The sequence below is a fragment of the Cucumis melo genome, chromosome 4 (assembly GCF_025177605.1).
Source record: "Cucumis melo cultivar AY chromosome 4, USDA_Cmelo_AY_1.0, whole genome shotgun sequence".
NCBI lineage: Eukaryota > Viridiplantae > Streptophyta > Magnoliopsida > Cucurbitales > Cucurbitaceae > Cucumis > Cucumis melo.
The window spans coordinates 24,548,016-24,618,369 of NC_066860.1; the positions used below are offsets into that span (position 1 = coordinate 24,548,016).

General features: G+C 32.8%; 9 protein-coding genes across 13 annotated transcripts in view; 3 read left to right on the forward strand and 6 right to left on the reverse strand.

The window, feature by feature from the left end:
* The first annotated feature begins 435 nt into the window (after nt 1-435).
* On the forward strand, nt 436-4,975 carry LOC103500346 (uncharacterized). The gene is made up of 4 exons (XM_051083141.1): nt 436-590; nt 1,807-1,919; nt 2,852-3,111; nt 3,935-4,975. The coding sequence occupies exons 1-4, from the start codon at nt 561-563 to the stop codon at nt 4,741-4,743; spliced, it is 1,212 nt and encodes a 403-aa protein (XP_050939098.1). The 5' UTR covers nt 436-560; the 3' UTR covers nt 4,744-4,975.
* A 710-nt stretch (nt 4,976-5,685) lies between these two features.
* Nucleotides 5,686-8,963, reverse strand: LOC103500345 (porphobilinogen deaminase, chloroplastic). The gene is made up of 5 exons (XM_051083142.1): nt 8,473-8,963; nt 7,141-7,546; nt 6,543-6,749; nt 6,166-6,343; nt 5,686-6,029 (listed from the first exon to the last, which is right to left on the reverse strand). The coding sequence occupies exons 1-5, from the start codon at nt 8,697-8,699 to the stop codon at nt 5,917-5,919; spliced, it is 1,131 nt and encodes a 376-aa protein (XP_050939099.1). The 5' UTR covers nt 8,700-8,963; the 3' UTR covers nt 5,686-5,916.
* Nucleotides 8,964-9,348: 385 nt separating this feature from the next.
* LOC103500344 (structure-specific endonuclease subunit slx1) lies at nt 9,349-12,792 on the forward strand. Of its 2 annotated transcripts, XM_008463616.3 has the most exons (4): nt 9,349-9,490; nt 9,571-9,832; nt 10,054-10,160; nt 12,447-12,792. In XM_008463616.3, exons 2-4 carry the CDS (start codon nt 9,624-9,626, stop codon nt 12,638-12,640), a joined length of 510 nt encoding a protein of 169 aa, XP_008461838.2. In that variant the 5' UTR covers nt 9,349-9,490; nt 9,571-9,623; the 3' UTR covers nt 12,641-12,792. The 2 variants fall into 2 exon arrangements, with proteins under 2 accessions (XP_008461838.2, XP_050939100.1); XM_051083143.1 differs by lacking the exon at nt 9,349-9,490 and having other exon boundaries at nt 9,544-9,832.
* Nucleotides 12,793-16,089: 3,297 nt separating this feature from the next.
* Nucleotides 16,090-17,605, reverse strand: LOC103500343 (acyl-CoA--sterol O-acyltransferase 1-like). The gene has a single exon (XM_008463614.3). The coding sequence runs from the start codon at nt 17,180-17,182 to the stop codon at nt 16,142-16,144; it is 1,041 nt and encodes a 346-aa protein (XP_008461836.2). The 5' UTR covers nt 17,183-17,605; the 3' UTR covers nt 16,090-16,141.
* Nucleotides 17,606-20,137: 2,532 nt separating this feature from the next.
* Nucleotides 20,138-21,490, reverse strand: LOC103500342 (acyl-CoA--sterol O-acyltransferase 1-like). Its single transcript, XM_008463613.3, has one exon. The coding sequence runs from the start codon at nt 21,370-21,372 to the stop codon at nt 20,308-20,310; it is 1,065 nt and encodes a 354-aa protein (XP_008461835.1). The 5' UTR covers nt 21,373-21,490; the 3' UTR covers nt 20,138-20,307.
* A 2,532-nt stretch (nt 21,491-24,022) lies between these two features.
* Nucleotides 24,023-25,651, reverse strand: LOC103500392 (acyl-CoA--sterol O-acyltransferase 1-like). The gene is made up of 2 exons (XM_008463675.3): nt 25,216-25,651; nt 24,023-24,978 (listed from the first exon to the last, which is right to left on the reverse strand). Exons 1-2 carry the CDS (start codon nt 25,487-25,489, stop codon nt 24,113-24,115), a joined length of 1,140 nt encoding a protein of 379 aa, XP_008461897.2. The 5' UTR covers nt 25,490-25,651; the 3' UTR covers nt 24,023-24,112.
* Nucleotides 25,652-40,857: 15,206 nt separating this feature from the next.
* On the reverse strand, nt 40,858-41,822 carry LOC127148972 (secreted RxLR effector protein 161-like). Its single transcript, XM_051083409.1, has 2 exons — nt 41,390-41,822; nt 40,858-40,958 (listed from the first exon to the last, which is right to left on the reverse strand). Exons 1-2 carry the CDS (start codon nt 41,820-41,822, stop codon nt 40,858-40,860), a joined length of 534 nt encoding a protein of 177 aa, XP_050939366.1.
* A 12,356-nt stretch (nt 41,823-54,178) lies between these two features.
* Nucleotides 54,179-57,612, forward strand: LOC103500340 (serine/threonine-protein kinase-like protein At3g51990). Of its 4 annotated transcripts, none has more exons than XM_051083144.1 (3): nt 54,179-56,124; nt 57,179-57,318; nt 57,538-57,612. In XM_051083144.1, exon 1 carries the CDS (start codon nt 54,580-54,582, stop codon nt 55,948-55,950), a length of 1,371 nt encoding a protein of 456 aa, XP_050939101.1. In that variant the 5' UTR covers nt 54,179-54,579; the 3' UTR covers nt 55,951-56,124; nt 57,179-57,318; nt 57,538-57,612. The 4 variants fall into 4 exon arrangements, with proteins under 4 accessions (XP_050939101.1, XP_050939102.1, XP_008461833.2 ...); XM_051083145.1 differs by having other exon boundaries at nt 54,179-56,093; XM_008463611.3 differs by lacking the exon at nt 57,538-57,612 and having other exon boundaries at nt 54,179-56,128; nt 57,179-57,525.
* A 4,500-nt stretch (nt 57,613-62,112) lies between these two features.
* Nucleotides 62,113-70,354, reverse strand: part of LOC103500339 (protein transport protein SEC31 homolog B) — an 11,531-nt gene continuing 3,289 nt past the window's right edge. The window contains exons 4-22 of the mRNA XM_008463610.3: nt 70,223-70,319; nt 69,785-69,821; nt 69,572-69,677; nt 69,432-69,489; nt 68,480-68,577; nt 68,232-68,351; nt 67,656-67,698; nt 67,448-67,569; nt 67,245-67,372; nt 66,586-67,138; nt 66,334-66,426; nt 65,614-65,799; nt 65,323-65,536; nt 64,493-64,581; nt 64,209-64,373; nt 63,533-63,655; nt 63,151-63,430; nt 62,734-62,972; nt 62,113-62,652 (exon numbers count right to left, since the gene is read on the reverse strand). Of these exons, the coding sequence (XP_008461832.2) occupies nt 62,557-62,652; nt 62,734-62,972; nt 63,151-63,430; nt 63,533-63,655; nt 64,209-64,373; nt 64,493-64,581; nt 65,323-65,536; nt 65,614-65,799; nt 66,334-66,426; nt 66,586-67,138; nt 67,245-67,372; nt 67,448-67,569; nt 67,656-67,698; nt 68,232-68,351; nt 68,480-68,577; nt 69,432-69,489; nt 69,572-69,677; nt 69,785-69,821; nt 70,223-70,319 (2,847 nt within the window). The 3' untranslated portion in view covers nt 62,113-62,556. The remainder of the gene's footprint in view (nt 62,653-62,733; nt 62,973-63,150; nt 63,431-63,532; nt 63,656-64,208; nt 64,374-64,492; nt 64,582-65,322; nt 65,537-65,613; nt 65,800-66,333; nt 66,427-66,585; nt 67,139-67,244; nt 67,373-67,447; nt 67,570-67,655; nt 67,699-68,231; nt 68,352-68,479; nt 68,578-69,431; nt 69,490-69,571; nt 69,678-69,784; nt 69,822-70,222; nt 70,320-70,354) is intronic.

Sequence of the window (70,354 nt, forward strand, 5' to 3'; positions counted from 1 at the left end):
TGAAGAGAAAAAGAAGAAAGACAATAGAAAGAAATCACAACGAAAAAAAGAAAAAGAAGAATTAGAAAGAAATCGCAACGAGAAAAAAATAGAGGAAAAGAAGAAAAATGATGAAAAGAAATCGCAACAAAAAAAGAAAAAAGGAAAAAAAAAAAGTCATAGCAAAAAAGAGAGAGAAAAACGGAAAGGCAAACCTTGAATATTTAAAAAACAGCTAACTTCGTAAAATTTGTTATATGAACCTTAAATAGTTCGGTGTTTTATTACCTTCGTCGTCGTAAGGTAAAAATTAACTTTATGTAATATGAAATAACTATATTTACGATGGGCCTTAAATTGTCCAAGCCCAGAGGGCCTGTATCTGTTTTGGAAGCCCAATAAAGGCCTCATAGATTCAAAAGGCTATAAATTTACGCACGTGCTACGTGCGTGATTGATCACACATTCAGATGTTTTTCCACTTCGGGTTTTAGTTCTAAATTTCTTGGACTTTGCTCTCCGGTAGCTTCTTGTTAATTTGCCAACACTTGAATCCTCGACTACACACTTCAATTCCTTCGATGGCCTTTTTGTTTCAGAAATTTCAAGAGGTAACTCTTCTTATTTTTCTTGAGAAAGCGCTGCAAAATGATTAGAAATGGCGAGAGAGAGATAGAGAATGTAGGTTAATATTTGAGTGTTAGCTTCATTCTTCATCCATATTGGTATGTTTGTATGGAGATTCTTTAGTTGTTGGAATTAAATAGTTCATCGGTTTTTGGGTTTTCTTTTTAATTGAGCTTTTTTTTTTTTTTTTTTTAATTTCTGCTTTTGCGCTTTCGATGCGAGACTGTTTGAATTTAGTTCAGAGGTTGAAATTCTTGTATTCTGAGTATGTTCTTTTGATTGTAGTATCAATCCACGGTATACAGCTTCAAAATAATGATACAAGTAGTAAACTTGATGGAAATTTGTTCTAGTAAAGTAAATGGATTGAATTGAGGATTTTGTGAGACCTGGCAATTGAACTAGTAGAGTTTCAACTTTCAGATTGATAGGGCGCTTCTCCACCATGTGGTTTATAAAAACTTATGTATCCATGAGTAACTAGAAGGGTTTTGAGGAGTTCTTTGTTTCTACACTACGTGGTTGTCACATTTCTAATCCTAAAATGACTGAGACCTTGATTTCTGAAGTAGTTCGTGGTCATGGTTGCTCCTTTGGTTCTCTTTGTTTTTTTTTTTCCCAAAAAAAGGTTTTCCAATGTGGATGTATTTGTTGATGTGCTTAAGATTGATCTTCTCTATTCTTTAAGATACTTGCAAGTTACATGCCAGGCAACCATGTCTATTTGCATCTTTTGTCTGATTTAAAGAACTAAATAGATGTCACTATATGGTATTGCTAGGTCTCCAATGGCGATTACTTATTCTAGGAGATTTAACAAGGCTAAAGACCATCGGGCAATTAGTTAGTGGAAATCGTTGTATGTTGGGGCATGGGAGTGAGGTATAGGTTTTAGAGGGCAGTAGTCTGTTAGAGGGTCGTATGTAGCCTTTATTTTTCCAAACCCGTGTGTTGGGAAGGAGAGATTACTAGGCCTCGATTGGGCAGGGTTGTTTTATGTGTCTTGTGTTGTTGAATTTTGTATCTGCTCTTAATTTCAATCAAATCGTAAAGTGACTGACCTTACTGTCTGAGATTTTCATTACCATTGTTATTCCCGTTACATACTAAAATGAATACCATAATATGCCGTGTCTGATTTTTTCAGTTTTATTTTTCTTTTTTTCCTCTACTGACGTTTGTACACTCTTACAAATTCAGGCTGTGAAGGTTCTTGCAAAAAATCCAATGTTTACAAAAAATCCATTGTTTGCAAGGGATCCAAGAAAACTACAATTTGAAGCAGATATGAACCGTTTGTTCCTTTTCACCAGGTCATTTTAACTTTCTATTGTATCATATGAAATTCAGTTTTTTTTAAAAAAATTTATTTAAGGAAACAGAATTTTTCATTGATGGAACGAAAAGAGTCTAAAATTCAGTTCCTTTGCTCCGAACTTTTGTGTGTGGCTGAATTCTCTGTCCATGGAAATTCATGTCCATTATTAGATTCTCCACAGGCCCATTTTCTCCCTGACAGTTCTTTTAGTGCTAATCATGCTCATTTGTATTCTACTGGAATATGAATCAAGATTATTAGTATCTAAATATTTTATCCTGACTGCAGTACTTCCGCTTTGGACGCCATAAAAAACATTTGTGTGTTTTAATATATAAAAAAAAATGTCTACCTAAACCGGGGTTCTTTTAATGTAAATTACAATGTCATCAATTTATCTGATTATACCATTGCCCAGCACCCGTATCCTATCAATTTGTCCCCTATCATTGCATTCGCTAACTGGGGTCCGGATGAAGGTCCCTTTGTTAGGTATAAATCCTTTCTAGTTTTCATCACTCTTCACAGCGGGTAAGAAAAACGATAGCAGCACTTTCATAATGTGGCCTGCTCAAACTTATACTCTGAAAACTGGAAAGTTTATTTTCATCTTCATTAGTATTCATCTCATAAAGAAAAATAAATAAATAATAGAAATCTTCAAAGCAGTAGAGATCTTAGAGTGATGTTTGGTCCCTTTTTAGATTCTGCGTTTCTCTTAGTCTTTGGGCTTTCAGTGACCAGATCTTTTGCTCACTCTGTTTTATTTTATTGGATTTGAGCGCCTTTTTGTAGTTTGTTGTCTGGCTCTTCCTTTTGTGTTTTCCCATTGTACTATTTCATTTTTTTCTTAATTAAAAGTTCGGTTTATCATATATATATGTGTGTATGTGAAAGGTATTCATCTCATAAATTTTGAACTTCCAGCTATAAGCGTTTGGGAATGAATGCTACTGAGGCTGATGCAGAGGAGATTATTGACATGGCCACTAAAGCTTCTTTTGCTGACCAACAAAAGCAAGTACAAGAGAACATCCATTCGCAGGTTCAAAGTTTTTGCATGCATATGGATGAAATTCTTCTTCCAGATGAACCTGCAGAATCCCCAGAAAAATCCAAGGATGCTGTTCGAAAAAGTGGTCTTAGTTTTGCTGTTGGCAGAACTAGTCCGCCTACTGACATGGCTGGTTAGATTCTCTTGCTCTAACCAATTTCTGGAAGGCTCTCTCAAATGTTTATTCTTTACCATGGACTAATCATTAGTTGTTGAAGTAATCGGATTTCCCAGATATAAGCAAGGTCTTCTTACAATTTGCCTTCCCCCAAAAACTTGGTTTACCTTTTCCAGCGTCAATCCATGTAAATGATATCTAAGTTGCCGGCTTCACATTTTGAATTGTGCATGGTGCTGAAGAAGTCGATAAGTTTTCATTATGCCATTTTAAATTGTGCATATTCCAACCTGTTCCAGTGACCCAGGTGGATGATCTATCACCCTCTTGGCTGGTGAGCTGGGAAATCCATTTAGCTTCTAGTCTTAATACCCTAAGTGAATATGCCCTAGGTGCTAATAGGATTTCTTACCTCACCATCCAAGAGGGTAATAGATCATCCGCCCAAAGAAATTGAAGTCGCCGATATGTCAGTACCCCAAAACTAGTTGTTTCACGGTTTTCTTTCCATAACAATTTTTAACCTTGTTTCCTATCCAAAAAAGTAAAAAGTAGAACTATCCACTAGTTTTATTTACTAGAAAAGAACTACTTACTGGTTCTAATCTCGGTAATGGACTGCTTGTGAGAATAATCAAATGTTAAGCAAAGTAGTTTTCTTTTTTTTTTTCTTTTTGAACAGTTAACGAAATGTGTTTCAAATCAGATTTAGAAAAACTCAACTTCCAGCAGCTTTTTTGAATATCTTCTTTTGGTTAACTAAAGCTTCTTTAGGTAAATATCTTTTGTGCTTTCACACTTGTGATGACTACTGGTTACTGATGTATTCACAGCACAGATACTATCCCAACAACAAGGCCATTGGGACGTTCCGAACTTTCTCAGAAGTTAAAGGATGAAATTGGCTACACTCTTGATATCAAGCCATCTCAAATCCCTCACAAGGATGCTGGACAAGGTCTTTTCATAGATGGTGAAGCTGATGTCGGGTCTATTATAGCAATATACCCAGGCGTTGTATATTCCCCTGCTCATTATCAGTACATTCCTGGATATCCAAGAGTTGGTGCTCAGAACCCTTATCTGATAACGAGGTACGACGGAACTGTAATCAATTCCCAACCCTGGGGTTTGGGTGCTGATACCCGCGAGGTATGGTATGGCTTGACTGTACCCGGTAGTAACCCAACCAAACAAGGCGGCGAGAAATCAGATCGTCTTTGGCGAATGCTGAGCAAACCATTAGAAGCCAAAAGAGTGCAGCATGGTGGTGATGCTATAGAACGAAGAAACCCTCTAGCTTTTGCTCATTTTGCCAACCACCCGGCTAAGGATATGGTTCCAAATGTCATGCTTTGCCCTTACGATTTCCCCTTGACAGAGAAGGACATGAGAGTTTATATTCCAAATGTATCATTTGCAAATGAGGAAGTGAGCATGAAGAGGTTTGGTAGCTTTTGGTTCAAGTCTGGACGTTCGAGAATCAACGGGTTGGATACTCCCATTTTGAAAACAATTGTTCTGGTTGCAACTCGAGCACTCTGCAATGAAGAAGTGCTCTTAAATTACAGACTGAGCAACCTCAAGCGTCGGCCATCGTGGTATACTCCTGTTGATGAAGAGGAAGATAGGAGGAGATGGAGTTGACTCGTCTTGTCAAAGGTTAACACCATTGTTCTGATTTTGTTGGCCAGTTCAGATAATCCTTTCAATAACACCGTATTATTTTAGTGATTTTCTCAGAAGATGGTGATGACTCATGTACGAGAATAAGGCTGACTAAAAGAGTATACATCTTAAATCTTCGAAAGATTGTTCTGAGTTTCCATGAGTTGAATAGAATTGTTTTGCAATGAAACATTGGTTTTCTGCTTAGAAATCTGCCTTATCACTTCTTCTGTGATCTTCAAAAAAATTCTCTGAGTTCGTGTTTTCAAACTAATTGAGATCAAGTCTTCAACTAGTGCAACTCGTGGATGCTGAGTAGTTGTATAAAAATATTGTTGGTAGAAGTTCAGCAAACTAATCCATCTGAAATCGACTCTTCTAGTGTTTGATTTAGCTTGTAAATGTAAGTCTCTACATTTCTTACGAGACTTTTTTTTTTTTTCAAGGTAACTCATAAAATTTTCCATCTTTTAATTAATGTTCAATCTTCAGTGACCAATCATAACTCGAATTCACCCCTTCCAAGTTTTGTATGCTACTTAGTTATCAACCCTTAGCCAATTTATGATGGTTAAAATGAGTCACGGTTAAAATGGACTCAAATGATAAAGTATTTATTTTCTAGTGATATTAAATATTAATTTTCGGTTTAGCCGGATCAACTCTGGAAAATTTGCATACTTTCCATTGGATCGATGACTTTTGAAGTTCTATATACCTTTTTTTTTTTTTTTCCATTTTCTCTCTGTGTCACAGATTTGATAAAACCAAACTCCCAAAAATAATGATCAAGATATTTGAATTTTTCAAGTACATCGAGGTTTTTTTTTTCTTTATGTATACTTGAATAAAAAGAATTCTCAAACTAACTTTTTTCAAATTGAAAAAAATGATAACACAGCAATATTGAACGCACGCAGATAAGGGGAAAATTTGTAATGATTATTTGGGGGAAGCCAAGATAGTCTGAATGTTTTCTGTTCTAATTTACACAACCAACGAAGGAAACAAAGAAGTGGGGGAAAAATCATATTTAAAATACAACAAACTTCATCACAAACGATGAATAAAACTCCTACTCAATTGAAGATTTGGATATGAAGCCTTGATCTTCTCTCTCTGCCCTTATCCTAAAATCCTATGTTAAACTAACTAGCTATCAAAAAAACCGGGACCTGCTCGAGAAAGAAGCTCCTGGCCAGCATCCTTTCCCATCGCAATCATATCATCAATGGCGTATGGACCTCGTCGAGAAGTTTCAAGAACTGAAATGAATAGGGAAGAAACAAGGTTAAGGATCAAAAGATGCAGAGAATCAACTGTCTTATCAATGGAGAGAAGAAGCTAACGAAAATAAGGGTAGAAGTTATTTCATATGAACATGCATGTTGATCGTAGTACCTCGAGTTCCATCTGGGGAAGCCACCAACCCTTTAAATATACAATTGCCATCTTCATCTCTGGAAGCATATCCTGCTATTGGAGTTCGGCAAGATCCATCAAGAGTCTCAAGAAAAGCTCTCTCACAAACAACAGCCAGTCTAGTTTCCTCATGGTTTAATGAGGCTAAGTAATTGGCCTGCACAATGAGAAATCAAACACCAGACATTGAGCATTTTTCCAAGCAATGAATTTTAATGGTATAAGCCTATAATAGGGAGATAAGATAAGTCAGCCATTTGTGTAGAAACGATGGTTTTCTCAACAAGATAATAGTTATAATGGGCAATTGCCAGATGAGCATGGGTCATCAATTTTGGTAGCTAATGAAAACACACCATTATGTCATCGTCACTTCGACAGGCAATCCCAATAGCTCCCTGAGCAACAGCTGGAAGCATTTCATCGATTGAAAGGATCGAAGTAACATTTTCTGTCATATTTAAACGCCGAAGTCCAGCTAGAGCCAACAGTGTTGCTTGGACCACTCCTTCATTCAGTTTTCTCAACCTTGTTTGGACATTGCCCCGAAAATTCTCCAGCACCTAACAAATGACAACAATGCGAGAGGGAGTATTAGAATCAATCTAAAAGATTGAGATTTTAATCCTCTTCGAACATCTTTAAAATCATAGTCGTAAAAGTTCCATCAAGAGTTGGGCATTCTAGATTAAAAGAATGGACGGGTGGGAGCAGCAGGGAATCTTACAATCTCGTTGTATCATATTGACTAAGAAGGAAAAGGTTGGAATTTATTGTGAACATATACAACACAACTGCAATGGAGTTCTAAGGGTTTATAGATCAACCAATTTAGAACGAAATCCAAAGAGACATTCTTTCTATCATAGTTTCTAGAAACTTAATTCACACATCAGTCACTACGATCAACAACCTATTAACTCTCGTAGCAAAAGTAGAACACGGCATACTTACTTTGAGGGATGGATATCTATTCAGTAGCTGAGACTTTCTTCTCAGTGAAGCTGTACCAATCATGCTTCCAGCTGGAAGCTCAGCAAGTGAACTTGCACTCAGAGAAATGAATGCGTCGCGGACATCCTCCCTCGGAAGATTACATGGGAGGATGGTTTTTTCGGGTAAGTAAGTTGGTACATCTTTCATTGAGTGAACAGCAATGTCTATGTCACCATTAATAAGTGCATCATCGATCTCTTTAGTAAATAAGCCTTTCCCACCAATATCTGCAAGTGGCTGAGATAGTATTTTGTCACCAGTTGTTTTGATTACAACAATCTGAATGGCCCCATCTTCGGCCAGCTCGGGATGGGAAGCCATGAGTTTGTCTCTCGTCTCATGAGCCTGGGCAAGAGCTAATGGGCTGTCCTACACACAGAAAATTATATATGACACAGAAGAAGATAAAGCAACCCAAAACAAGATTTAGATCAAACAAGCATATAGAAAATGAAGTAGACTATGTTTATCGGCATAGTTCCCAGTTTCAATAAGAAAATTAAATGTCCCCCTAACTCCTACTAGAATAAACCTTTTTTTTTTTTTTACTTTCTATTTTCTTTTAGACAAAATGAAATAATACAATGAAGTAAAAAAAAACCAAGCCTACAAAAGAGGGGACCCTCTAGGAAAAAGGAGCAATCAAGCAAAATACTACCTATACAGTCACAAAAAACAACTCGGACTTAAAGCCCAGGAGAAACATGAAACTTATAAAATGAAGAAACGTGAAAACTTTGAATTCGAACCCCCTCTTAGACTTACTCTTCTTATGAAGAACTCGTTCTACTCTAACAGCAGCAAATTGGATCCTAAAATTGATGGCATGAGCAACATGAGTACTTCATTCGAATTTAATCAATTCAGAAGTCAAGCACACGAGAGTAAGGAAGGAAGTTCTCCACAATTGTTAGTTCTCAGGAATCTATTACTTTCTTTAATTTTGTTAATTTTCCACCCTTTCGTGTTCTTCATGGTCTGATTTACAAGCACACAAAAAATACCAACTTCCATACTACTTCATTTGGACAAAAGTCAACATACAAGTTTTGAAAGATTCAAGTACAAACATGAGAAACCTACTGAACTTTCTCACAATTCTACAATACAGCAAAATTAAATCCCAGTTGAAAGACACAAATTGAACTGATCCAAACCCTTCAACAATAACTCAATCCCCCACATTATCAAACTCAAATCAGCCAGAAACTCAAAATTAGAAACTAAAGACAACCCAAAACCATAAACCAAAAGAGAATCTAAAAAAGACCCACAAAACAAAAAAGTTACCTTCCTCTGGTGCCAATTCTGACAAGAGCAACCTTGGTCTTCTCTACCTGCTGCTCCACAGCAACAGAAGCTCTTATGAGACCAACCCCATGAAACTTCTTGGCGCCATTAGAGAAAGCCGGAGGTTTAAGGGAAAGTGAAGAGAACCCAAGAAGAGAAAGGGAACCAACATTACAAGGGCGAGGCATTGGAGAGTGGCTTACAGAAGGGGAAGATAAAACACCCATTTGAGCGAGTGTTTATTTGAGATTGAGAGAGATGAGAAGAAGAAGAAGAAGAAGAAGAAGAAAGAAAGAAAAAGGGGGAAATGGGTTAGCTTAGAAGGGATTGTTTTTGATGACCCAACAGGGCAAATGTCTGCATTTGCGTTGGCGGATAGGATTCTCATCCATTTCAGTTCGATTTGCAAAAACAACAAACAAAAAAAAAAGGGGGGGGTCTTTACTGTCCGGTTCGGAGACGGTTTGATCTGTTCATATTTGGGGCTCGATTGACTTTAGATTTTTGCTGACTTTTCAAATAGGGTTCCCAAAATTCAATTGTGGGTTTTGGAGAAAATGATGAAGTTTTTTTTTTCTTTTTTTTTTTTTATTTAATTAAATCAACTTTTAAAACAAAATAAGATCAAACTTTCTTTTTTTAAAAAATAATATCATTTAATTTAATCTCGAATTAAATTCATTTTTTTCATTGTAAAACAAGATAAAAATGAATAAAAATTCCATCCTCAAATTAAATTTAAAATTCAAACACTACATAACTTCTAGTAGGTGTGTATATAATGTAATATCACAAGTCACACTTCTAATTCCATCTTGTTTGAAGGATTGCGAGTGGAAACTCTCAACCAACAACCACAACACTCAATGATCCTCTTTGCATTGATGAAGAAAAAGAAACAAAGTCAAATAGAAGAGAATGGATGTTGGTTGCAAATTCAATAGAGATGGAAGTCTTATCCATACATACAAGATGATGCAAACTTGCAATTACAAGTGAACTTTAAAGAGAATTTAAGGTGAGGTTTATACTTTATTTAAACAATGGACAAGAATTTGACGATGAAAATAACAAAGCGATGTTAATTTTCTTTTTTAGAAGAACTGGGAGTTTCGAACCCGCGCCGAAGAAGAGGAACCAAAGAAAGAATTATGAGACTGCTCTCTCAAACATTTCGTTGCCAAAAACCCCCTATTTCAAATCCACGACTACCCAAATCTTCTTCTTCCTCAACCAAGGGTCCAACACTGATCGTTAAATCGGAGGAGACGAAGCCTAAGCAATGGTGTGTTTATCTCATCATCTCCTCCAATTCCCCCATCAAAACCTATGTAGGGGTCACCCTTGACTTCGATCGACGGTAACTCCAATTTCTTCTCTTCTGTTCCTTGTTCCAACAACAGATTCCATGATTTGAGGTTGAAAAGTTATCTGTGTCATCTTCGATTAGCCTTAAAAAGCTGATAGCCTCTAGTGAATTTCATTGGCATACAAATTGGCACTTTGCAACTTTTAGATGTCCTTTATGCATAAAAGCTATACAAATATTTCTTCATGTCATAAAGTTGGGCTCTTGTACAGTTTGAAACAGCATAATGGTGAAATAAAAGGTGGTGCAAAAGCAACTCAAGCGGGACGACCCTGGATTTGTGCGTGCACAATTCATGGTTTTAAAGACCAAAGTCAAGGTATTCAATTAAATTACATACTTCTAGAATCATGCTGCAATTTGGGCTCTAATTTCAAGTGCATTGCTTGGTTTTTCGTGATTGTTGTCATTCTAGACATTATGTTGCCTTGGGCTTTTGCAAACTTGAGTTGTCTCCTAGTTTCTAGGTTGTGGCAGTGATCTTGCTAAGGAAGATAGATGACAATTCATGATGGATATGTGCCAAGTGCGATAGTATTGGGTACTTGCAGTTGAAGCATTGATGGGGCCAGAGGAGGCAAAAGATAATGTGGTGACTTGGGATTTCATTTCATGCTCCAAAAGACACAGGGAATAGAAGAAACTTTAGTTAACCTAAAATTTTAATTCATCAATTAAAGGTGGAAAATTTTCTTTATCTGTTTAAGTACCAGTATAAGATGATTCAAGGTTGAAGACACTACTCTTGTTAGTTGACAAGAAAGTGCTGCAAAACCCTGTGCCAGAATACCGAAGACATACTTTCTGGTATCTGAAACTCTCTTATCCTTGCAACTGGAAGTACTAATGAGACTGGAAATAGGCAAATACATAGAATGCAGCGTTTAAATTGTTTTGTACTCTTAACTGGCCCCCTTAAACAGCATTGGCAACAGGAGTAGGAGTTAAACATGTTTAAATTAAGGGTGCATATCTGAGTGGAAACTGACATGCTATGGCAACGCCAAGTAAGAAGATATTTAGCTTGATTGGGCCATCGTCATATAAATCCATGGAAATGGTCTCCCATATTGGGTAAAAGTGCATCAATATAGCTGCAAAAGGAGAGACAATGGTAACAAATATAATACTGTGCTAGACCTTTTAAGGGGTGTGGCCCAAGGAGTTAGGAGAGGAGATGGGAGGAGCTCCACTTCGCCCAAGGAGTTTGTAGGCTTCCTAACTAAAACCCATCAATTTTGTGTCATATTAAATCGTTGCACTATGAGTCCTAGGAGCTGACAACTCCACTCCTTATCCGAAACACCCCTTTCGTAAGTGAGTGTGAAGCATAAGAGAGTCGGGAAGGAGTGACTTGGCATTAATCGAGAACTGTATTGGTTAGGATGGATGTAACTAGTTAGTTAGACCAGCATGAGCGGTGTGACTTGCGTAGTATTTAGAAGTGAGATCAGGCCAGAGATAGGGAACTCTTGGATTCTCCCTTAGCTACACATTATTTAATATGAAACAGTTTCTATCATATAATTTTTTCTTCCCATAAGGTAGAGATCTAGAAACAAGCTCATGAACTTTCATTAATGTCTACCAAAAGGGCACAAATAAAGGCAATAGTAAACACAGATGATCAGATAATAGTTGAATTTTTTTTCCTGTTTGGGAAAGGAACTGATACATTTTGCAGGTGAAATGGTCAAGAACAGTTTCAGGGCTCCATAATTCATGCCCTAAGTTTGTGTAATGAACCAACTATGATATTTCTGATTTCCACTGCTGAGACAACTGCATGCATTAAATACTGCTGATTGGATTGACTTATTTATGCAAAGAAACAAACATATTCAATATTTTACACAGCTTGCATTCCTCTTGCTTATCCATTTGGTAATCATCAGTTCTCAAATTATATGCATGTTAAGACTCATACCTACCAAATTGGGCCTTCCATCTTTAGTGCCTTTAACATCTTTTTCCTTTAGAAATGAAACAAGTTGCAATTTTTTAATCACCATGTGTGGTATCCCATTTATCATTCGCATGGCATTGGAAGGGAAGTAGTTGGGGGTGTACTTACTTCTGTCAAGGGAAATGAAGCACCTGGGAGATTTCTAGTACTCCCCTAGTATTATACTTCCTTTGTTCATACTATAAATTGGTCTTCATAAATGTTAGTAGATCCGACCCTACTTTTAAAAAGCGTGTTGTTGTGATACACAATAAATGGAGGGAGTTTTTCGTAGTCTCATAGTAAAGAAAATTATCCCCAACTCATTGTCATCCTTTAAACAACTTTTGGTAAGAAGTAATTTGTAGTAATCACTACACAACAAAAATTGTCGAGTTTCACTTGTATCTATTGATCGTATGTTATGTGACTTAATCTTATAAATGTCTTGTTTCTGGTTGCATTTATGATTCATATTGTTGTGCTATGAACATTCTTCAAATTTCATTAAGACAATGATTTCATTTTGAAACCTTATATTAAGTTTTTCTTTGGTTCATCAACTTGACACCGAATTTCTCGTGTTTTTCAACCGAGAAATGTTCTGTAAAATCATTCCCACACCATTTCTGATGCTGTTTTTGTATCCTTTATATGCAGCTTGTGAGTTTGAATCAAAATGGAAAAAAGTTTCAAGGAAAATATCATATGAGAAGAAGGAGGATGATGTGGGAAAGCAATTAGATAATCAAACATTAAGATTACTCAAGCACAGGCAAAGAGCTTTAGGAAAAGTGAAGTGTCTGTTTGATTGCAGTCATTTTGAGTTTGATTGGAAATTAGATCCTTTCTGATTCTTTATATGGGTTGTGGTTTTTCTTTTTCTTTTACAAATATTTATATATTTATTTTCAATTCTATGAATTGAAATAATGATTGTCTATAAGATAAATATCTCATGTTTAAAATTGTGTTAAATGTAGTATATATGATTGTGTTTTAATTCCGAAGCAGCATTTATTTTTTAAAAGGAAGGAGACATTAGAAAAAGATGAGCTTAAAATCAACATGTAATGAATTGGCTTGGATGGATTGTAGGCCGAAGAAAATTAATGGAAGACATGTCTATAATTTATATAAATTTAAGCTAAAATAAAGTAATTGAAAGGTTGAAAAACTATTTTTTATTTTTTCAATCCAATTAGTTCAGCCATATATATAGTCAATGTTATTTTTAATATTTGAGTTTAGTTTAAAATTATAAAAACAAAAAATTCAAAAAATAAATTTAAATTAGTAAATAAAATTTTTATTATTTTCATACTTATTATTTATATTAGGTTGGTATTAATGACATTTTAATGTTTATATTTTGTGTGTGTGGATTCTAATACGATTGATGGAAATATCAAATCCATGAAAACATGGAAAAGTCAACGTACCTATTAAAATTTAATGTTATGATACTCACAAGCTAACTTCTTTTTTTAGCACAACAATGATATGGGATTGAACGTCCAATGTCAAGATACATAAATGATATTAGTATTACCGAGTTATGCTCATTTTGACACTCGCGGACTAATTTGGACACTATGTTATTACAAGTCATTATCTTAGTAGGTCTTGTATTATTCTATCAACCAATAATTACACAACTTTTTTCAAATTGCAATTATGCAACTGATCTTAGTTTGACCTATTGTTGATAGTTGAAGTCATGTTAGTAAACACCATATTATTATGGGATAATTGCTAATATAGCAATTATATTCAAAATAATTAAGTATATAGTAACATTTTAAAAAAATGTAAATATAGCAGAATATGTCAAAATCTATCAATGATAGGAGTCTATTACTGATAAATCATGTAACAAATGTTGGTCTATCACTGATAAACCATAAGAGTCTATCAACGATAAAAGTCTATCACTGATAGACTTTGCTATATTTGTAATTTTTTAAAAATAATACTACATAGTTAATAATTATTCTAAAAATTGCTACCCACTGTAATTACCCTATTAGGGATTATTATTAGTGTAATATTCCAAACAGTATTATTGAAATAGTACTATTAACTAAAAATGACATAAAAAATTTATAATACATCAAAAATAATTAACAAATTTACTTTTAGAACACTATTTCTTTGAAACTCAAACATACCTAATTCGTATGAGTAGTGAGTTTTTCTTTTACCTAAAAATTTTAGCCTTCGTATAACAGGGAATATAAATAATTATGCTAGTTTAGGTCATATATAAATAATATTTCTTTTGTTGAAGAAAAGATGTGATAAAATTAAAAAGAAATGTATTTGAAAGCTAATGTTTAAATTGTATATATATATATATATATATATATATATATATATATATATATATATATATATATATATATATATATATATATATATATATATATATATATATATATATAATGTAGTAAGAATAAAAATTTAAATTGAAAGCAAGAGATTGTTTTAGTATATATTTAAAGTATCCAGAGATATATAGTAATTCTACGGGGGAGATTTTTTCGTGCACACAAAGGTCCTTTGATGAGGACATTCAGTAGATGGTTAGAGTTTTCATCATTAATATTGGATTAGAGATAAGTACTTCTACGAACACTTAGATTTTCCATCTCGTAGTAGCTATCACGAGATAGGGGCATCACTGATGCCTAGATTTTTTGTTGTATAGCTAGTTTTACTTGAGAAATATAGCATTTATTTTGCTTTGCCTAAAACTTATTTACAAGCTTGATGACTCATTTTCTCATCATTTGTAAAGCATGATTTGTTTAGAAAGTAGTTATTCACTAGGTCTTTTAACTCACCATTTCTAAAAATATTTTCTTACTCTTTAGGAAGAGATCATGGACTCGACACCTGATTATATTTTCCTATATGTTGGAGTTTTAGTTGTTATTTCAATATATCTTATTTTCATTCCTACATTTTGGAATTTGGTTTAAATATGGGTTTATACACCGTACTTTTAACTTTAGATTAGAAAAAGGTGGTAGGGGAGGAGGTGTGAGAAGGAGGGTAACAAAGGAGATTGTGAGCTAAAGAAATGAGAGAGAGGAAAGTAGAAAATGTAGAGCGGAGGTGGGCATCCGACGGAGAGAAGTGGTGGAAGATGTTAGGGTATTGGATGTGGCAGATGAGGAAAGGTGAGGTTTTCTTTTATTTATTATTTTTATTATTTATTACCCTTTAATTAATTTCCATATCACACCAATAAAATATTATAAATATTTTTCTCCCAAACCAAAAAAATATTAACTAAAGGATCTATCGAACTTTTATTTTTTAAAGAGACCAAGAATACAATTTTGAAAAACGAGATCTAAATACACTTATGATTGAAAACATAAGATCGAAAAAGTTTTTCTTTTTTTTTTCTGATAATATTTAATACCCATTTCTTCGCTAAAAACAATAGTTAATTTCAAATAAAAACATTAAAGTTAAAAAATAAATTAGAAAAAAGCCAATGACATAGAAGAAATGGCAAAATTGAGAAGAAAAAAATTCTTATAGTATAGATAAATAAAATATTAAAAGGGTTACCATTTTGTAATTCATTTCATTGTAAAACGGCAATGCCAACTCATACCTCATGGATCACATGATCATGCAACGTTTATTCACTCAATATATTCTTTTTAAATTTGTCTTTTTTTTATAAAGAAAAAGATGTTCTATCTTAATTTACAACAATTAAAAGAATGAAAAATCAAATTCTGTTGATTTACTTATATTATTGTTAATATCTAAAAGTATTAATTTAGATATGTTTTGAATAATTCTAATATTGTGTAGTCTCTAGTTTGTTAGTTTGTTTCCTTTAATAATTCCCCCAAGCTTGGTTTATATAGCACAATGATATCTAAAATTATAGATTAACTATTAGACAACATCATGTCATGATTATTAGGTACAATTTAAAAAAATTAGAAGATTTAAAGACCATAATATTTAAAGATATATGAAGCACAATATTAAAGGGATTAAATGGTAATCTGAAAAGAAGAAAGAAGAAAGAAGAAAGAAGAAAGAAGAAAGAAGAAGAGGAATTAAATGAGGTAATGATGAATTAAAGAGATTACAAACATGTTGGTTGTTTGATGATGTATGATATCAGTATAACTCATTAATGAATAGGAGATGTAATTTGAGAGGGGGAAAGTAGGATCCGCTCCCCCTCATGGAAACGAGACCATGATCATGTAAGGGAGAAAAGTAGTACCAATGAGTATGAAGTATGAACAAAAAATGCAATGATTTAGATGTTTTAATATCACAGTTATTGAAATCAATTTTAGTAATTTGAGGTATTTTTATTTGAAAAGAAATGAAATAGAATCGATGAAAAGGACCGTAATATCCTTCAGAAACGCACCCATTGCCGCGTACTCTTCAAGCATTCTAACGTCCATTTTAGCCCTAATACACTGCGGGAAAAACAGCCAACTTCCCGTTCCCATCACAAACCCTATCGTTAAACCTATTCTTACAGCTCGCGGCGCCCGGTACCTCCCACCGGCCCCTAACTTCACCGCCCTCTCCGCCACCACACAAACTCCATGTACCACAAAGAAGCAACTCACCTCCCAAGTCGGCGCCATTCTTCCCATATAGAAATAGATCAATTCGTGCATAAGACCGGAGACTCCAAATGTCGCCATCACCGCCACCATTGACGCCCGTCTCCTCCCGATGATGCCGACGGTTAGATTCCGGCATGGATCGTAAACGGCGAGTCGAAGGATTCTAGAGGTCATTAGATTCCATCGTCGTCCCCAAAAATCCTGTAACGAATCAGAGAGATAGGGCTCGTTGAAATAGGGCAATAACTCGACTCCGAGAACTTTTTTGGCTAGGGCGGCGGTGGTGCCGATGAGGAATTCGAGGAAGAAGTAGATTAGGAGGCAGTAGAAGAGGAGAACTGCGTTTTGATGGAAGTGATTTTTGAAATTGATGGCGAGGATTGTGAGGATTAGGAATCCTAATTTTGCGGAAGGGGGGAGAAGGGAATGATGTGGGGGGGATTTGTGGTCGGGGATTTCGATTGGGAGGGAGCCGACGGCGAGGAAGCGTGGGAGGGAGGAGGAGGTGGCGGCGGAGCAGAGAGGGCCTCTACCGAAGGCAAAGAGGAGGAGCTTGAAACTGCCGAGCCAACCAATGAAGAAGCCGATGGGGCCTTGGAAATGGATGGTATGGAATTGGAGAGGAATGTAGAGGAAGAGGAAGAAGAAGGGGAGAACTAAGAGGAATTTGAGGAAGCCATTTGGGATTGAGTTTCTGATTGAGAAACAGATAGAGAGAGATGTTGAAACTAAGAACAGAGTTTGAAGGAGGCTATGAATCTCAGCGGCCATTGTTAAAAGAGAAAGAAGAATGATGAATGAGATTAAGAAGAGTTCAAAAATGGCGGAACGTATGAGGTTTGTGTTTGTGCTCTTTCTCCTTTGTTCTTGCACTTTCTTTGCTGTCCCTCTTTTTAAGGCATGCAGGCTTTGCTTTTTTTCACCCTAAAATCTTTTGCTAAATACCCAAATCTTTTCTTTTGGGCTTCAACGCAATAGAATGGCAATTGCAAATTATAGAAATAGCAGAATAAGGTGAAATTATACAATTCCATATAATTAGAATTAATTGAACGGTGTTGTTGTAGCTAATTTTTTAAAAACCGAATCCTTTGATATTCCTGAAATGTTTCCTACCTAAATTTCGAGGGCTTCTAATTGTAAATAGTTTTATTGTAGCAAAAGCATAATAATGAATGTGGAATCGGCTTCAATTTTAAATGAGTTGAGTGGATTATCAACGTTTCAAGTAAATGGATTGAGTGAGCTATCACCGTTTCTAAGCATATTAAAAGGATGGTAAAGTTGTCAACTTATAACCATTGTTTTCCTATAATAAGACTATTTAGAACTCTGTTGATTAGAATAACCCATTTGACCTGTTTCTGGTGGAGAAATTTTGGGAGTAAAAATGACAGAAATGTTTGCTTAAATATTTGAAACATAACCCATAGTATGAATTAAGGTATTTCATTTTCCCCTTCTCATTCAAAGTTTAATATTCTGTCCTTATTAGGTCATCTCTCTACTGCTTTCAATTTCAAGCCATACATAAAATCCTCTCACAAAGCCAGCTTTTACTTTTTTGGAAACTACCAAAACATGACATCAGCCTCCAACAAACTTCTATAAATGGAAGGTCTTTTTATATGTTTGTTTGAACAATAATTAATATTACAATTTAGATGTTAAGAAAATTTTACCTTACGGCTTATTAATTTTATTTTATTTATCTTCGGCTTCAAATTGGAGCTGCTTTGAAGAATTATAAATCTAAGAAAGAGAAAAACTTATGCTTATGGTAAGGTTAAAGAGAGATCAGAGAGTTAGAATTGCTGTGCACAAAGCCTTTCGGATAATATTCCCATACAACTAATAGTTTCAAAGACAAGCATAGGAAATCAAGGAAGGTGAGAATTTTAGGGTCATTTGTCTTGCAAACATTCAAGATTTTCCCAAAATGGGCATCGGAATTACAATGGTGGTTGTTTCATAATAACCTACCTCATCCTCGTCTTCCTCCCACTTCGATATATATAATTATAATTATAATTATAATTCTGTGTAAAGATAATTAATTATATTTCATTTTTTATTTGAAATGTATACTTTTTTATTAAGTAAATATTAATATATATTGTTGTAATATTTAGAAAATTATGAACCCTAAACTTTAGCTATATATTTATCACATATGAATAGACAACCTTAGAAGCGGTTCTATTATACAACATCATTAACACTTAGAACAGCTCAACTTTACTTGTATGTATATCTTTCTTTAGCAAATGCTTTTCATGAGTTCTAATAAAAAATTTAATACAGTTAGTTTAACATAGGTTCAATTGTATAGTTTATATAGAATTTAACTATTTGTTAACTCTATCAAAGTGAATTAAACACCACAATAATAATGACATTTGTTGAAATTAGTAGGAACATTGGTGTTGTTTAAAAGATAAATATATATCTATCATGTTTTAAATTGTGTTAAAAGTAGTAAATATTTATGATTTAATTTGTTTAATTTCTTAAAAAGCCAAAAAAAAAAAAAAATTCAAGTGGAGGTGAAAAAGATGAGCTAATTAAGCCTATAAAATATGTAACAAGTTGTAGATCGCACACATTTATGACTATCTATCAAGATGAAGCTTTATCCTTTTAGATTGAGACCGATTCATTGATTATATTTGAAAGCTTGATCGTCATGTATGATTTACATTCACTATAAAAATAATAATAAAATCTTTGACGATGTTATATCATAATAGCAAAATTTGAGCATAGTTCAATTTTATTAAATATGTTTATCAACTTCGATCTCTTAATCTAAAAGTTAAAAAAAAAAATGTTATATCATAATACTATAGATCAATGTGAGCCTATTAGAAAAGTGAAAACTTTAAATAAATTATTCTATGTTTTTTTTTTCATTTTGACAAAATGTTAGAGAAAATTATGACTTTTTTTGTTTTAAAATTCGTTATAATAGTCGAGTTCAAGTTTTTGAAGTCTTATAGTTATTATCACAAGATTGTTCTGATATAAACCGACTTAACATCAAATTATTAATTAGTTTTACTTAATAATTATGTATAATTATAATATTTTTCAGTTTTATTTATTTTTTTTTAATTTTAGTTTGTTTAAGGAATTTTCTTTTATAATGGTACCCTAAGCAATCACCTAAAGTCTTATTCATACACATAACACATGTCAATATTTTACCCATTCAATTAATGTAGAAAACTAATTATTTAATTATACAAATTTATTAATTTACATGAGCAGAAATAAAATATAAAATAATTTCAAATTTTGATGTTCCCTGATTTCTTTGTTATACCATCCTTGACTCATCGATAGTCGATGCCAACCCATTATAATATTCCTCGTGAATCATGATGATACAATTTTATTAATCTTATAATCTAAGTAAATATTATATTAATTAAAAAATTTGTTTAAAATATATTCAAAGTTATAGATATATATATTTCTTTTCAACTCAATAATAACGTAAGTGATGAGTAAAAATCCTAACTTTGAAACAATAATTGGTATTTTATCTATTAAAATATGACATACTTATTAAATCAAAAACTTTATACTAATTAAACATGTAATTTCAAGTTTATGATATGCTATTAATAATAATTATCAAACAATATCCAAAGAAAAAACACAAAGTGCATCAAAAGCAATAATGTAATCTTGGTAAGTCTAAGTTATGGGACCAAATTAAACAATTAAGAGAAGATATCATAATACATGAGGTTTAGTAACACCAATCCATGTAAGATAAGAGAAAAATCACATATATCAACTAATGACATAACACCTCATTAACTGGATGGATCTTTAGATGGAATAAATGTGGCGATGCATTCCAAAAATCTTTGTTAGTGTCAATTTATTCATTTCATATGAAATTGTAAGAGAAATTTAAACGGTGTGATGAGCTGTACCGTCACATTCTTCACAAACGCCCACAAGGCTGCGTGTTCTTCAAACATTCTTACCTCCGGTTTTAACCTAAAAAACTGCGGGAAGAAAAGCCAAGAACTCGTCGTCATCACAAACCACCATGTAAACCCCGTCGATACAATTCTCGGCACCCGGAACCTACCCCCGACCGCTGACTTCATCGCCATCTCCGCCGAAAGACTTACTCCATGTAATAAAAAGAAGCAAGTCACCTCCCAAGTTGGCGCCACTCTTCCCATATAGAAATAAATCAGTTCGTGCATCAAACCGGAGACTGCAAATGTTGCCGTCATCGCCACTATCGCCGACGGTTTCTTCCCGACGATGCCGATAGTGAGTTTCCGGCACGGATCGTAAACGGCGAGGCGGAGGATTCTAGAAGCCATTAAATTCCATCGCTTACCCCAAAAATCCTGTAACGAAGCGGAGAGATAGGGCTCGTCGAAATACGGCAATAATTCGACTCCGAGCGTCGCCTTCACGAAGGCGGCGGCGCCACCGATGAGAATTTCGAGGAGGAAGTAAATTAAGAAACAGAAGGCGATCAGATATAGGTTTGGATGTAAGTAAGTTCTGAAATAGACGGCGACAAATGTGAGAATTAGAAGCCCTAATTTTATAAAGTAGGTGTGGGGAAGAATTGGATTAGGATCGGAGGGGTTGGTGTCCTGGGGGATCTCGATTGGGAGGGAGCCGATGGCGAGGAAGCGGCGGAGGGAGGAGGAGGCGGCAGGGGAAGAGAGAGGGCCTTTACCGAAGGCAAAGAGGAGGAGCTTGAAACTGGCGAGCCAACCGATGAAGAAGCCGAAGAGGCCTTGTAAATGGAGGGTTTGGAATTGGAGAGGAAGGTAGAGGAAGAGGAAGAAGAAGGGGAGAAGAAAGAGGAATTTGGGGAAGCCATTTGGGATTGAGTTTCTAATTGAGAAACAGAAAGAGAGAGATGAAGAAACTAAGAAGAGAGTTTGAAGGAAAATTCGAATCTCTGCCGCCGCCATTAATGGAGAAATTAACTCAAAGGTATTATGATGAGGTTTAATTTGTGTTGTTTCTTTGTTCTATTTAATGAGCGATGTTGACGAAGATTTAATATATGGATTCTTTATGATTGCGACAATCGGAAGAATATGTAATTATATATATATTTGTTTGTAATTCAAATTCTAATAATTATTAAACTATTTTTCAAATGGGGTTTTCAAGTGGGATGAATTATTAGGGAATTGTTGTAAATAATAATAGCACCAGAAAATGGAGGACAAGTCTCGTATGGAGACTTTAATTTTTTAGATTATTATATTATGAAGGTGTGTTAGAATAATGTATTTGTATGAATTTATTTTATTAGGAAGATTTTGCTAAGTAATTTGATTAAAATTAAAATAGCTCTAGAAGGGGGGATGTGTTGAAAAAGGGAGAAAAAGACTTAAATGAAGGATAGGGCTAAGTTCGTCATTCCTTTGTCACTTTAATTAGTTTTATGAGGATGTTAGGGTAAGTTAATTAGTTATAAGCTGATCTGATGATGGTAATTAAGCATGGGATCTTCTCCAAAGTGTATCAAAACACTAAAGGAACCACACCATACCATACCACAAAGTTATAGCCTCCTTTTCTTACCTTCTTTGGATGCAAATTCATAAATGTATTCTTTTTTTATTTCAACAAATCACTCTCTCCTTTGTAATCTCAACTTTTGTTTTTTTTTTGTTATTTTTCCATAAATTAGGTGGAAAAGAAGAAGGTTAGGTGAAAAGTATAAAATTCTACATATTTATATTCCATTTATTATAATTTTTGTTTGTTAATCCATTGTTGTTACCTATAGAAATTTTGAATTTTATATTATCTCACTTCTGAATTCCTAGGATATAAAATTTAATTTATATATGCCTTTTAAAGTTTAGTTTGACAATCAAACTTAGGTTTTCAAAATCGAAGTGATGGTGTATATTAAACGCAATAACGTAACTATTTATTATTTAATTCTATATATAAATTAATTGATTCAAATTTAAATTTATAGTCAAATTTAAGTAGGAACAAATTGTCTCAATATATATATATAATTTGTTACCTATGTCAAGAAGATTTTTGTTAAGTATCATCTATAATCAAAATAATAGATGAATCAAAAATTTACCCTTTAGTATTTTGATATTAAATAATCTAAAATATTCTCATATATTTTAGAGGTTAAAATAATTAGAATGATTTGCTTTGGAAAATTGGTTATATCATAAACTTCAGAGCGCATCAAGAAATTATATTATTTTATAATTGCTTATAATTTGTATTTGTTGTTTTTTAATCATATATTATATTTATTTTTAAACTTTTTAAGTCCCAATCCAAAATATTTCTCTCTTTTTATCCCTTATTTTAAGGATAAGGATTTTTCCACGTTGATTCCTTGTTTTTAAAATTTTGCTTTTTTCTTATGATTTTTTATATTTTAATTAATTTTAAATTTGTTTTTTTATTCTTTATCTTGCTCGAAGATGAACTAAATGATATCTTGGTATACGATATTCTACCAAAAATCGTTTTGATAATGGTACACGATCGTTTAGATTTGTAACAAAAAAAAGAGGAAGAAAAAAGAAGAAGAAAGACAAAATACCTAAGAATGAAAAAGGAATAAGAAGATAGTACCAAAGCGATGAGAGATGACAAAGAAATAAGAAATTCTAGAAGAGGAGATAAGAATTCATGAAAATAAAGGACGTTGGAATATGAAAAGGAGAAGTAATAATATGAAGAAGATGATTAGACATTCAACCTGAAATTCAAAACTAGGGTAAAATGAAAATTATGAAAATACATTAGTGACTTCATCAGTTTATATTTTATGTTACACAGTTTTTTTTTTCAATATCTTATGAGTTTATACATCAATATCATGTGATGTTTGGAAGGTTTAAAAAATTGATATATAGTTGTGAAATCCTTCAAGATTAAAATACGACATTAAAAATTACTAAACATATTGAGCAAAGTCTAAAGATCAAGTAGTTATAAAATTATAAATTCCAAAACTTCTTAAACTATTAAAGATTCAAATACAAAATAAACATGAATATACACTGAACTACAATCAATTGTTTTTTAAGTACAAATTTAAAATTGATGTATTAAAAAAATAAAAGGATTGGTATTTTAATGATAGAAATAATGATATTATTGTTAAGTAGTAAGGTAATGTAATGTAAAATAGTTGGCTACAAATATGAATAGACCACCCATCACGTTAGGACATTATAAATTCTTATTATAAGATTCACACAAATATCAAATAAATTAATAGATACATACTATTAAAGAAATAAGTGTAATCATTTTCTAAAACATCAATAATTTTCAAGATTATTAATAAAATATTTAAAGATCTCTTTTCAAACATATAACAAACCTGCAAAATAACAATTTTGAAAACAAAAAAAAATCTCAAACCCTACCATAAAAATACCAAAAAATATTCTGATACAGTTAGATTTGAATAATTCATTTTAAACTTTTTTTTTTTTTCAAGATTTAAAAAACCAATATGATTTTTAGATTTAATATAATTTTAAATTGAACAACCAAATAAGGGAAAAAGAGAGGAGTGGAAAAGAAAGACAATTGAAAGGAAGGAAAGAAAGAAAATAAAAAGGAAAGATAAATGATAAGCTTTTTTATTTTTAAGGTAAGACTAAGAACTCCGTAAATATTTTGGTTCAAATGATTAAAGTAAGATTATATTTTATTTTTAAGGTAAGTAAAAGCAATATTATTATTCTTAAAATTTGGGAATAAACTACTTGGAATATTATTTTTAACAAACGCACCAAACAGCGCGTACTCTTCAACCACCCTTACGTCAGCCTTACAACTGTTGATAAACGGCGGAAAGAACAGCCAAAAGCAACTCCAGAAGAAAAATCCCACCGTCACCGGAACCGTCACTATCGACGGCAGCGGCCGCATCCCCCACTTCTGAATCCATACTCTCTTCACCACCATCTCCCCCACCAGACATCCGCCGTGGAAAACGAAGAACGCCGACACCTCCCATGTCGGCGGCGGCCATTGACGAGACATGTAGAAGAACATCAGCTCGTGCATCACAGCCGATACGACAAACGTCGCCGTAACTCCGGTGATGGGGCCCCACCTGGAACCGAAAAGTTTGGAGGCAGCAGAGGCTGCGGGGCTGAAGACGGCGGGGCGGAGGATTCCAGTGACGACGAGGTTCCACCGCCGTCCCCAGAAGTCTTGAAGGGAGGTGGAGAAGTAAGGTTCGTGAAAGAGAGGGAGAAGTTCGACAGTGCCGCCGAAGGCGACGACGGAAGCGGCAGCGGCGAGGCTGAGCTCGAGGAGGAAGTAGATGTGGAAACAGAGGAAGAGCCAGTGGAGTTTTTGAGGGAGGATGTGGGTGTAATTATAGGCTTTCACCATAGCCGCCACTAGGAAGATCTTGACGGCGTAGCTTAATGGCGACTGGGGGTGGCGATTGTGGTCGGATTTTGAAGGTAATTCTCCATTAATGGCAAATTCAGAGGCTTTTTGAAGTGGGTTTTGTTTTAATTTGACTGGGAAGGAAGCTATTGCACAAAAGGTACCTGATCAAATGAGATTTAACTTTTAAAATGATTGTATAAAACTTAGATTAAGTTAAAAAATTTCTCTTTTAACTTTTAACATAAAAAAAAAAAAAAAAAAAAAACACGCCTGTCTATTCTAACTTTTAACTTTAACTTATATTGAAACTTGCAAATGAATATATATAATCAAGAATTGGGAATCATAAAACTAGTAGAAAGGAAACGAGAGAAGAAAAGATGAAAAGAGAGAGATACCGAGGGAGATTCCGGGGGCGGAGAGGGGGCCATGACCGGCGGAGAAGAGGAGGAGCTTGAAGTTGGCAAGCCAAGCGATGAAAAAGGCAGTAAGGCCACCCAGATGGAGGGAGTGAAGAAGAAGAGGAAGGTAAAGGAAGAGGGAAACGACGGGAAGAATGAAAAGAAATCTTGTAATTCCGTGGGGAATTCTTTTGCCGACGCCATAGCAATAACTCAAACAAATCCATGTTGATATCCAAACTTTTAAGAAATTCCCAATCTCCTCTTCCATTGTTTTTTTTATCTTTACACTTCGCCGGACCTCCGATCGGATTCTCTCTTCACTTTGAACTCCCTCATTCACTTTTGTGGTTCCCCTTTTAGTTTCCCCCAATCTAAGTCCTCTCTCAATTTTTTTTTTCTTTTTCAAATTTCATTTTTAAAAGAATGGTATAAGAAGATGGGCTAATAATTGTTAATATAATTATATATATTTTTTTGAAAATGAGCCATTTGGAAACAATTATGGAGCGTTTGGGGAAGGGTTGGATTATGGGGGTTAGGGTTATGTAATCCAACCCCCGTTTGGGGGAAGGGTTATATAACCCTAGTTTTAACTCCTTAACCCTTACTCAACCCTTCTTCAACACTTCTTAACCCCTCTTCAACTTTTCCTCAATCCTTCTTCACAACATTATCATAACACTTCATTCATAACCCTTCTCCCAAACACATCTTATCATAACACTTCCTCCATAACCCTTCCCCCAAACACATCTTATTATAATCCTAGGTTTATCTTAACACTGGGTTTATCATAACCCTAACCCCCCATAACCCAACCCTTCCTCCAAACGGCCCCTTAGGATTGTCGGGTTTAAATAGCCATGTGTAATTTTTTCCATTTTAGATTGAGTTTGAACTTTGTAACTCTTATTTTAAAAGTCAATATCAACAGATTTGAATTTTTCAAAAAAAAAAAAAAAATTGAATGTATCTGCCAATTCTTACAAGTTTGGTTAAAACATTCATGAATTTCCAACAAAGTTTGGTCAAAATTAAACCATTTTCATCAAATCTTCAATCAACCAGTCATGATTTCTGACCGAATCTTTAATGATACTCACGACTCATGAGATAGCTTAATTTTGGAGTCTTTTTTTTTTTAAAAAAAAAAAAAGTAACATGGAATATATAAGAACACCATCATACACAAAATTAAAGATTAAGAGATCCATTATTCTCAAATTTGAAGATTTATTAGATAAAGAAAATGTTAAATTATATATATAAAATAGACCCTAACTTTGGATTTTGTGTTATAAAAAACTTTTAAAAGTCTAAAAAAAAATAGTTTGGTATGTTAATAGTTATTAATTATTGTTTTAGTATGTTTCAAAGATAAAGTTTTATTTTGAAATTAAATGAAATCTGGTAGAATTTTATATTTTAACTTAAAATTTTTACTTTTATATTAGAACGCGGATAAATTTGGTATAAAATGGACCAATAAGAATATTTTTAAACATTTTTTTTTTAAGTTGAAGGATATTTATTAAACTTTTCGATAGTTGAGCTATGCTTGAAATAAAACTTAAATGATTTAATAAAAAAACATATTTTTAAGTTAAAAAAACATTTTTTTTTTTAATATTGGAAGGTTTAGGGTTTTTTTGTTTTACAAAAATACGATTTAGCATAAAGAAAAAATAAAAAAAATAATAATAACTAAAAATATGTCCAACACATCTAAAGATTTAGATAAAAAAATAGATATTGATGTATAAAAATTTAAGGATGAATTAAAGTTGTAATTGAATCTAAGCGGAAGTGTTTTGAGGAAAGTATTGGAATTATTTTGTTGGTCAAAGTTTTCATATTTTTGTATATAAAATAAATAGAAAAGTTATATATTTGGTGAGAGAATAAAGTATTGTTTATAGAAGTGAAGGTAAAAGCAGTTTGCCTAATTTAAATATAATTATTCCACCCACTACCTTAAGGAATTAAATAAATTATAGTATATGGTCAATCAAATGCCTAACTTTGTCCATCATATTTAATTTTAATATTAAATAAACTAATTACATTTTTAATTTGCATTATTCTCTAATTGTACTTTTCCTTCAATCACAAATTTCGATCCATATGAAATTTTGTCACTGCATCACCACAACAAAAGTCGGAGTAATTAAAGTTTGGAAAATTATAATGGATACTAATTTTAAGAATAGTTATTAAATATATAGCAACATTTTAAAAAATCGTAAATATGACGATAGTTTATAAATGATAAACTTTTATGGTTAATAGACAGTTATAGATCAATATTTAAAACATAGTTTATTAGTAATACACTATTGATAGATTTTTTTATATTTGTAATTTTCTAAAATATCTTTATATATCATCCTTCGAATTTGGTGCGCCAACTAAACTAACAAATAGTTGAAATTTGGGGCGACAAGAAGAATAACAAAATCAAAGGTTTACTTTGGATAAATAGTAAATTTATTTTTAAATTGTCAAAATAGCAAAACAGTTAATTTTCACATAATAAATGGGATAACTATGCCTTAAATGCTCATACCTATTTTACAATATAGACTCCTAAATACAATAGTAAAAAAAACCACAAATACCCTGTAATTAATACATACTATGCACTCTCTTATAATATCACATCTTCTGCATGCAACCACTCCAATCTCCATGAAAACCCTAGTGTTTCCTTCCCTTTTACTTCTTAAAAGCTTTCCAAGCGCATTTGTTCTTTCGTTTTTTAAAGGCTTTCCGGCGCATTTCTACCCTAGCTTTCTCTTTCGATTTTCCACTTTCGCTTTCTCTTTCGTCGCTTTTCCACAGTTGGTTTCTCGTCCGTCGCTTTTCCACCGTCTGCATGTCCTTCCTTTTTTAATCGGTTTGCACCACCCAAAGTATCAGTTGTTTCTTCTTCAACCTTTGAATTTTTCCTCTGTTTTCTGCATCGTCGCTTTCCACCTTCTTCTTTAGTACAAATTTTCGTTTCCCTTAATTCTGGTTGATTGTGTTTGGGTGAATCTTCTATTTTTGTTTCTCTTAATTCCGGTTGGTTGGCAAAATTAAAGATAGATCACATTTTATTTGGCATGATTTTAGGAAGGGCTGGGATTTGATTCTAAACTTAAGTAATTTTAGGAAATGGTTGCAATTTGAATTTGAATTTTACTTGGATTTGAAATTTGAATCTTTTAAATGATTTTTCGTTATTTTTTTAATGTTTTTATTAATAGTTAATTATTGCATCATCTTTATCAGGAAGTATTCATTGTATTAAAATTTTAGGATGTATTCTTTGCATTAAAATTTTAGGACGTATTCATTGCGTTAATAGCTAAAGTTTGAATATATAATTATTGAATGTAAAAATCAGAATAATTATCAAAATTAAAGATAGATCACATTTTATTTGACATAATTTTGGGGAGGGTTGAGATTTGATTCTAAACTTTAAGTATTTTCATTTTAAGGAATGGTTGGAATTTGAATTTGAATTTTACTTGAGATTTGAAATTTGAATCTTTTAAATGATTTTCCATTACTTTTTAATATCTTTGTTAATAATTAATTATTACATCATCTTTATCATTATTTTAGGAAGTATTCATTGCATTAAAATTTTAGAATGTATTCATTGCGTTAATAGCTAAAGTTTGAATATATAATTATTGAAGGTAAAAATCGGAATAATTAGGAATATTGAAACCAATTGAATATGTTTAGGGATATTTGAAAGAATATAATAATTTTTTGATTTAGTTAATTATTATCATAAGTGGATGTGTTCACAAATACTATTCGGATATGTGATATTTTATTTGATTTTTCGATCTCCTTAAATATACTGTATTTGAATCTGACAGTTTTCATCCGTTGAGGGGCAATTTCGGACCAAAAAAGTGGAAAACTATTTCAGGTAGTTAATTTTACCATAAATAAAAAAAAAATAACGGTTTGCTATTTTTCTAATTTCCATTCTTATATTTGTCATTTCCATGGATTCCGCCTAGGGTCCAATTCAATTTTAGCACAAATCCACCTTTTGAGCCCAAAAATAAACTGGACCTAAGCCCATGTAAGCCTTTCGAAGATCTACAAAGTATGACTCCAAATTCTGAAGATCTAAAGTTAGAAAGATTGAAGTTTTATTAAAGAATATAGTTTTCTTAAAGCTTCAAGTTATGAAGTGAAGATTTAAAGATAGAAGCTTTCCTCAAGTCTATCCTCTCAATAAGCTTTGGAGACCAAGAAACTTCCAAACCCAACTACCTAATCCAAACACACCCATCCTCCAATAAAATCAACAAATCCAAAAACCGGTATTTTTTAGAAAATCATCGAACCTAAATGTCGGTTATTTGAAAAAAAAAAATAAAAAAAACTTAAGAATTAAACTTTACTTTTAGAAACATAAACATCAAATAATCATGTGATATACTCCTTGCATTAAAATCAATATTAATATTAAGTTCATTTTCACGAATTAAATTTAATCTCATGAGCATTTGTTTAATCTAAAAGAGAGAAATTTAATTTTTTTAAAAATCGATTAGTATGTTCGAAAAATGGTATTTTTTAATTAGATTTATATGGAACATAATAAAAAAAAGAGAAAAATTAAGTTTAAACCTCCAAATATTGAATGTTGTATCAATTGAATTTGTTAACTAACTAATAACAGTATTAATAAATTAAATTACAAGTATTTAGGAGGGTATAAATTTACAATGGGTCTATTCTACATTATTAATATGTTGAAAAGAAAACATTATACAAAACTTATAATTATGTTATAATTAAACTAATTTAGTCTTTTAAATTAAATATTATTGTTTTTGGAATGGTGCATACATCAATCATAGTAAAATCCAGGCTATTTAAAAGGCGGTGTACATATCATGAGAATTAATGCAAATTATAATAATAATTAATAACCCAAGAGAGAGAGAGAGACAAAGTTCAAAATATATCGCTATATAAGTGCATACGTCAGCAACTATGATTAAAATATGTACTCTTTCAACTAAGTTGGGATCTCTATTTGACTTCCATTCTAAAAACACAAAAACCCACAAAAGTGGTCTGTTTTCTAATTACCTTTATTATTTTATTTTCCCTTACATTTCTTTCTTTTTTTTTTTTTTTACTAAATTTTATTGTGTGTATTAAAATATACTCTCCTTCATATTTCATTTGATTAGTTTATAATTTGAGCAAATTAAATATTGATCAATTAATTTAGACTATATTATTTGTAATTACTTTTAAAATGCTTTAAGTAGATTTTTGATTAAAGTAAATGTATGAACTATTTAATCGACGAAAGTTCAGTGATTTAATCATCAATGATTGTAATTTGATCAATTTCAAAAGAGAGAGAAAATAAAAAGATAGTACATAGTAGTGTTCAAGAAAATTGTGGTGTCACATGGTAATAATTTTATAAGATGGTTAGATATAAATTAATGGCATGACATATTGGACCTATATATAATAAATATATATATATATATGTTCCACGTGGTTCACTTATAGCCATTATTTAATCATTGGAAAATAAAAAGATACAAAATGAAAAACTATTAAATTCCGTTTATATCCTTCTTTTTCACAAACTAGAGAAAGAGAAAAAAAAAATGGAGGGAGAAATCGTAAACTTAACCAAGGTATGGTTAACCGTATGTATCTCTCTCTCTTACTGCCACGCCACCGGCAAACTCCTCAATCCCGGCGTCGCCCGCTTCCTCGCCATCGCCCCTATCGTCCTCCTCTTCTTCCTCCTCCCTCTCCAACTTACTTCCATCCACTTCGGCGGCGCCACCTGCTTCTTCGTCACTTGGCTCGCCACCTTCAAGCTCCTCCTCTTCTCTGCCGGCGACGGCCCTCTCTCCACTACCCCCCCGCTTTCTCTCCGCCGATTCATAGCCATATCTTGTTTGCCCATCAAGATCCTGGAACACCCCTCGGAGAAATCGGTCCCTACCAATAATCGAGCGCAAACCCTTCACGAAAAACCCAAATCGCTTCTCAACTACTCGATTAGAGCCCTGATCGTTGTCCTGATGGTGAAATTGTACGATTACTCTGAGTTTTTACACCCAAAACTTGTTCTGTTCATTTATAGTTGGCACGTTTACCTTCTCCTTGAGATTATTCTGGCGATTACCCAGTTTTTTGGTCGTAACCTGCTCGGAATCGAGCTGGAACCGCAATTTCGGGATCCGTACTATTCGACTTCGCTTCAGGATTTTTGGGGAAGGCGATGGAATCTGATGGCGACGAATATTCTTCAGCCGGCGGTTTACAAGCCGACGGTGAAGATGGCTGCTAAGGTAATAGGGAGGATGTGGGCGCCGTTGCCGGGGGTGATGGCGACGTTTTTGGTGTCGGCAATGATGCACGAACTGATATTTTATTATTTGGGGAGAATGAGGCCGAACTGGGAGATCACGTGGTTCTTTGTTATACATGGAATTGCTTTGACGGTGGAGATTATGATGAAGAAGATGTTGCCTGAGAAGCGGAGGTTACCGGCGAAGGTGTCGGTGCCGGTGACTCTAGTTTTCATATTCTCGACGGCAATTTGGTTGTTTTTTCCGCAGTTCGTGAGACTGAAGTTGGACGTGAGAGCGTTTGAAGAATACGCGGCGTTGGCCAATTTTGTGAAGAAAGTCGCTTTCTCGTTGGTCGGTTGAGTTTTCTTTTACTTTCTTTCGGGGTCGGTCACGGCCATTGTTTGGTGGTTATTAATTGTATTAGATCCGAAAACTATTTATTAAATTTCATGAAATATATTTTCTCTTTGTAATCTAAAATAAATTAAATTAAATAGAAGTTAAATTAAGAAAATATTAATTCTCTAAAAATTCAATCTATTTGAAATTTCAACAAATACCTAAATATAACAAAAATCCATCAAACAATTTGGTATCAATAACAACATTCATAACCTCAAAAAAAAAAAAAAAAAAAAAAAAAAAAAACACTAATGGGACAAATAATATTTATAATACTTTTCCTTTCTAGAGTTGATGGTAAATGAAATCATATGAAAATATTATAATTAAAATTCCTGTGTTACCTGATTAAAGTTGAGAGCGATCCCATTTGCTAGTCTTTTTTAAAATTCAATCCCTACTTTTGAAGTTTACATAATACATCTGTGTCAATTCAACTATGTTTATGTTAATTGAACTATACAAAAGCATAATAATTTTTAAGAGTTCTTGTTTTTTTTTTGTAATTTGAAATTTTGAATCGATAAAAAATGATATTTTTACATTTTTGCTTTTATCTCATCAATAAACAAGTCTGATCCTATGTGAATCAGCCTTGTTGAGGAGATATTTGGAGACCAAATTCTTTCAAATTTTTGGAGTATGCAGAACTTCCTTCAGCACAAGCGTTTTGCCGGATGTGAATTTCAGTTCTACTTCTCTAATACCGGCCACCTTAGTTGTGTGATGATCTCCTAGAAGGATATTCTTATCTTTAACTTCATTATATTTTCTAAAAATACTAAGGTTGCGGCAGACATGGCAGGATGCACCGATTTCTAGCCACCAACCTTCAGACCCCCTAGTTACATTAACTTCAGATATCATAGCTACTAATTCATCTTCTATCAGGTTCACCTGCGTAGCATGACGACTCTTGTTTCTACAATTTATAGCTAAATGACCAGGCTTATTACAATTATAATAAACAATTTGTACCGTACTTCTAAACTATGGGTTGTTTTGTTTGTTGGATTCTCGTTTCATCTTGTTTCCTTTCGGCTTTAGGTCCGGTTTTCAGAACTGCAGTGGGCTTCTTTTTGAGGATATCGTTCACCTTTTCTTTTTTATCATGCTTCCTTGCTTCCTCCTCTATCCTTAGCCTCGTGATTAGACTTTCCAGTGAGAACTCCTTGGTTTTGTGCCTTAGGGTGTTCTTGAAATCCTTCCACAGTGGAGGTAATTTATCAATAATAACAGCAATTTGAAATTGATAATTGAGTGGCATACCTTCACTGATAATCTCGTGGGCTATTTTCTGGATTTCATGTGATTGTGCCTCCACGGATTTGTCAGTCATTTGATATCTTAGGTATCAGCTGACAGCGTACTTCTTCGATCCCGCTTCTTCAGTATCGTACTTCTTTTGTAGTGCATCCCACACTTCTTTTGCAGTAGTCATGGTACTATAATAATCATATAGTTCACCAGTAAGACAATTAAGAATTAGGTTCTTACAGATGAAGTCAGTTTCTGTCCAGGTGGAGAGGTTCTTTAGTTGTTCTTCTGTAGGATCTTTTTCTGAAACCTTCGGCTTTTCAGTAGTACAAGTAGTTCACCTTCTTCAGCATGAGAAAAAATAACATCTTTTGTTTCCACCTTTTGAAGTGTGCTCCTTCAAAACGGAATGGACGGTTGAGATCAGAAGATATCAAGTCAGATTGGATTTTTCCGGCCATTACAGAAGAAAAGAACGTCTTAAAAATGTTGTTGCACTTCGGTCTTCAATGCAAAAAATCGTCCAAATCTGGAAAATAATGATGAAAGAAACGAGGCAGCAGCTGAACAGATTGTTAAAAAGAACAAAGACTACAAAACAGAAATTGGATTAGTGAAAGGCTGAGTCGCAGAACACACTCTCTTTAAGACGTACGTTTTGCGGCTCTGCTCTGAATCGTGCAAACAGAATTATGCCTCGTCGTCTCCAGGATAAAACGACCCTTTTTCGTCAATTAGTTTTGCACAGAAACTAATTGAAATCGAAATACTAAAAAAGAACAACTTGAAAAACTTTTAAAAGAATGAGAATTTGAGAGAAGATTGTTTATTGTGTGTTGTGAGAATGAGAGTGAGGGATCTATTTATAGTGGTGGAGGATTAGTAACGATAAAAAAAATTTAATTGTGAAACGTTACAAATTTATTATAATAAAACTTTTAATGGTCAAAAAATTAATTTTGTAACGTTTAACGGTTAAAAAATTAATTTTGTAACGTTCAATGGTCAAAAAATTAATTTTGTAACGTTTAACGGTCAAAAAATTAATTTATAACAAACGTTTCATAATTCCTTATAATTTTTCATCCAATAATCTCCCACTTGAAAAATTTTTACTATCAGTCCTCCACTTGAAAATTTTTAAAAACATTTTCATCGAGCAATGTCTGTCTCTATAACGTTGCGCTTAAGTAAAGGTGTCTGGTTGACTTGAACCTTTATGTAGTGACAATAGTTTAAAGTATTGTAAAATAACTCGTAGTTTTGAACTTTACTTCTAACGCTATTACACACAACATTATTTGAGTGAAGTTCTAAAATAGCCCGTGCTTTATGACCTTGAACGTATACCCCAGTTTAGTGAATGCTCTAGGATCTGCTTAAAACTCCATAGGAAGCGACCCTCGCTTCCACATTCACAAAGGTGAATCTATCAAGAGTACTCCTGTAGCTAGGTACCCTACTTGAGATCAAGTATAGATTTCATTAAGAACAAAGTTCAGCCTCATCATACGCTTCAGGATGTCATGCTAATCACTAGACCATAAGAATGAGACTTTTAAATATTTAGCATGATTCTCGTCATATTACTTGTGACAATTATTACCCATTGAACTTGTTTCTTGGGATCTCCAATCTTTCAAGTTGGGTTTACCTCACAGTAATTCAAGTTTTAATAGGCTTGAGTCCTATTCTTTCTGAGGTTTTAAAAACCTTTTCTCTAGCGAGTCCTTTCGGCAAAGGATCAGCTAAGTTATCGTCAGACCGTACATAATTCACTATCACTGTACCAGTAGTGAGCAATTCTCTAATGGTACTGTGCTTACGACGTATCTGTCGTCTCTTACCATTATAGTAACGATTTTGAACTTTTGTAATAGCTGCAGTACTATCATAATGGATTAGTACGGCTGGTATTGGTCTTTTCCATGTGGGAATCTCTGGTAGCAAGCTTCGGAGCCAGCTTGCTTCTTCACTAGCAGCAACTAGTGCTATCATCTTTGACCCATCGTTGATTGCGCTAAGATCGTCTGTTTCTTGGATTTCCAAGCCACAGCTCCTCCTGCTATATTAAAAATATAGCCACTTGTAGCTTTTGAGTCATCTGAGAGGGAGTTCCAATCAACATCTCTATAACCTTCAAGTACAGCGGAAAACTTGTTATAATGTAATCCTAGTTTTTGGATTTTCTTAAGGTATCTCATTACTCTCTCTATCGCATTCTAATGTTCTAGATTGGGTCTGCTGGTAAACCTACATAGTAATCCTACAGCGTAAGCTATGTCTGGTCTAGTGCAATCAGCAACATACCTCAAACTAACTATGATACTAGCGTACTCGGATTGGTTAACACTGTCACCAGTGTTCTTGAATAATTTCACACTAGAGTCATAAAGTGTACAAGCTGGTTTACTATTGAAGTAGTTGTACTTCTTTAGAATCTTTTCTATGTAATGAGATCGATCTAAAGAAATTCCATTTTCAGTTCTTGTAATTTTGATGCCTAAGATTACATCAGCTTCACCTAGATCTTTCATGTCAAAATTTACACTCAACATAGATTTTACATCATTTATGACGTGCAAGTTTGATCTAAAGATTAACATGTCATCTACGTATAGACATATGATAATACATAGCCTACCTTCTGTCTTATAGTAGATACATTTGTCACTTTCATTTACTTTGAATCCTTTTGACATAAGTAAGTTATCAAACTTTTTGTATCATTGCTTGAGAGCTTGTTTTAGGCCATAGAGGGATTTATTTAGTTTGCAAACTTTGGATTCTTGGCCATGAACTATGAAACCTTCAGGTTGTTCCATGTAAATCTCTTCTTCTAAATCACCATTTAGGAAAGCAGTTTTAACATCCATCTGATGGATTAAGAGATTGTTTAGGGCAGTTATAGATATCAACACTCTAATAGAGGTGATTCTAGTGACCGGGGAAAAAGTATCAAAGAAGTTTATGTTTTTCCTATGCCTAAATCCTTTTGCTACTAATCTAGCCTTATACTTATCTACTGATCCATCAGGTTTGAGTTTCTTCCTTAAAACCCATTTGCAGCCTATAGCTTTACATCTAGGGGGTAAGTCAACTAGATGCCAAGTTCTATTGGATTCAAGAGAGTCCATTTCATCATTGATAGCTTCTTGCCATAAATTGACATCTACTGAGGATAATGCTTCTGTTAGATCTTTTGAATCTTCTACGTTGTACATTTCAAAGTCTTCTCCAAAGTCTTTTACTGTTCTAGCTCTCTTGCTTCTTCTAGGTTTAGGATCTACTTCCTTGTCTTGGGTTTGGATCCTAATTGAAGGTAGACTACTGAAACTTGAGCCCCCACTAGTTTGACTATATAGGCCCCACTATTTCTAGATTTAAAAGGAAATCTATCCTCGAAAAAATCTATGTCATTCGATTCTATGATTACTTTGTTTTCTAAGTCATAGAATCTATAGGCTTTACTATTTTCAGCGTATCCTATGAAGACACATTCATAGGCTATACTTGCTAATTTCCTTCTTTTTGGATAAGGTATTCTAACATAAGCTAGACAACCTCAAGTTCGAAGATAAGACAAGTTTGGTGTTTTATGTTTAAGGACTTCATATGGTGAAGTTTTACTGTTTGATTTAGGAATCCTATTAAAAACATAATTAAGAGTCTTAATCATTTCACCCAACCAACATGGTGCGGCTCTTGACTCAAGTAAGGTAGCAACTACTAACTCAGTTAGAGTTCTATTCTTTCTTTCTGCTTTTCCATTCATTTTAGGAGAATAAGGCGCAATAGTTTCATGTATTATTCCTTTTGAGTTATAAAACTCATTGAAAGCAATTGAATCATATTCAGTTCCTCTATCACTACGAAGTCTCTTAATTCTTTTGTTAAACTGGTTCTCTATTTTAGTTATAAAGACTTTGAACATTTTATATGCATCACTTTTATTTTTAAGCAGATAAATAAAAGTGTAGTCAGAACAATCATCTATAAAGCTAATTACATACCTTTTACTGTTTCTAGTTAAAGTGCCATCAAATTCACATAAGTCAGAATGAATTAATTCCAAAGGCTCTGTTACTCTAGTTACAGACTTATGCGAGGTTTTAGTTATCTTAACTTGACTACAACATGCACATTTCTCAAAATCATGCAGAGATAACTTAGGTATAAGATTTAACCTACTCATGTTACTAATTAATCTTCTATTAACATGACAAAGTCTAGCATCCCAAACATTAAAAGAAGTCAACATGTAAGTAGAAGATACAATCTTATCAATTTCCAGATTCAATTTGAACATGTCATCAGTAGCGTAACCCTTCCCCACAAACACATTGTTTTTAGTTAAAGTAAACAAGTTTGATCATATGGTTTGGGTGAATCCAGCCTTGTTGAGGAGATATTTGGAGACCAAATTCTTTCAAATTTCTGGAGATGCAGAACTTCCTTCAGCACAAGCGTCTTGCCGGATGTGAATTTCAGTTCTACTTCTCCAATACCGACCACCTTGGTTGTGTGGTGATCTCCTAGAAGGATATTCTTATCCTTAACTTCATTATATTTTCTAAAAAGACTAAGGTCATCGCAGACATGGTGGGACGCACCGGTGTCTAGCCACCAACCTTCAGAACCCCCAATTATATTAACTTCAGATATCATAGCTACTAATTCATCTTCTATCAGGTTCGCCTGCGCAGCATGACGACTCTTGTTTCTACAATTTATAGCTAAATGACCAGGCTTATTACAATTATAACAAATAATTTGTATTGTACTTCTAGACTGTGGGTTGTTTTGTTTGTTGGATTCTCGTTTCATCTTGTTTCCTTTCGACTTCAGGTCCGGTTTCAGAATTGCAGTGGACTTCTTTCTAGGGATAACGTTCACCTTTTCTTTTTTATCATGCTTCCTTGCTTACTCCTCTATCCCTAGCCTCGTGATTAGACTTTCCAGTGAGAACTCCTTGGTTTTGTGCCTTAGGGTGTTCTTGAAATCCTTCCACAATGGATGTAATTTATCAATAATAACAGCAACTTGAAATTGATCATCGAGTAGCATACCTTCACTGATAATCTCGTGGACTATTTTCTGGATTTCATGTGATTGTGCCTCCACGAATTTGTCATCAGTCATTTGATATCTCAGGTATCAACTGACAACGTACTTCTTCGATCTCGCTTCCTCAGTATCGTACTTCTTTTGTAGCGCATCCCACACTTCTTTTGTAGTAGTCATGGTACTATAATAATCATATAGTTCATTAGTAAGACCATTAAGAATTAGGTTCTTACAGATGAAGTCAGTTTCTGTCCAGGTGGCGAGGTTCTTTAGTTGTTCTTCTGTAGGATCTTTTTCTGAAACCTTCAGCTTTTCAGTAGTATAAGCAGTGGCCACCTTCTTCAGCGTGAGGAAAAATAACATCTTTTGTTTCCACCTTTTGAAGTGTGCTCCTTCAAAACGGAATGGACGGTTGAGATCAGAAGACATCAAGTCGGATTGGATTTGTCCGGCCATCACAGAAGAAAAGAACGTCTTAAAATTGTTGTTGCACTTCAGTCTTCGATGCAAAAAATCGTCCAAATCCAAAAAATAATGATGAAAGAAACGAGACAGCAACTGAAGGGATTGTTAAAAAGAACAAAAACTGCAAAATAGAAACTGGATTAGTGAAAGGCTGAGTCGCGGAACACGCTCTCTTTAAGACGTATGTTTTGCAGCTCTACTCTGAATCGTGCAAATAGAATTATGTCTCATTGTCTCCAGGATAAAACAACCCTTTTTCGTCAATTAGTTTTGCACAGAAACTAATTGGAACTGAAACACTAAAAAAAGAACTGCTTAGAAAACTTTTAAAAGAATGAGAATTTGAGAGAAGATTGTTTGTTGTGTGTTGTGAGAATGAGAATGAGGGATATATTTATAGTGGTGGAGAATTAGTAACGGTAAAAAAAATTTAATTGTGAAACGTTACAAATTTATTATAATAAAACGTTTAACGTTCAAAAAATTAATTTTGTAACGTTTAACGGTCAAAAAATTAATTTGTAATAAACGTTTCATAATTCCTTATAATTTTTCATCCAATACATATTAACGAAGAAGAAAGAAGAAAAAGTCCATGGAAGATTTTAACAATGTTCTCCAAAGCTGCAAATTAGATTATTATTATTATTACTACATAGTTGAAGTGAGAAGAAGAAGGAAAAAACTAAGAATTGGGGTCAAAGTAGTGACTTCGCATAATATTAATGCAAGAAAAGACTTGGAAGTTACTCGACTTTTAAACTTTAGACTAATTTCAATAAGAAAATTATAGATTGAATTTTTGAAAATTTCATTCTCTTGATGTTTCATAAACTGTCAATTTATCAACTATTTTTTTAGATTATTGTTAACATGATTTTCCAATGATTCTATATCTCTATAAAGTCAAACCTTTTCATAAGCCAACCAAAAAATGTATACAACTCAATAAAATATATGACAACAACCATTCACTTAGGCATCACATAATATTAGACACACGACACATACCATTTTATCAATATGATATGCGATTTCGTATAGATTGCCTTGTCAACCTATCTCATCTTGACACTCTACGTTCACAAAGCACCTAACTGTACAGCCCCAAAAGATCAAAAAAAAAAAAAAAAGAAAGAAAGAAAGAAAGAAAGAAAGAAAGAAAGAAAGAAAGAAGAGCACCCTTTCTAAATAAATTACTTTTTCAATATGCGTTTCATCCCTGAGTTTTGTCTGGTTTATAAAAGTATACCTCATTTGATCATTGAATTTTAAAATTTACATTTTCAATCTCTGAATTTTCTAAAATAGATTTAAAAGATTCTTCAAATAACTTTTATGTTTTTACTTTAAATTAGAAGGATAATTTCTAAAAATCCCAAAATTTTAGAACTATTTTTTTTTTAATTTTAAATATCATTTTTTAAAAAATAAAACAAAAGAAAATTTATGTTTAAAAATTCAAAGACTAAAAACATATATTTTGAAAATAAAAAATCAAATGAAAATGTTATTATAAATTTAGAAACAGGAAAAGTAAATTTTTAAAATTGTTAAAACAAACGAATGAAGATACGTCAAAAACACAATTTTCCTTACATATAATTACCATAATTTGTAAACTTTAGTTTCATGAATATACAATAAATCCTAACATTGTATATAACGATAAATACCATGATCTTTGAACTAGATAACTTTACAAATTTAAAATTAGTTAAAGAACAATATACCTTGATCCATGAATAATTTTCTTAAGAAATTGTGTTCTCTTACTTGCCTTCCTTTTAGACTAAATTTAAGTTTCTTGATGGGAAGAACAAACTATTTAATGAGGTAGTGAGAGGACCAATCCCTAAGGTTCTATTTATAGACACCATCCATCGTGGTGTTAAATTAGGACATTATCTTTTAACCTAATGGGCCTAATAAAATAATAAGTCCAAAAGGGATAAATAATAGATAATGCAATTGGGCCACATTAATGATAGTATTATATTTAAGAATAAATCTAACATTCTCTGGCCCATTGACATTATTTATCATATACGTTCATAGACATAATGCGCAAAATTAAACTTCATAACATATCGTGTCAAGTCAAATAAACTACTAAAGGATCACGGCGGTCATACATCATTGCATTAACATACTCCCTTCCATGTATCACTGAAATAGTTCTTCTATTAACATGATCTATAATAAAGATAATCAATAATGGTCCAACAATAAGTGTCTTTATCAAAGACGATGTCCTGTTTGGTTTACATAATTCTTTTATGTATATATTAATCATAAGAACAGAACCATAAGATAAAATCAGAAACAATAAATAAATGAGCTCAAAGTGTCAAATAACATAATCTTGATATCAATGATGATATCTACTGATGCCTATACGTTCAACGTGATCATTGAACGTCTTTGGTGGCAATCCTTTAGTCAGTGGATCCGCAATCATAAGTTTACTGCTAATGTGTTCAATTGACACCCTTTGTTTCTGAACTTCTTCTTTAATGACAAAGTATTTTAATTCCATATGTTTAGCACCTTTAGAATACTTGTCATTTTTTAGAAGAAAACTGCTATAGAATTATCACAATAAATTCTCAGCGGCTTGGCAATACTGTCAACAATTCCAAGTCCTGAGATAAAGTTTCGCAGCAATAAACCATGAACTGTAGCCTCAAAGCATGCTACAAATTCAGCTTCCATAATGGATGCAGCGATAGTAGACTGCTTTACACTTTTCCATGAAATTGCTCCTTCAGCTAACAGGAACAAATAGCCAAAACTGGATTTTCTTGTATCCACACATCCGACAAAATCTGAATCTGAATATCCAATCACCTCAAGATGATCAGATCTCTTGTAAGCAAGCATATAATCCTTTGTTCCTTGCAGATACCTTAAAACTTTATTTGCAGCTTTCCAATGATCCATTCTTGGATTACTTTGATACCTGCCTAGCATACCCACAGCAAAACTGATGTCTGGTCTAGTGCAAGTTTGTGCATACAATAAGCTTCCAACAATAGATGTATAAGGAATAGTTTCCATCTGATTTCGTTCCAATTCATTTTTTGGACATTGCATGAGACTAAATTTATCTACCTTCTGAATTGGAACTACACTTGAAAAGCATGTCCATCTTAAATTTCTCTAAAACTTTATTAATATAGGCCTTTTGAGACAATCCTAACAATCCATGTGTTCAGTCACGGAATATTTCAATTCCAATCACATAGGATGCCTCACCCATATTTTTCATTTCAAAGTTTTTAGAAAGAAATTCTTTGGTTTGACATAATAAACCAAAGTCATTTGTAGCAAGCAAGATGTCATCAACATATAGAGCAAGAATTATAAACTTACTCCCACTAATCTTTAGATATATACATCGATCAACGATGTTTTCTTTAAAACCAAAAGATGTGATGGTATCATTAAACTTAAGATAACATTGTCCAAAAGCTTGTTTAAGTCCATATATTGACCTCTTTAATTTACACACCATATGTTCCTTTCCTTCAACCATAAAATCTTCTGGTTGATCCATGAACACTTCTTCATCTAAATTTCCATTTAGAAAGGTAGTTTTCACATCCATTTGATGAAGCTCTAAATCATAATGAGCTACCAAAGCCATAATAATTCTTAATGAGTCCTTTGTCGAGACAGAAGAAAATGTCTTTTTGTAGTCAATGCCATCTTTCTGAGTATAACCTTTGGCAACAAGTCTAGCCTTGTATCGTTCAATATTGCCATTTGAGTCACGTTTGGTCTTAAAGACCCATTTACACCCAACTCTTTTACTTTCTTTAGGCAATTCTACAAGATCTCATACTTCATTATCATTCATAGATTTTAACTCTTCTTTCATGGCATCTAACCATTTGGTAGAATTATCTTCTTTAATGGCTCGTGAAAACGAAATCGGATCATTATCAATGCTTAAGTCAAATTCTGATTCATGCAAATAAACCAAAAGTCATCAGAAATAGCTGATCTTCTTGATCTTACAGATCTTCTTAATTCTATTTCTTGTGGTCCCTCAGTTACAGGTTCATTTGTTACAATATCATTATGTGGTGTTTGACCATTAATTTGTTGTTCTTGTGGATTGTTAACAGAGTCAACAACTACATGAACAACAACTTGAGAAGAAGTTATAGATGAAGGAATTTCCACCCTAACTTCTTGAATTTCCACTTTTCGTGATTCCAAACTCCCACTAATTATGTCATTCTCAATGAACCTTACATTTCCAGTTTCAACTATTCTCGTACTGTGGTTAGGACAATAAAATCTATACCTTTTGATTTTTCTGGATAACCAATGAAGAAACCACTGGTTGTTCTTGAATCCAGTTTCTTTTCATGTGGATTATAAATTCTTACTTCCGCTTGACAACCCCAAACATGTAGGTGTCTTAAACTAGGTTTCCTTCCTGTCTACAGTTTAAAAGGTGTCTTTGGAACTGACTTACTAGGAACCCTGTTTAATAAATACTGAGCGGTTCTTAATGCATACATCCACAAGGACACACGTAAAGATGAATTAATTAATATGCTTCTAATCATATTCATTAATGTACGATTTCACCTTTCTGCAACACCATTTTGTTGTGGTGTTCCTGGCATTGTGTATTGAGCACATATGCCATGGCTTTCTAGGAATTTAGCGAATGGACCAGGGCATTGTCTATTCTCGTCATATTTTTCATAATACTCACCACCTCTATCAGATCTTAAGATTTTCATCTTTCTATCTAATTGCCTTTCAACTTCATTTATAAATACTTTTAAGGCATCTATTGCTTGAGATTTCTCATGCAACAAATAGATATAACCATAACGTGAGAAATCATCAATAAAGGTGATAAAATACTTTTCTCCACCAAAAGATGAAACATCAAAAGGCCCACAAATATCAATGTGTATAATTTCAAGAAGCTGTGAGCTTCTTGTGACTTCTTTATTAATTGTGTGTTTTGTTTGTTTTTCCTTTAATACAATCCACACAAATTCCAAGGTTAGTAAAATCTAAATCTGGAAAAATTTCATTCTTTAATCAATCTTTTAATTCTTTCTTTGGATATGTGACCTAAACATTTATGCCAAAAGTAAACTGACGATTCATTAGTTTGACCACGTTTAGTACCAACATTATGATGCAAGGTTAATAAACTCTCAACAAAAATATTATCAAGCTTTAATTTATATAAGTTATCACAAAGAATACCAGAACCAATAAAAATATTCTGTTTGAATAAACTAAAACACTCATTCCCAAATTTAAAGTAATAACCTGAAGTATCAAGTTTTGACAAGGAAATCAAATCATGAGAAATAAAAGGTATCAAAAAGGTCTAAATGATGTCAAGTATCTAAAGTTAAACGATAGGTTCCCACAGCTTCAACTGGAACTTTGACTCTGTTTCCCATAAAAATGAATCTCTCATTTGGGTTTGTGGTTCGGGTCGTAAGGAATCCCTGCATCGTATTGGAAACATGAATGGTACAACCAGAATCAATCCACCATATATTATAAGGAACTTTAGTTAAGTTTGATTCGAAACATACTAAAGCATTATGCTTACCTTTATTCTCGAACCATGCCTTACGTTTTAGACAATCTTTTTTATAGTGTCCTGGTTTGTTGCAAAAATGACACTTATCCTTAATTTGTCCCTTTTTGCGGATTGGGGCAGATGACTGTTTTACCTTTAATTGTCCATGATTGTCATTGCCATTCTTTTTTTCATGTTTCTTTCCAGCTCTTTTGTGACCCATGAGATTGACAGAGTGAATCATTGGTTTCTTAAGCCTCGCTTCCTCTTGAATGAGCATACTTTGTAATTCATGCACATTCCATTTATCTTTCAGAATGTTATAGTTCATGTGAAATGGACCATACTCTGAAGGTAAGAAATTGAGGATAAACGTTACCAAAAAATTCTCATTAACTTCCATTTTCATGGTCTTTAACCTTGCTGCCAAGTTCGTCATTTCAAGGATATGCTCATGTATAGTACGAGAACCATCAAACTTGATGTTGGTTAAAGTACTCATAGGTGTTCCAGCAAGTGACTTGTCAGCTAACTCTGACTTAGAACATTTTCCACAGATTTCATAAATTCCTTAGCATCTTCAGTGTTTTTAATTGTGGACTTAATATTGTTTGCTACAGTCATTCACATAAACATTAAGCTCAATCTATTTGATCTTTCCCAAGCTTTATAGAAAGATCTATCCTCATCACTGCTAGCAGAAGTAATTGCAGCAGGTTTCTCACTTAAAAGTGCTAAATCAAGATCCAAAACTCCAAGATGGAATCGGATTTGTTCGCACCAATCAGAGAAATTGAGTTCATTAAACTTTATTATAGATGTAGCATGTGAATAAAGAGAAACAGGAGCAGATGTTGCAATTACAAAATAAATATGCTTATACATCATTGCTTTGAGAAATAAACTTAAAGATATTGACATATGTTCAGATAATATTAAATAACCATTAATTTATACATTGAAGTTCTCTTTGGAAGGCACAACAATGTACAACATTTACACTTAACTGATGCTAGATTTAGTTTCATATAATTGGTAATTTAAATGCTCAAATTAGATACATTAGTTATCTTTAGATATACTAACAATATCTAACCAAACACTTCAATTAACCATAATAAGATTCAAAATTATAAAACTGCTAATTACCTTTGGGCAAATTAAATGTTCTATAATAATGAAAATCAATATACTCATGACAAATCATTAATGTTTCATAATATTATCTCATTCATTAGCATCACATGGACATGAGTAATTGAATCAATCTTAATTTGATGTCTAAAGATCTACCAATTTGGCCACTTTGATGACTAACAAATTGTTCATAACATAGGCATCATGATAAAACAATTCCAATTAACCATAATAAGATTCAAAATTATAAAACTACTAATTAGCTTTGGACAATTTAAAAGTTTTATAATAATAAAAATCAATATACTCATAATAACATATTTATTTTTCGTAATATAAAATAATTCATCATCATCACATAAATAGGAGTAATTGAGTTTAACCTTAATTTGATATCTATTGAACTTACTAATTTTGGCCACTTTGGTGACTGACAAATTATTCATAATATATAGATATCAAACAACATAATTTCAAGTGATTTACCTCATAATTTACAGTTAGATACAAGAATTTCATCAAAAAATTCATACATTCATACATTATCCTACAAAAATTTAATAGTATAATTTAAATTTTAGAGATAAATGGATACTTTAAACATAACACATAAAATATAATTAACACTTGATCATCAATTTCAACATAAACTAAATATACGTAATATTTCGAAAATCATTAAAATCTAAAATTTAATTAGATTTATAATGAATTAGATTTTCGACAATATCGTAATCTTTATTAGATTTTAATTCTTTTTATCAAGGATTAGAATATTTATTTAATTCGTGGCCTTTCAAATAGATAATTGAAATTTATATCAAAATCAATATCTTAATTCTTTTAAAAAAATATCAAAACTTCATAAAGATTGTCTACTGTGGCCTTTCAATATCTTAATTATTGAAATTATCAAATCTTCAAATCTTTAAAAATTAACTGAGAAACATCAATCATTAATAAAGTGGCTCAATGAATTTTATTAAGGTCGCCGGCGGTGGGTGAATTAACTCCTTGAAGAAAAACAGTGAATTTAAAACTTTTATAATTTTCTTTTCTTTTAGCTTTCCATCAAACAAATTTTCAAAGTCATAATCTTTAATCAAAGAATCTTTAATTTAAATTTAAAATTAAAGAAAAATCCATGCAGCGGAAACATTAAAACAAATTATTAATCATCCATGTAAAATTATAAGTCCTCAACTTGGCTCTGATACCACATGTAAACTTTAGTTTCATGAATATACAATAAACCCTAACATTGTATATAACGATAAATACCAAGATCTTTGAACTAGAAAGCTTTACAAATTTAAAATTAGTTAAAGAACAACATACCTTGATCCATGAATAATCTTTTTGAGGAATTGTATTTCTCTCACTTGCCTTCCTTTTAAACTTAATTTAAGTTTCTTGATGGGAGGAATAAACTAGTTAATGAGGCAGTGAGAGAACAAATTCCTAAGATTCTATTTATAGACACCAGATGTTAAATTAGAGCATTATCTTTTAATAGGGCCTAATAAAATAATAAACCTATAGATAAATAATAGATAATGCAATTGGACCATAATCTTATATTTAAGAATAAATCTAAGAGAATTGAATGGTTTCGCTAAATCAATTAGCATATTCAAGGGAGTGTTGATTTACTACATCTATTCAAATTGCTTAATTATGGTGTTTGGAGACCCGAGTTTTGATATTAATAATAAACACAAACTGCCAAATATGAATCATATGTATTTTGTCAAAGGAGTTTAAGGTCTTTTCCTCGTGCCTTTAAATGAAAACATAATTTTATCCTTCTTATTGAATCCAACGATAATGTTACTCAATTATTCCAACCCTTTTTATTATTATTATTATTATTATTATTATATAGTACATTCATACATCATTTCTCTTCATAGATGTTTGGTAAAATAAAGGGGAATGGGGAGCTAAATCAAATATTTAATTTGGAAGTAATAAAATATAAGATATTTAAATTATGTAGCTGGTAATTATATTAAAAATACTGCTATAAGGCATTAATTAGTAATTATGATGCTAAAGTTCCAACCTCATGTAAAGTTGTGGTATTGATGATATTATGATTTTTACATGAACTGGAACTACTACTACTGCAGCCGCATGATTGGACTATTAGGTTAATTGAAATGGGCCATTTCTTTAATATGGGCCTAACTCTTAACATTGTTATTCTCTAATAAGAAATTGAACCCTCTTTACTCCTTTCATCAAAAAACAAACAAAAACTTTGGCCATTTATGAAATATAATCTACATCTTTTCGCTATATGGATCTATAATCCAATCTCTTTTTCTAAAAAAAAAAAAAAAAAAATTTAGTAAATTTATATGTATTTCAAAAACATTTTTCTACTTTCCATTCCATCAAAAGTTCATTAACATTCTTGTTAATTGGACTAGAAATCGTTTAATCTAAAATAGAAGATGTGAAACTTTTTCAACGTGTCGTTCCACTTACCATACTATAGAGTATATGCGACTTGTACTCAAGAAGTGTTTCGAAGGCAAAATTTGTTTAAAAATCCAATGAAAATAGTGAGAGAAAATAAAATTGTCCAATCAATAATAATAATAATAATAATAATACTCTTTTGGTGTATGAAATGATGCGTAATGGGGATTGATTCCTTTATTTGATTTGTTTGTTTTAGAAGATAATATAAAATGGGACTTGACTTCACTTGACTTGACTACCCAATTTGTTGATATTAACATCCTAACTCTTAACCTAAGTTTGGGATTCTTAGGCTTTGCCTTTTCCACCAATCACTCCATCAATCCAATATTTTCACTTCTTTCCCTAAATCAACTTTATTTTTCCTTTTCTTAGTGGATTATTATTATTATTTTTTTAATGTGATTGGAGTTAGTGAGATTTGAATCATAAACCTTATGTTACGAACATATATAGATATATCAATTGAGTTATGCTTGTTTTGATTGTAACAATAAGACTCGATAATATTTACGAGTGGAGATTTCAAATTCTAATTCTTTTATTTGGGATTGACTCACTTTTACCTTCATTATATTTGTTTATGAAGTTTATTAAAAGCTAAACAACTCAATTTAAATTTAAGAAAAGTTTAAAGACTTGAAAAAGAGTTTAGATCGAGAATCATAATTAAAGTTTAGGAAATTGAAAAATCAAAATAAAATTAAGAGTTTATTTTTAATATAACAAAATAAATCAAAATATTTACAAAATAACTACGATACACCAAAATGTTTACTATGTGAGTTTATATGTATCATGATAAATCTAGATAGCAGTCTATCATAGTCTATCATAGATTGATTGCGATATTTTATTATATTTATAAATATTTTCATAGATGTTATTATTTAAAATAATTTCTTAAAATTAGTTAATAGGCTATAAATGAAAAAGAAAAAAGTGGAGTGTAAGAAAGTATGTTTGAAACAAAAAAAAAAATTGATTTGATCTTTTACTTTCTTTACTTCTGTATGAAGAAATTAGACCAAAATTAATATTATTCTAAAGTAAAAAGAACTAGATTTAAAAGGAAAAAAAAGAGAGAAAGAGAGAGAGAGATTGAAGTTTTAAATTAAAGTAATCTCTATTCCTTTATTTTAAAACAAAATGGGTCATAATCCTATTGGTATTAGGGTTGAGCACGATAGACCGAAAAATCGAAACGAACGATCGAAATCGAACGAATCGATGTCGGACAGGCATAAAATTAATATGGGCGGTCGGGTTTAGGTATTAGAAATAAAAAAACTGAATCCCCGCGGTCGGGTTTATTTAAGCTGTCGATCGGTCTGGTAAACCGACCGAACCGACTCTTTTTTCTTTTTAAAAAAAACATATAATATTTATAAAATTAGGTTATTTTTTCGACTCCCCCTTACGTCGTGTTTGCCCTTCGACAGTTCGACTCCATGGGCCGTCGCAAATCTCTCGTTTTCCCTCAGTTGGTCGTCGACTCCGTTGGCCGTCCGTCGTTCATCCCGTTCGCTGGTGACTCGCACTCCATTCGTCCCGTTCGTTTTGGCTGTCGCACTCTGTTCATCCCAGCTCGTCTATTCATCAGCCATCGTACGCAGACTCACAAGTTTGCCGCCGTTGGCCGTCACAAGTTCATCGGCCATCGCACTGCACTCTGTTGTCTGTTCATCGGCCGTGCAAAGTCGTTAGGTATTTTTTTCTTTTTTTTTTTGTGCAAAATCTTACTTGCCCCTTTCAATTTCCTTACTGTATACTTGTATATTGTATAGTGTATCCCTTTTTTTTTTTTCCCTTTAATTTTAAATTCCATTTCAATTTTCTTTCTTAAACTCAATATTTATTCTCCTCCAATTCAATTCAACATTAATGAAATCAAATATTTTAGATATATAGTTTTGTAAGCAAAGTCAGGAAATACTGTATAGGCATTGGATTCATGATTGAAACTTAGTTGTTTGGATGTAATAAGTTACACTTTTAATTAACAAAGTTAGCCTTGAAAAGATATTAATTAACAAAATTAGCCTTCAAAGATATACTTTCTATTTTAATTTTAGAGACAATTACGAATATAACAACTATGTCCAATGAATTAGTAGATACATCATACTTCATAGTTCATAGGGTAAAACAATTTGCACATCAAAATACATAACTATGGAGTTGAACAAAATCTTAATTTTAATTTTAGTTAATTATGGAGTTGAACAAAAAATTGTGAAATGGTCCCATCATTTAGTTCTTATAGATTTTATTCTTTTTTTTTTTTTTTTAATGTAACATTTCCTTTGGCTTTCTTTTATTCTTCCCACACAAACTAAAATAGAATATATTTTTTTACCCTCGTTATAGTTAGATCAAATGGATTCAACGGATATGGAGTTAGAGTGTGATGGGAGCTATGAAACTTCAAAAATCGTAAGGGACGAAGATACGGATGCCAAGCAGAAAACCATTGATGTTAATTCATATGAGAGAGAAGATGTTCCAAATCCATCGAAAATAAGGAAGAATGTCAAACAATCAATGGTTTGGGACCACTTTGAGAGGCTTAAAGGTGATCCTAATAACCCTCGTGCTAAATGTAAATATTGTGGAGTTGTTTATGCATGTCATTCTAAACGTAATGGTATTGGAACTATGAAGCATCATTTAGAAAATTGCAAAAAGTACCCTTATAAAAAAAAGAGAGACCAAACCCAAATGACATTAGCTTTTAAACCTAAAGACAAAGTTAAGGATAATTCTTCACAACTTGTATGTGAGTCATTTAGTTTAGAGGGTTGTCGAGAAGCTTTGGTTGAGATGATAATAGCTAATGAATTGCCCATTAAGTTTGTGGACGGAAGGGGTTTAAGAAGTTTGTGGATAAATTAACATGTGAAAATCATACTAGATTTGTTGTTCCATCTCGATTTACTGTGGATAGAGATGTGCTTAAGTTGTATGTTAATGAGAAGAATCGTTTGAGGGACATGTTTGTAAAAAATAAGTATAGGATTTCTCTCACCACTGATTGTTGGACATCATGATAAAATATTAATTATATGGTCCTAACTGCCCATTTCATTGATTCTGATTGAAAATTACATAAGAGAATACTTAGTTTTTGTCCAATTGAGAATCATAAAGGTGATACTATCGGTAAAACCATTGAAAAGAATTTGAAGGATTGGGGCATTGAGAGGGTAATGACTTTGACGGTTGATAATGCAAGTTCGAATGACACTGTTGTTGCTTATCTTTTAAAGAGATTCAATAAAGGATTATTGTTTGGTGGGGAATTTCTGCATGTTCGTTGTTGTGCCCATATATTGAATCTTATAGTAACTGATGCTTTTAAAGAACATAATGATTGTATTAATAGGATTCAATATGTTGTGCGATTTATAAGGTCTTCTCATGCTCGTTTTTTGAAATTTAAAAAGTGCATTGAACTTGAAAAAAATAGCTTGTAAGAGTTATGTGTGTCTTGATGTTCCTACAAGATGGAACTCTACATATATGATGGTTGAAGTTGTCGTTAAGTTTGAAAAAGCTTTTGATAGATTTGAAGATGAAGATGCCTCTTATAGACATGATTTGTCACCAAATAAGGAAGATTGGACAAATGCTAGGATGTTAATATGGTTTTTAAAAGTATTTTATGATGTGACATCGAAGATTTCGGGCTCTTTGTTTACTACTTCAAACTTGGTTTTTCATTAGATTACAGTGATTCAGAATTGTATACGTTTGAATGCGGGTAGTTCAAATGCATTGTTAGTTGGAATGGCTAATAACATGAAGGCAAAATTTGAGAAATATTGGGGGAACAATGAAAAGAATAATTTGTTGTTGTATGTTGCTATTGTGTTTGATCCTCGAAAGAAATTAAGATTTGTATCTTTTTGTTTGAAATTTTTTTTTTGGTGCCAAGGTTGCTGAATCCATGGGAAATGTAGTGGAACAATGTTGTAGATGTCTTTTTCATGAGTATAGTATTACTTAAAGTGGGACTAGATAAGGATGTAGTAGTACTAGTACAACTAGTACACAAACTGTTTCAAGCTTGGATGCTAATATTGATTTTGATTCAAATGAAAATGTGGGTGAAGATTTTATCTACGACACGATTGTTGAGGAATTTAAAGATGATGCTACTACACCTTTCAAACAAGGGTCTTCGGAGATTGATATCTATTTCTTGGAAGCCAATGTTATGACCGAAGGTGATGTTGACATACTACAGTGGTGGAAGATGAACAGTGATCAATTTGAGGTTCTTGGTCGTATGGCTAGAGATATTTTGGCTATTTCAGTTTCTACTGTAGCGTCTAAGTTAGCTTTTAGTATTGGAGGGCGTGTTGTTGATTCATCACGCTGCTCATTGGCTCCTAAAACAGTGGATGCTCTCATATGTACTCAAAATTGGCTAAATTCTGATACAATAGATCTTCAAATTCAACATGAATTGGAAGAGACTTCAAAATTTGAAGAAGATATTATTCAAATTTTTATGTGATATCTTTTGTAGTTGAAAAGTGTAACTTTAGTGAAATCTTAAATTATTTAATAAATTCTTGATCTTGATTATGTAGGATTCTAGGTGGTTATGGAGAATGAAAAGGAACTTGAAGACCTTCCAAATTTTGATAAATTGTCAATTACTGGGTAGGCGATTACTAACTAATTCTTATTCAAGACTTGTTATATTTCTATCGACCAGACTATTATAGTATTTGTTTATGTTTGACTATTTGTGAGTCTTGATAGTAATGTGGTGAAGTGAATTGAACTTGGATGTATTTGTAACTCTTAATTGTATTTTTTTTTAATTTCATTTTGGTAGTATGTTAGTTTACATTCTTATTTTTATATTGTTTATTTTATTGATTTGCGTAAGAATTATGAAGTAAGAATTGAAATAAATAGAACTAGATTTTATCATTCTATCATGATAATAAAATACAAAAACAAATTTTAAAAACAACTAATGAATCTAGTTAAATATCATTACTCAAATTATAGGATATTAAAATTGATTGAGAATAAAATTAAAATGAACATAAGGTAAGTAAGATATAATACGTACTAGTAATCAATAAATTTGAAGTCCGAATCCTCTTCGTTACTTTTCATTTAACAAAGGTCCAAATTAAGGTGGAAAAGATAGAGTATAATCTTTGATTTGTGATGTTTAATTAGTTTGTTAAATGGGTCCTTATTTGAAAAGGATAATGTGGAAATAGGAAAACCATTTGGTAGATAGATACCTACTTCTTTTTTTCTTTTTTTCTTTTTTCTTTTTGTATTATTATAACCCTAATTAAATAATATATACAATTCTCTTTTTCTAATAAAATAAAAAGTAGTAATATTAAAAGCACATATGGAAATGGTTAGGATTTCTAACTTTTTGGAGCTTACTTGTAAAGGGAGATGTTCTTCCACATTACATTTTTGTCCAAATATGGAAAATGCAAAATTATTCTCCTAACAACATCATATGTTTTCTTTATTATATTTCACACAAAAATATCTAATTTGATAAGATTTTGATTTTGAAACTTAATAATAGGATAAGGATGAAAATATTCACCGACATGATTGATATATCAATGACTTAAAAGATTCAAATATATTTCTCGAGTAAAAGTGATATCTTTTCTAAATGCTTCTCGAACATGTAATTTCAACATCGAAATAAGAGATTAACTCCTCCATTCCATATAACGTTAAAAAAACGATGAATAAAATCATTAATTAACAAATAAAATGTTGTTGAAGAATATACCACACAATTTGATGATTCATTAGATTCTTTGAAAATAATTGATAAGGTATAACTACCTAAATAGATAGAAGCTCAATGCGGTTACTTAAGTAGACAAGATAGAGAAATTTGAACATAAAAAGTGACTGCACTATCTTTCTATCAATCCAACTATCATTTTCCCAATAAATACCCATTTACATTTAGTGTATATATTATATTACCAACGTTGATTCATATACAATTTAGCGATTTATGGTGAAAATTATTGTTTTAAAACTCAATAAACTTTGAAATTTGATTCAATTTCTGTGTATATAATTGTTTAAATTTTTTAGTAAAATAAAATCAAACCAACCTCTAATATATATTAGAAGCAAAAGTTGTATTTAAAAAAGAAAAATTAGGGGCATAATTTTTTTAGTAAATAAAGAATGAAACTATTAGATCAAACCATAATTTTTTATTAACTTGGAAATGTTCTATTCTAATATCTGAAACTTTGGATGATTCTCTTTTGTTCATTTTCTTTAGTGGGATCATGGAAGTTGGAGCGAAGATTATGAGGATAATGGATTGAGAATACCGTATATACGCAAATTTCTTGGATTTGATGGCTTTTGTTTTCTTCTTCGTTACATTACAATTTTCTCATTCAGCATCGGGATTCCAATCTCTTTCTTCTCTCTCCTTTTCTCTTAAATAACCATTTCATTTCCAATCTTCAGAAGGGTAGCAGAATTTGCAGTTCCGGACCTCAAACTTTCGAAAAAACCCATCTCTTAAATGCCAAGCAGAATCGGTTTTTCCATCTTCAAAGCTCTGTGATTCCAGAATTCGATTTGATGGGTTACCTTTCTTGCCGAGCGGAATCTGCAATTTCGACTTTGAATTCGTTAACCCCATCGTCTTCTACCAATTCCTCGCATAAATTAGAGAAACCCATTAAGATCCAACAGTTTGATTACAGTGATCTTGAGGCCGCCACTAATGGGTTCTCTGATCAGAAGCTTTTAGGCAAAGGTAGCCATGGATATGTGTATAAAGCTGTTCTTGGTGGTCGTCTTGTGGCGGTGAAAAAATCCTCTCGAGCTCAGGTTGTTGCTCCTCCTCCTGCTCGTCCTGCTTCGTTGTCGTCTTCAATGGCTTCTTGTGAAATTACCAATGAAGTGGACAATGAGATCGAGATTTTGTCCAAAATCCAGAGCCCCAGATTGGTTAATTTGGTGGGTTTTACAAATGATTCCAAGGATAGGCTTCTGGTGGTTGAATTTATGAGCAATGGTACGCTTTATGATGTGATTCATTCGGGTTCGAGACCTCTTTATTGGGGTCGAAGGATTCGATTAGCTTTACAAACTGCTAAGGCTATTGAAACTCTCCATGCTTCAAATCCCCCTGTAATTCATAGAGATATCAAGTCTGCTAATGTGTTAATTGACAGGAATTACAATGCTAGATTGGGGGATTTCGGGCTGGCAATTCAGGGGTACGCTGATGATTATCGACTCCGGTCGACGCCCCCGGCAGGAACCATGGGGTACCTTGATCCTTGCTATGTGACCCCTGATAATTTAAGTACTAAAACTGATGTGTTTAGCTTTGGAATTTTGTTATTGGAGATTATCAGTGGAAGGAAAGCTATAGATGTTGGATATTCCCCTCCTTCCATTGTTGATTGGGCTGTTCCTCTCATTAAGAAAGGGAAATTAATGGCCATTTATGATCCTAGAATTGCTCCTCCTAAAGACCCTATTGTTAGAAAACAATTGGCTGTGATTGCTGCTAAATGCGTGAGGTCTTGTAGAGAGAGGAGACCTTCTATGAAAGATGTGGTTGTTTGGCTTACTGGGTTGAGCAAACTGGTTCCTCTGCATTCATGGAATGGCTTTAACAATCCATGTTTGATGGTGGAGACTGTAGGAAGACCAGTCGAAACGAGGAATTTGCAATCAAATTTGAGATGTCGTAGTGTAGAGGATGGGGATTTGGATGTGGGTGATGCAAAAATGTCACGGCGAGACATTAAGAACTCAAGGAGAGTTTACTCTGATTTGGGGATCAGTAACAACTTGATGGATCTCATGGCTTGTATTGAGGAGGAATCTGGGTTTCGAGACGAGTCTAACCGTGTCGGGTCTCATTCGAGATTCTCGAACCGTTTCTTTAGTTCTAGATTTGTTAGTGGAAAGAATCATGAATTGGAGGCCAAATGAAAACTTATATGTTGTGGAAGAGTTGGCATGCTTGCTCACTTGAAGCTTCAGAGATCATTCTGTTGATGATACACACACAATTCAATTCAAGACTTTAATGCAATAATCCGAGATTGCATCAGATCTTGGCTGGGTTTTGACTTGTGAGCTTCTCTTTCTTGCAAATTTCAAATTGTAGGTAAATTTTTTGGCAGCTTGATTTTTTTCTGAGTTCAATCAATCTAATGATCTCAAGCAGGGTTAATTATAGATCATGGGCACATTGCTGATGTACCTCTTATTTGTTGATTATGTTATTGACTGATTGCTGATTGTTCATATGTTATGGTAAATTGAGTCTTTTGTGTATGATAAAGATAAAGATTCTTTTCAATGGCATTCAAGCTGTTTCACACTTCAAAAGCTTTTGATTGAGAAGTATAAGTTCAAAAATTGGTTGATTTTGGTTTTATATTTCAAACGTGATGTTCTCTTATGTTTTGTGATATATTTCTTGTTTTATCTTTATGTCCCTGCCTTTTTAATCAAATACAAGTATGTCCCGTTAGATGCCAAATAGATTTAACATGTATGAACCAGAAGGTCAAATGTCTCTTTTTCTTATGTTGAAATATCTTCAAAACCACCATTTGTTGCCTCAATGGTCCATGGATAGGCTGTAAACCAAAATTTTTGAAACCGTGAGTTTAGACTACAGTACACGGGTTTTCCGTGATCAGTCGAGATGTGTTAAAAGGTTATTACTTGTTAGGTTCTCTTCATCAGGAACAGGACCGAGAACTTATCATCGATAATTGAAAAGTTATAGGAGTCGAAACCACCATTTGTTGACTCGATGGTCCATTGATAAGGTGTAAACCGAAACTTTTGAAATCATGAGTTTAAACTACAGTACACAGAATCGAGATGTGTCAAAAGTTGTTAACCTCTCTTTGTTAGGAAGAAGAAACTTATCAGAGATAATTGAGAAGTCTCAAAGCTTAACGTCTCATCAAGAACAGAAACTTCTAAACCCATAAACCGAAAACCGAAACGTAAAACTATACGAATAATTGCGAAAACCTTAAGAGAGAGCCACTACAAAAAGCTGCACAGGTCTTTACTTGCAAGCAAGTGAGATAGCTTTCTTTGCCCTTTGTTTTGCTTGAATCAAATTGCTTCTTTGTGGTCCTGAAAGGCAAATTCAAACCTTCACCATTATTTTCCATATGGAAAGTTTTTGTTTTAGGCACTGCTATAGGGTGAATATGAAGCTAAAGGAGGTCATTGCATGGCCCAAAAGATACACTTCTTAGAGGAGAATAAGGATCATGTTTTGTCCAAACACAAGAAAACACATAGAAACTGACAACCAGCTTCACCCAACAGGTGATTTTTTAATGTCTTCTCTGTCTCTGCGCTTTGTTTCTTCCTTCTGAATACACTATTAACTTACTGACCAACACTAGTAACTACTCACATGTATCTCCAATCAGTTTGTTTTTAGCTTTCTGACTATTAGAGCTAAAGTTCATTTCATTGTTTTGATTTTACGCCTTTTATGAACTCTTTCAAAATCATAGCTTTTCTCCCTCACCTTTCTCGCAGGGTTGTGCTTACTTGATTTGTTCGAATGGTTGGTTTGTTGTTTATTAATTTGAATGGAATGTTCCGTTTCAACCAGGTTACTCGTATTTTTTTTGTTTTTGACAATTTCTTTAAAAGTGGTGACATTTATATTCATATTTTCACGCTTGAATAAAAAGGATAAAGTATGTAACAAAATATAAAAAATTAAATTTTTCTAAAAGATGAAAATTGTTTATTTCCTTATTTAATTTCTTGTGGTTACATTTTGTCTTGTAAATATTTATTAATGACATTTTAAAATTGAGGTTTTGACATTTTCATTAAAAACTTGTATTGAATATAGTACAATGTAAAACCACTGTATAATATATATATATAATTATATAATAATAATAATAATAATAATAAAATGACAATCATGTTCTAATACTATAATAATTCTTCCTATATCACAAGCTTCTCTGTAATTTAAATCACTCAGATATTATAGCTCTTTATATATATAATTATCTTTTATTAGTGTCAATTAAAGGACAAAATTGCTTACTACTTCCTATTACTCAATTTAACCTATTAAATAATGACTTATCATACCTTTATAATCTATATGCTTAATTTTAATGTAATTTTTAAGCTTTTAAAAGTTTGATTGAGTAAACGATAAATTATGATAATGAACTTTTAACTCTTAAGATGGGAGAATTGTTTATGATCGACTAAATTATGCTCATGCTAATGTTCTATATCATTTCGTCATAGTTTGGGAAATATTTTACTTAATTTTTCAATCTTAACGGTTGAAGATCGATTTTAGTAACTTTATAAACTGACTTTCCTAATGTTTTTTTTAAGAACATTTGTGGGGATTAAAAACATCATAGTGAACTTCTAATCTCTAAGGATGAAAGTATTTCTCTTTTGTTTTTACCAAGTTTAGATATGAAAATTGTGTCAATTACTATCGAGTTAAGCTCATTTTAATTTTAATTTTTTTTTTTTTGCGATGGTAACATTGAAATCAACCTACATAATAATTAACTCGGTGAAATAATTACTTCAAAAATAATATTGTAAAGTTATCTTAGAAAAAGAACCTATTCTAAAAAGTTGTTTAATATTAGACAAGAGTGTGTGAACAATATGAAGCTTTTTTTCTTCTTTACTTTAAACTTTCCCTCTTGAAACTTACCCCATTCCCATCATTAATTAAGAGGTTGGTTGCTTTTGACTTTGTGAACAACAAAAAAGCACCAAAATTTAAGGGATTTATTTCCTAACATTTTCATATGCAAATACTTGAGAAAATATCCGTTTTCTTTTTCATTACGATCTAAGTGAGAAATCAATACGTTGAAAGTATACTTTTTCTTTTAAACAATAGACGTTATACCGCGTTTTTCTATTCAAATTTCGACTTTCTGTCCTCTTCTAATTGTCCTATATATATTCATCATTATATTCTTTGATTTGAACTTTCATGATCTAAGTTGAATTGAAGGAAAAGAAAAAATATCATAACCCATTTGCCAAAATTATCAAATTGAACCATTAAGTCAAAAGTTGGGTTGATGTGTCAATTTCATATTCTAATAATCCTAAAGCATTATTTAAGTTTCTTTCTCCTAAGAACTATCATTTCTAGAAAATGTTCTTTTTATAAAGATAATTAAGGAGGAATTTGAACCTTTGATTGTCCCTTTAATCGATTATATTGTGAGTTAAACTCCATAAGAATAGAAAAGATATAATAATTTGTTTTTAGAACTGCTATATTACAAATAACTAATAATGTCCTAGAGTGGTTAATGACCTTTTTTTTTCCTTTTAAAAATTAAAAAATTTGGATTTTTGAAATCTTTAATCTATGTTACATGTGTTTTAACCAATTGAGATATGTTCATAAAAAAATATAAGGTATGATATAGTTTACTTGTTAAAGTAAAAGTTCCTTTCATTTATTTTGAAACTACGAATTTTCTTTGTAAGTTTGAATCAAGTAATTTTTAAGGGAGATTTTTGTTTATACTCTTTTAAATATAGTATTATAATCATTAAAATAGCATCCAATCTAATTTAGTTTTAATCAAATCAATGTTGCTTTGGAACACAACATTTTGACTATTGAAGGATTATACTTGACAAAATATTATAAGAGAAGTTTAAAATAATAATAATAAAATAAAGAAATTGTGACCAAACACAATAATATAAAAAACTTGTCAAGTAAATTAAAGAGTGGTGAATAATGTCAAAAAGAGAACCAAAGTCAAACCCTAGTTGAAGCCAAATACTAAAAGACATTCATAAAATACAACAAAATATATAGAAAATCAAACAACAAGCTGTCCCCCCCCCCCCCCCCCCCCCCCACCAAAAAAAAAAAAAAAAAAAGGAAAAAAAAAAGAAAAAAAACAAGGGAAATTTTTTTTGTAGAAATCTATGAAAGGTTGTGTGTTTGTTAGCCATTAGCAAAAAGCAAAGAATAATTTCAATATTCTCTTCCACATCTCATGGCTTTTAAACAGCTAAGTTATTTTCAAAGTGCACATGCCCTCTATTCCCTTTTCAAATTTGGATGCAATAGTTTTAATGAGTTGTATATGTAGAAGATTTTATGGTGCATCATCTTTTTTCCAAGAATATGGTGGAAACATAAAAGGTTTTATTTCATCATATTTTAATTATTTATAACCACATTTTGAAATTATTTATAAAATATAGTAAAATTATTTATAACTCATTTAAATTTTTTGCCATATTTTGTAAATATTTTTTTTTTTTTTTTTTTTTGCTATCCATAACGATTCCCTTCTTGATGATTTTGAATTTTGGGATGTGTGCTTGTTTTATTACAACCTTTTTTATCCTGATTTTCATGATTCTTAATTGAACATTTGGATTCTTAGCTAAATTCTAAAAATAAAATGACTTTTCAAAATTAGTTTTTGACACCCAACTTTGTTCTTAAAAAAACTCCTGAATGGTAGAAAATCAAACAAAAAACCAGTATATTAGAGTGTTTATAGGCTTAACTTTCAAAAACCAAATAGTCATAAAGGTTAATCACTTAATCACAAATTTTACACATACTTCTACACTTCTTATACTAATTAGTAGTCACTCTTTTTAGCACCAAAATTGATTTGTGAATATATTGTTAGAACCACATAAAGTTAGATCTTCATATGAAAAGAAACTGAGGCAACTAGAGAAGTGTTTGGTTAGTTTGATTATGACACCCAACCTAGACAAATTATTACACCAACTGCTTCTATTCTTTTATTACTCTTTTTTCCCCCTTAATAATAATTATAAATCCTGAAGCTTGGTGGCCTTTTTTCTCCTTTTTTTTTTTTAAAAAAATCTTTTTAGTTTTTATTTACATTGAGAAATATAGAAACACACACACACACTCTCTCTCTCTCACACACACACACATCCAATGTTTCAAATTGTATTTATTTAAATACTATATAAGATTGCTTTTAATTTAGACTTTATACATATTTGGTCAAAAGATACAAGTTATAAGATGGGCACAAAAAAAGTTTAAAAGTAATTTGAGATGACATTCCAATGGAAGCATTTCTAATGAAAGTTAAATTTAAAACAAATATTTCATTTCCATTTTTAAATTAAAGTCACAACTCCTTTGACCATTAGACTTCACTTTCTCTACAATCTAGTTCTTTTTCCGTATTATACCTCTCTCCCTTTTCCTTTTTAAGTGTTTATTCTCTTTGAAATTATAAAAAGTACACAAAAATCGTCTCTTAAATCAAGTTGTTTGTACTTGATGAACTTTGTAAACGAGTCAGTACGAAGCATTGGGTTTAGAAAGACTCAACTAGCTCTTTTATGATGAGGAAGTGAAAACTTGAATTGTTGTTTTGTCATTGATTTGTCCTTTTATTAAAGTTCGCAAATGACATCGATACGTGGTACAAGACCACCCTTTGAGGGCTACAAAGTATTATGCATGTTAACGAACATATTGCTCATGTAAACTGATTTCTTTACTGTGGTTCGTGTTAAAATATTGATGAACAGATCTGTAAACACATTCTAGTCTTTTCTTAGCTTGAAGTTACTTGTGTCTTTTTAACCTAGAAAGAATAAAAAGGAAAAACAGAAAGGAACAAAAGCAAACAGACAAATATTAAGATTTCTCAAATATCACCACAATTTGTGAGTTTGTCAAATGTAGAAGATTAACAAAATTATTACATAAGAACTCACCTTCCAATCCTTGGTTATATAATATGAAATATTTCATCCCAAATCTCAACTATCAAATGCAACTATCCCAACCCAAAGTCCAAGTAAATACTAAAACTAAGTTTTCCCACATTTGATTGTAGTTTTCATCTTGGGAAGTCACAAACATGCCCCCATAAAAACAAAGAAAAGATAATGGCTTTCACTATCCAAACCAAATTATCCACAAGAAATTCACACTATTCAGAGTTCAGACAAGGCACCAACTTATATTAGAATGTTTCTATTTAATTTATTAAGTGACAGCATAAAATGTCTTTCTAGAAAACCAAGTTTTAAGGTAAGAAAGAGCTGAAAATTCAAAGAGGCAAGAAGTTTTGAAATTCAACTAGCTTTCAACAAAATTAGGATATGTCAAATGGAAGGTACAATGAAAAGACACTCTAACAAGGAAGGACCCTTATGCAAGCTAACAAATGGCTGTGATGAAACCCGACTCAGGCTGTGATTTATAAAAACGAAGAAAAATAAAAATAATTAAAAATTGGACTTTCTCCTCAGTTCTAAACTACAAAATAAGAACCAACAAAAGTCTACTGTTATCCTCCAGCTATCATTGCTAACTCTTTCAATAAAAACCAGTCAAGATCATAGAGGAAAACATTGGGGCAAAATCCGGCAGCAGCAACCAAGGGACGTCATTCTTGTGTTTGTGTGGGTATATTGGTGGCACAAGAAGGGTAGCTATAAGGTGGGAAAAGAATTTCCAAAAGATAAAAAAAAAAAAAAAATAGCCAGAAATGACTATCATGTTTTGCACTAACTCAACCTCATGTTCTGCCTCGTCTTGATCATTCGTTTCAGCGTAGCCAGCCAGAAGCTGCACTCATCCCATTCGCTTGTGGTGAGAAGCACCTATAAGCAGCAATAAGTGAATGTGTCTCATTTTGGATTGTAGAACAAAACAAGATAGCAAGAACCTTATAGAACAAATACCTGGATCTGTAATGCACGACCATAATCGCCAGTATCTAGAGCTTGGCAGAGCTGACCAAGCTTATCAGCAGCATTTTTAGATATATCCCCACTGTTGAGTTTGCTGAACAAGGCACCCATCTTCCTCGAGTTGTCTTCAATTTCCCGCTTCTTACCCGGATTTGCCCGCGCACCTCCCAATGCTTCTGAGGTCTCATTGAAAAGTCTGGTCAATGTTGCTACCACAGGTTTTTGATGAGCTGCAGACAGAGTATTAATCAGTTATTGCATCTAAAAATAAATATATGTGCGTAAATTGTATAGAGTGCAAAGTAAAACAAGTACATCCACTATCCAGATTACATCATTATAAATTAACATGGAATTGTAATGGGAATAAATTTCGGGAAAACTGAGCAGAATATAACTAACAATTACCAGGTACGTTTGAAGTATCTGCAGTCTGCACGGTTGGTGGTGGGGCTGGAGGCATCACCGCTGGCTGTGTTGGAGCAGATTGTGTAGGGCTGGGAGGCTGAACCAAACCCATTCCAGGTAGCTGAACGGCTCCTGGATTAGGAACTGGCATGAATCCCCTAGACGGTGGAGCGGGAGCCACAACCTGAGGCATTTTATGCCCAGGAACTGAATCCATGTGTGATGGGACAGGACCAACTGAAGGAGCTGGTATAGGTTGATAAGTAGGATTTGCAATTCCCTGAAATATTTGAGGAACAAATGTTAGATTATCATTAAAAAGTATCTTTTACACTAAAAATGAAATGATTTTATCCATCATCAATGAAGAAGGATTACGAACAGGGTACAACTGAGAACCCAAAGTGGGTGGCTGTTGATATTTTTCCACATTTCTCAAAGCAGAAGGTGTTGCAGGAACAAATGGCCTTGGAGCAGGCTGACCCGGGGGTGCAGAAAAATTTGTCTAAAACAAAAACCAGATTATTATTATTAGACCAACCCAATTCTTAGAAGAATTTCAAGCAGCCTCGAGAAACAGTACCTTACATAGAATGCAAGCTATGATAATCATTAACATCATTTACATCACCTTGACACTTACTCCAAAAGTACTTTCCAAAAGATCAAAGAAATGCCAGTCTAAACACTGGAATTCTTCCAAAGATATGGCAGGTCAATATTAGATTGATGCGGGATGATAATATTTAGAAGGAATGTGTTTACTTTTTGAGCCTGACTCGATTGACCATGAGACCTACATGCTTCTAAACTTCAAAAGATGTTTTCAGCTTTCATATTTTGAGTTCAATTACATCTTAAGATTGTTTTGGGTTCAAAATGATATTCATATATGAATTACCTAGTGTCATAAAACCCTAACTTTAATTAAGTCCGATTTTTGTCCTTGTTCAATTCTAATAGATATGTTAGTTGAGGTTTATTTTCTCTAGAAAAAGTTGCTATTTTTTTCCAGATAACCAAAATTTTCTAGAGAAAGAATAATCAGCAAACAGTACCTCTGGAGCTTGTGGTGCCTGTGATGGAACAAATAAATTAGGCTGCGGTGCAGGTTGATATGATGTAGGAGCAGTGTATCCTCTCCCACCATATGCAGTCTGGGAATAGTTATCATTGTACGTAGTGGTAGGCATACTCTGATGGAATTGCGCTGAAGCAGATTCCTAAGTCATCAACAAGAAAGTTAAATGCCGAATTCCTTGAATCAAGTAAATACATCAACAGGTTCAAAGCAGCCAAAACCAGAAAACATGTGACATAAAAGGAAAGGTAGATAAGACACCTGATAATAATGTTTAGTGGCTTCAGAACCATACATGTTTTCGCTTGGTTGCTGAGAGTATTCAATATTTGAGGCCTTGTTATTTTTATCTGTGACACAAAAGTAATGAACTTGCTTAGAAAGTAACATCTAACTCAAAACAATCCCCCTCTTGTATAACCCAAGTGGGGTAACTACCTAAGGAATACACAAAAGGGAAGACATGTAGTTCGCAATTACAGCTTATGACTTCGGCACCAAGTATTTGATAAAATTAGAAGGTCCAGTCTAGGTTATAAAGAAAGGTTAAATTTTAGAACAAATATAAGCATGTTTCTGAATCGTTTTTACTTTATCAGTATTGAACTTGTTGAAAAACAAATAACTTAACTAGTTCATCTTGTACCAAATTTATTTCACATTGTCAATCTCAAAAATCCAAAAACTTGATCGTCAAATAGGATTAAAGATAATATCTGTAATAGTACTCTGAATTATGATTTACTATTAGGCATTGCCAGCAAAATGTTACTTACCAGATACATTATTCAAAATTGTTAAAAAAATTAATTAAGAAACAGTAAGGTTCAATTTGCTGTCCAAAGGGTTATTAATCACTTGAATACTTAAACAATTTTTGGTCTTCAGTGCGGTTTCATGTTTGTCTTTAGGCTTTGGTATCTAAGGCTTTTTATAATTACTCTCTAGGGAAACCCTTTCTTTAGTGGGGTTTTTTTTTTCTCAAAAGAAAGCATCTGCTTCTATAAAAAAAGGTAAAAAACGGAAGTAGACTCAATAAATCATGATGTTCTATGATCAAATAACCAATGCTTTGATGACAGAGAACTAACCAGACTCTGTGGAGAGGGAAATTCGATCTCTCAAGATCACAAGTTCAGGGGTCAATTCTTCAGATCCCAATAACTTAATATATTCCAGGGCCGTTGTTAGCTGTCCTTGACTTGCCAATATTTCAGCATATTTCTCAACAAGCTTGCATAAAGTTACACTAAATCTCTTTTGTCCAGTGGCCAAAGCAAGCACGATAGTCTTTTCCATCAAATCCTATGCAAAGCAAAAGGCTTGTTTCAACTTTATAGTCCAATACATAAGTTCAATAACGTCTCTTAAAGTACACTGACCTGAAGAAGATCAACATAAGATTTTCCTTCACGCTCAGCAGACAAGCTCTTCGACCAGATTTCAACAGTTTTATCGATGTTTCCAGCACATATATAGCACAGAGTTGCTGGAAGTGTATAACCGGCAACCATAAGTTTTGAAGCAAGAGTATCACAAAGCACAGTCCATTCATCTTTTTGTGCAAACTGTTAATTGAAACAATAACAACATTAACGTCGCAATACAGTAGTAGTATCCAAGATTTATAATTTTATGGAGAAATCAGATACCCTGGAAAATCAACAGGAATGCTGAAAGACATGTTTACTTTTAGTAAGACTAAAATACTTGATGAACAACATAATCTAGAGAACTGCTTCCAGAATTTCCTGGACAGTACAGTCCATATATAAAACCTGGAGCTTTTATAACACCACGATCGACATGAAAGTGAAACTAAAAACATTTTTTTGGTATCTGCTAATATGATAATGGAATTTATTTCCTAGAAATAGTCAAATAACCACATTTAACATAACCAGACATGTCTGAGAATTAAAGCTGAAAAGGAAGAAACTGGTAACTCAGCGGGCACAAGTCCATTTCAATTTTCAGTAACCAACTTGACACCCCTTCTTGAATATAGTGTAAATCCTTTGCACACAAGTTCTAAATGATCAAATATGGACACTGCCAGTTTTCTAGAGAGAACTATTTTCCAAATTAAACATAAAACTTACACTGCAGAGAAGGGCAAGGGTTTCTTTCCAGAATTTCAGGGGCCTTGTATTCACAAGACTCAATAGATCATTGTTGACCATTGCAGAAACAATCTGATGGAAAAAAAAAAAGCAGATTAGTTTGTGGAGGCTCATCCCCAGAGAAGCTCAAAGATGTCTTTTACTGCTGTAAAACTTCAAACTATCAAAATTGTAACGCAATAAAAAGTTAATATACACAGCTTCATAAGAAGAGAATAAAGTTTTAGCTACCTTTAAGTACGGTGAACGGGATATTTTTAGATATTGATCTCGTGTATTCTCCCACAAGGACCCACCACCCACATGAGCAATAACCAATGCATCAGCCATTTTGTTTGCAGATACACACAACCCAACAGCCCCCTTATAATCACCTACAACTAGTGCCCGTTGAACACCATCAGCAAACGATGCATCTCCATTATCTTCTACTCCATCCTCAACTTGTGGTTCTTCAGCAGCAACAAGAGTCTCCTCAGCAGCATGGTTATCACCAGAAATTGATAAAGGTGTGTCAGCTTTTGGACTGGGAAGATTGTTAAAGAAATCCTCCCCATTGTCAGATGGGAATAATGTGGCTTCTCTACCATCCCCATATCCAATATTATCTGCTGCTGTATCATTCAGATGGAGAGCATTAACATCCTGGGAAATCTCTTCTTGAGGATCTTGTGATTCAGTTGATATACTAAAACCAAGATGGCTGAGAAGTTTCGTCCTTGCAGTTCCATCATCTTCAAACATGACTTTCAGGAATCCCCATGTTTCCCGATCATCCTCCAAACTGTTTAAATACACTACAACTGTTAACCACCACTTTTTCTATTGAAAAAGAAAGGGAAGCAAAAAAGAATTAGAGATGAAGACAAATTTCAAGGGCGATGGCATACTCAGATTCTTTAGACTTCTGTTCACATAAAACCCTGAGAGAGGAGCGTTCACCATTTTGTATTGCAGCTTCAAACTCAGATGAACGAGTAACCAAACTGTGCTCCATTACCAAGTCATGCACATAAACCTGGAAATAAATACAGGGGTGAAATGAAATATAGCCCTCATGGAATTCAAGTTGACCAATTCAATAAAGAAATACCTCCGAAGCACCAGCTGAGGCACCTGCAGCAGGAGTCTTAGGTTGAAATGATACTACCTTCCCTCCAAAGCCAAAAGAGGCACCAACTGGACGTTTATACCACTTTGGTGCTCTCAATGATACTGCACACCAGTGAAGGAAAGAACAACAAAATCAAATGTACATGAAAGCCACCAGATAGACAAAAGTGCACCAAAAACCAACTTACCTGGGCTAAAATCATTATCTCCTACACCATACCGGCTGCAACTCTGTAAAGAGAAGGGAAAGTAAATTAAAAGTATCAGATTTATACCAAAAAAAAACTATGCAAATAAAAAAGAATGGTACATGAAAAGTTTTCAGACGTGGAAAAAGAAATCACACAAATATGGATAACTATGATTTAGTTTCACACGAAAGAGCGGCTGATTACATACTTCACTTCTATATAGCAAAAAAATATTTTAATAATATTTAGCCTAGGAAGTTGAAAATTTTATCATTCCTAAACCCCATTGCAAGTTTACACAATGACTATTAATCGAACTCTCTTATCCATCAAGATATTCCCAATAGAAATATCTACCTCATTTTTCATAAAGTATTTAATATAAATCAGTCATCTTTGGATATTTCTTTCTTCCATTGAAAACAGTTTCTTATCAAAAAGGAGGGGGAAGAAGATCATAGAACATTCCCAGAAGTCATAATCTAAAATATTAATTCTGTGGACAGAATTGTAAGGAAACCTGCACAAAGTAAAATTTTTTGCAAGTACCAAGAAGCTTCAAAATGGTTGTACCTCAATATTATATAAGCCAATCTTCCCATCAAATGAAGAGGCAGATATAACACCAGGAATCCTAGGATACCAGTGTACATCAAAGTTCCAGTTGGTACTAGCAGGCAATTCGCACACAATCTGCATTGGGAAACACAAAGTCAGAGTAGTTTCCTGGTTGATGCTTATGTTCAAGCACCTAATAATAAGCAATGATGGAGTATAGAAGAACAAAAAGTAGAACATCAAAGAACTGTAACAGAGCTTACATCTCCAGAAATAGTGTCCCAGCAGATAGTTCTGTTGTCTTTAGCACATGTTAGCAAGTAGGAGGTATCGGTGGGACACCATGACATTGCAATTACACCTGATTTTTGAGCCAAGTACTTTTAGAAGGTTCGTTTTGGCAAAATAAACAATTAAACTTCATACAAACAAGATATTCAATCCATCATTAGTAGATGAAGCAACATGTACGGATTAAAGTCAGACTTATCACAATTAAACAGAACTTAGTCTGCCAGTTGGGAAGCAAACAATTACTTCTCTAATCTATATAATGTCATTATATGTACAGCAACTAACAAGCTTAAATGGAAGAGTTTTGAAACCCGGTTGCTTAAAAGGATAAAAACATAACTAATGACACAGCTCCTAGAGTCGAATGCGAGATGAAAATGCTTTCATTAATCATTTGTAAAATGAGATGAAGAGGCGAGAACTAATAGGTTGCATTTTATCATTTGCAAACATGAAGCATTTGATCTTCAGTATCAACCCATCCTAGACAGTCAGATTATTGTTCGGTCTTTTATGAGTCTGACAAACAAATTCCAATGATATTAGCAGACAGGAACACAAACAAGCAAGGCAAATAACGTATTGAAAAGTCAATATAGTCATCATTTTAGGCAGTGAATTTCAATAATTAAGCAAGCTCAAATTGTAAAAGCTCGCAACCCTCAATCTTTTCGTCATATAACAAGAATAAGAAATAGAAAACTTGAACGCAAGACGACAATCAGAAGTCTAACAAAGTACAATGGCATTGTACAAGTTTCAAAAGGAAATCAATAACACCAATAAATCCATTCTCTGATTATCAGATCACAGATACCTAAGTAAGGGAGGGTCATTTGTCATTTTTTATATGATTCTGTAAATGTGAGAGCAGCTCAAGGACAGATACGACAAGCATAAAATTGAACTTCATTATCATACCTCTAGTGTGGCCCACAAACTCTTTAACTGGTGTCATAATATTACGCATATCCCAAAGCTGAAAGCAAGAGAATGTGTCAACTTAAAAATAGTATGAGATCTTTACAATATTTAAGAGTATAATGTCTGGTAATCATCACCCTGAGGGAAGGGGAATTATCATCATCTGAAGCAACAACGAGTTGAGTTGCAAGATCAGGATTCCACTGCAGCACCGAGCAGCGTCTTCTAGTGGAATCTGAAAAACTGAGTTGACAGGCAAAATATATTTATCAAATGCAACCAAGAAATTCTGGCTGTATTAAAAAATTGAAATATTAAAAAATTGAATTTAATATTTCACTTAGACTTACCTTATAACCGGTTTTTGCTTCTTCAGGTCCCAAACGACTGAATCAAAAAAGAGTTATAACAAAATGTTAGGGAGAAACAAATGTTTGGATTCTTTTTTTCAGAATATAATATTTTTTTAGTTGCTATTAATGTAGGCCTCTTCCCCTCCTCTGCCCTTGTAAATAACCTCTTTTTTTCATCTGTCTTTTTTATTTCTGAATGAAAAAACAATTTGTGACCATTGAAATTGTAGTTTCAAGGCTTTTCTTTCCACCCTTTTTGTAATTTCATTCACAATTACATAGTTTCTTGAAAAAAAACAATTAACTTCAAAATAATAATACTAGATAAAGCTTTCTTCAATCAAGAAACCAAATTTTAGTCTAGAAAAAATCAAAGTAAACAAATGCCTAAAATAATAGCAGCCCAAAAAATTGAAACAGGACTTATTTCCTCACCTGTTGCTCCATTATAGGACGTAGAGGCTAATATATGTTGAACTTTGCTATTCCATGATAAGAATGAAATTTCACCCTGAGCTGCAGAGCCACTACCCTGAAAAAAAAATGGAATGAACAAATCAATATCCA

Bases quoted from the DNA above. Each gene is read 5' to 3' on its own strand.
- LOC103500346 (XM_051083141.1), top strand. From the start codon at position 561: ATGGCCTTTTTGTTTCAGAAATTTCAAGAG. The intron at 591-1,806 runs GTAACTCTTCTT...TTACAAATTCAG, and splicing joins TGTTTCAGAAATTTCAAGAG to GCTGTGAAGGTTCTTGCAAA. The intron at 3,112-3,934 runs GTTAGATTCTCT...TTCACAGCACAG, and splicing joins TCCGCCTACTGACATGGCTG to ATACTATCCCAACAACAAGG.
- LOC103500345 (XM_051083142.1), bottom strand. From the start codon at position 8,699: ATGGGTGTTTTATCTTCCCCTTCTGTAAGCCACTCTCCAATGCCTCGC. The intron at 6,750-7,140 runs GTAAGTATGCCG...GTCATTTGTTAG, and splicing joins ATAGATATCCATCCCTCAAA to GTGCTGGAGAATTTTCGGGG. The intron at 6,030-6,165 runs GTACTACGATCA...TATTCATTTCAG, and splicing joins TTCCCCAGATGGAACTCGAG to TTCTTGAAACTTCTCGACGA.
- LOC103500344 (XM_008463616.3), top strand. From the start codon at position 9,624: ATGAGACTGCTCTCTCAAACATTTCGTTGCCAAAAACCCCCTATTTCA. The intron at 9,833-10,053 runs GTAACTCCAATT...GCTCTTGTACAG, and splicing joins ACCCTTGACTTCGATCGACG to TTTGAAACAGCATAATGGTG. The intron at 10,161-12,446 runs GTATTCAATTAA...CTTTATATGCAG, and splicing joins TTTTAAAGACCAAAGTCAAG to CTTGTGAGTTTGAATCAAAA.
- LOC103500343 (XM_008463614.3), bottom strand. From the start codon at position 17,182: ATGGCCGCTGAGATTCATAGCCTCCTTCAAACTCTGTTCTTAGTTTCA.
- LOC103500342 (XM_008463613.3), bottom strand. From the start codon at position 21,372: ATGGCGGCGGCAGAGATTCGAATTTTCCTTCAAACTCTCTTCTTAGTT.
- LOC103500392 (XM_008463675.3), bottom strand. From the start codon at position 25,489: ATGGAAGAGGAGATTGGGAATTTCTTAAAAGTTTGGATATCAACATGG. The intron at 24,979-25,215 runs GTATCTCTCTCT...TCATTTGATCAG, and splicing joins CGCCCCCGGAATCTCCCTCG to GTACCTTTTGTGCAATAGCT.
- LOC127148972 (XM_051083409.1), bottom strand. From the start codon at position 41,822: ATGGAAACTATTCCTTATACATCTATTGTTGGAAGCTTATTGTATGCA. The intron at 40,959-41,389 runs GTATTGCCAAGC...TCTTTATTATAG, and splicing joins AGGACTTGGAATTGTTGACA to ATCATGTTAATAGAAGAACT.
- LOC103500340 (XM_051083144.1), top strand. From the start codon at position 54,580: ATGGGTTACCTTTCTTGCCGAGCGGAATCTGCAATTTCGACTTTGAAT.